General features: G+C 45.7%; 3 protein-coding genes across 6 annotated transcripts in view; 1 reads left to right on the top strand and 2 right to left on the bottom strand.

The window, feature by feature from the left end:
• arl2bp (ADP-ribosylation factor-like 2 binding protein) overlaps window positions 1–7,832 on the top strand; it is a 7,867-nt gene extending 35 nt beyond the window's left edge. The window contains exons 1-9 of the mRNA XM_032546558.1: window positions 1–8; window positions 5,318–5,707; window positions 5,841–5,970; window positions 6,101–6,149; window positions 6,481–6,542; window positions 6,621–6,727; window positions 6,963–7,048; window positions 7,267–7,363; window positions 7,469–7,832. The exon at window positions 1–8 is cut by the window's left edge and continues 35 nt beyond it. Of these exons, the coding sequence (XP_032402449.1) occupies window positions 5,624–5,707; window positions 5,841–5,970; window positions 6,101–6,149; window positions 6,481–6,542; window positions 6,621–6,727; window positions 6,963–7,048; window positions 7,267–7,363; window positions 7,469–7,552 (699 nt within the window). The 5' untranslated portion in view covers window positions 1–8; window positions 5,318–5,623 and the 3' untranslated portion in view covers window positions 7,553–7,832. The remainder of the gene's footprint in view (window positions 9–5,317; window positions 5,708–5,840; window positions 5,971–6,100; window positions 6,150–6,480; window positions 6,543–6,620; window positions 6,728–6,962; window positions 7,049–7,266; window positions 7,364–7,468) is intronic.
• A 21,930-nt stretch (window positions 7,833–29,762) lies between these two features.
• On the bottom strand, window positions 29,763–59,510 carry plcg2 (phospholipase C, gamma 2). The gene is made up of 33 exons (XM_032546304.1): window positions 59,359–59,510; window positions 54,647–54,838; window positions 53,126–53,275; window positions 52,151–52,244; window positions 52,031–52,078; window positions 51,461–51,545; window positions 51,267–51,347; window positions 51,150–51,193; window positions 50,986–51,058; window positions 50,365–50,466; window positions 50,156–50,274; window positions 49,785–49,870; window positions 49,586–49,703; window positions 49,346–49,514; window positions 49,155–49,250; window positions 48,590–48,676; window positions 47,867–48,036; window positions 47,592–47,792; window positions 46,520–46,642; window positions 46,036–46,216; window positions 45,879–45,944; window positions 45,693–45,802; window positions 45,502–45,598; window positions 44,048–44,120; window positions 43,656–43,828; window positions 41,297–41,399; window positions 36,752–36,955; window positions 36,225–36,364; window positions 36,042–36,150; window positions 35,804–35,971; window positions 33,214–33,302; window positions 32,979–33,136; window positions 29,763–30,216 (listed from the first exon to the last, which is right to left on the bottom strand). Exons 2-33 carry the CDS (start codon window positions 54,828–54,830, stop codon window positions 30,174–30,176), a joined length of 3,744 nt encoding a protein of 1,247 aa, XP_032402195.1. The 5' UTR covers window positions 54,831–54,838; window positions 59,359–59,510; the 3' UTR covers window positions 29,763–30,173.
• A 1,505-nt stretch (window positions 59,511–61,015) lies between these two features.
• meak7 (MTOR associated protein, eak-7 homolog) lies at window positions 61,016–68,470 on the bottom strand. 4 transcript variants are annotated; one of them, XM_032546426.1, is made up of 9 exons: window positions 68,379–68,470; window positions 67,866–68,009; window positions 66,826–67,074; window positions 66,616–66,760; window positions 66,322–66,533; window positions 65,745–65,931; window positions 64,380–64,498; window positions 63,055–63,234; window positions 61,016–62,418 (listed from the first exon to the last, which is right to left on the bottom strand). In XM_032546426.1, the coding sequence occupies exons 2-9, from the start codon at window positions 68,001–68,003 to the stop codon at window positions 62,290–62,292; spliced, it is 1,359 nt and encodes a 452-aa protein (XP_032402317.1). In that variant the 5' UTR covers window positions 68,004–68,009; window positions 68,379–68,470; the 3' UTR covers window positions 61,016–62,289. The 4 variants fall into 4 exon arrangements, with proteins under 4 accessions (XP_032402317.1, XP_032402328.1, XP_032402322.1 ...); XM_032546437.1 differs by having other exon boundaries at window positions 68,430–68,466; XM_032546431.1 differs by having other exon boundaries at window positions 68,291–68,461.
• Between the last annotated feature and the right edge of the window lie 241 nt (window positions 68,471–68,711).

Here is a 68,711-nt window from a genome sequence, read left to right as displayed (position 1 = left end):
AATCTGAGGTACAGGCACGTTGATTCCATCAATATGCTAATTATTGTTCTCTAAAGGTAGCAGTTAATATTTCCTCCACGGCTTCTGTCTTTATGAACGGCCCCAAAACTCTTTGTTTGGCTTTATGCCACATTCTGCCGCTGATGAATTATAAGATTATCATTTATATTCCAAATTCAGTTTGTCCTGCAGCCAGGAAAGGAAACTCTGAGAACTCCTCAAGCTTCTGCTGTTTCACCCACATTCAACTGTCCTCTGGAGAACAGCGCCGCCGCTGGCTGGTGTGAGAACAGCGCCTCCGCTGGCTGGTGTGAGAACAGCGCCGCCGCTGGCTGGTGTGAGCGTCAGGGTTTCGGTTCTCTCCAGAAATCGTTTCTGCTGTTGCTTTATGGATTCAGCTGCTGGAAATGTTTCCATGAAGCTTTCAGGGTTTCATCAGATCTGATCTGGAAACAGATTCAACTGAAGCAACTAATAGGAACCGAAACATGTCAGGATGGTTCATCGAGTCACCTTGTTTCCTCCAAGCCAAGGGACGTGCCCCCCCCTGCTCCCCTAGTCCTCCGAGTCCCCCCGAGTCGTCCCTGTGTCTCTGGGTTCACTGAGCTGGCTTTCACAAACAGGTTCATGGATTTTTGGACCGCAGAATGTCTTTCGGGAAAAGTTGTTTGTACAACCAAACAAAACGCTTCAGTAGCTTTTGAAATCAAAGAGTGAATCATTTAACGGTCAAACAAATCCTGCAGAGGCAGCAGAGTTGATGGAAACCCTGGAAGAAGACGACGAGTCGGCACCTTAACGTGGAGCAGAAGAATCTGACTGGTTGGAAACCAGGTTCAGGATTGTAAAGATTAATTTGTGACTTGTATTTAAAATGTTTATAAAGGAATTATGATCCGGAGTTCCCAAAGATGTGATTTATAAAGAAATTGTTGTTTCTTGATTTGTGATATTTGTAATAAATGTATGTTAATGTGATCTCTGTCTGACTGACTCTGGTTTTCCAGCATCAACCAGAACCTGTGAAATTAAAATCCTGAAATGATTTGACCTTCAAAAAGTCCAACTGCTGAATAGATTTCATGAATTTATCTCACATGACTTTATTTCTGCTGGTTCTGGTTTCCAGCTTCAGCAACACTCAGATCCTCAGGAGATGCAAAGAGTTTAAGGCAGAAATCTGGGCCCAAACAACAGAACCTCCAGGTTCTGCTCTCAGATCTGGGTCTGGGCTCATTTTATCAATCAAGCAATCAAATTTTATCCGTATAGAACATTTCAGCAGGAAGGCATTTCAAAGAGCTTTACATCAAACAAACACAAAGTCAACAGAATCAACAATCAAACATGACATAAAGTCGAGTTCCATCGTTGAATTGATTATTGATTATGTTTCTAATAAAACTAACAGCAGCTTTTAGTCTGGATTTAAAGGATCTCAGTGTTTCAGCTGTTTTACAGTTTTCTGGAAGTTTGTTCCAGATTTGTGGTGCATAGAAACTGAATGCTGCTTCTCCTTGTTTGGTTCTGGTTCTGGTTCTGGATGCAGAGCAGAACCAGAACCAGAACCTGAGAGGTCTGGAAGGTTGATACAACAGCAGCAGATCTTTAATGTATTGTGGTGCTAAGCCGTTCAGTGATTTATAAACTAACAGGATTTCAGCTACAGGGAGCCAGTGGAGGTTCTGGAGAACTGGGTTTATGTCTCTATCCTCCTGGTTCTGGTCAGAACTCCAGCAGCAGCGTTCTGGATCAGCTGCAGCTGGAGGATTGATTTGTTGGACAGACGCTGCTGCAGGAATCAAAGCGACTGGATGAGTTTCTCTAGATCTCACTGAGACATTAGTCATCTAGATGTTGTTCATCTGATAGAAGGTGACTTTGTGACCGTCTTTATGTGGCTCTGAAGGGTCAGGTCAGAGGTCATCACTACTCCCAGGTTTCAGGATGATCACTGGTTTGAGTTCTAATAACTGAAGCTGTGCATTGACTCTAGATCAGTGGTTCTTAACCTTTTTTGAGGTACCGAACCCATCAGTTTCATATGTGCAGTCACCAAACCCTTCTTTAGTGATAAATAAAAATTTTTTTTTTCCTAATTCAAGACATAGGTATATGTTTTTTTTACTGGTGCACAAAATGAGCCGCGCATGAACGTCACTTTGCTCAAAGAACAAAACCATGAACTCACAGCAAGTTACAGTGTTACTTTATTCTGGCCCCCAAAAAATATTTTGGCCCCATAAAAGAATTTCAGCCCCCAAAATATTTTTTTACTATTTTACTAATTAAAAATAAATTTGGATTTTTTCAAAGAATTAAAATTTTTTTAATAACTTAATTTTTTTTTTAATTTTAAATTTAGTTTGTTTTTTGTTGTTTTGAATCCACAAAATACTTTTTGGGGCCAGAATAAAGTATTGCACAAATTACATACCTGCAAATCAGTGAGACTCCTGCTGTTGTTTTTGGGAGACCAGTTCAGAGAGGCGTGGCTTCAGAGAGGCGTGGCTTCAGAGAGGCGTGGCTTCAGAGAGGCGTGGCTTCACCTTGGCAGGTGCATCTTCAGAGCAAAGTCTGTTCATTTTCTTCTTTTTTTGCTCGACATATTTAGTATGGATTAAAATATTAAGAAAGAAACCACGCAACGTACAACTACGACAGCCGCTGATACTGCGCGCACTAAATTCCCCGCAGCCCTGATTGGCCGAGCAATGTAACATGATCCTCTGCAGCAAGTGATGGCCAAGCGGGGCGCGTCATCACGACTTTACACAGGTGTGTCTTTACCTCCGCGGCAGAGGCTCCGCCGAACCCCTGAGACCGACTCATCGAACCCCAGGTTAAGAACCACTGCTCTAGATCTATAACTCTAGATCTGTAGCTCTAGATATATAACTCTAGATTGTTCTATATAATATCTTCAGTTTCTGTTCAGCTGGAGAAAGTTTTGTCTCATCCACACATTGATCTGTTCTCAGCATTTATTCAGTGACTGGATGGGGTCAAAGGTCACCTGGTGACATCATAATGTAGAGCTGTGTCATCAGTGTAGTTATGATAACTGATATTATTTCCTGTTATAACCTGAGCCAGTGGGAGCTTATAGATATTGAATCAGAGGATCCTAGGGTTGAACCTTGGGGAACCCCACATGTGACCTTTGACCTCTGATGAGAAGTTTCCAGTTGAAACAGAGAAATCCCAGTTCTTCATGTCAGATTCAAACCAGTTGAGTTCTGGACCAGAGAGTCCGACCCGACTCTCCAGGCGGTTCAGTAAATCAACACTGAGGTCCAACAGAACCAGAACCAGAACCAGCTCTGTCGTTCTCCCACAGTCTGTATTTATATGGACGTCATTGAACACTTTGACTAGGCCAGTCTCTGTGCTGTGGTAACCATGGAAACCAGACTGGAAGGAGTCAAAATTTAGTTAGGAAGCTGTTTAACTGTTGAAGCGTTTTCAGTAACTGCTGATGAGTCAGAGGTCAGTGTAGTGATTTTATCAGAGGTTTGATAACTGCTGGTTTCAAAGCCTGATGAGAGCCAAGAGTTACTATTTGGATCAGATCAGCAGCAACAGGCAGGACTTTGTTAAAGAAACGTTCTAGAGTTATAGATCTAGAACATCCAGACAGCAGGAACTGGAGCTTCACTGACTTATTATTTCTTCCAGGGTTTTATAATTTAGTGGCTGAAATTGGGTCATTTTTCCTGCATTAGTTGTGTTTGGGTTCAGCTTTGGTTCTGGCTTTAGAGTGGATCTGCACATTAATCTCCAGATTTTCTGAATTTTCTCTGAAAAGAATCTGGAAAACTTGTTGCAGGCGTCAGATTGAAGTTCAGGAGTTTCAGTCACTGGAGGGTTTGAGATTCTGTGGACTGTTGCAGATAAAGCTGGAGTTTTGTTCATGTTTTTATGACATCTGCCAAGAAAGCTTCCTTTTCATGTTTTAGTGTGTAATGGAAAATGTTCTAATGTGCTCCTCAACCCTCTTCTGCTTTAGGTATTTCTGCATAGTCTTATCATCAAGCTGCTCTCAAGACTTATGCAGTGTCATATAACAGCAGGAGAGCTCCTTGATCCCAGAGACTAAGTGTTACTTCCCCAACGTAGAACTTATCTGCCCTCTTTAGCACCAAAGAACAACCTTAACAATAGACAAATGGCCAAACCATCTGGGCTCCACAGAATCCCTGGTTCATCACAATCAGGGATTCACACCTCTAGTCCGATCAAGACTCTCTTCTCTCTTCTCTGATTAGAACCTATAAAAGGAAACCAGGTCCACTGTTGGTCAGAGCAGACTGACGGACTCCTTTCACTCTGTATTTCTGTTCTCACCTTGCAACGTTTTAATACATTTCTTATTTTTTCTCATCCAGATTCTTGTTAAAGTCATTACTTTCATGACATAGTGCTGAGTGATAGTTACCTAGACTTTCTTTATAGATGTCATAATAAACGTAAAGTTGAGTTTTACTCCATTTTCGTTCTGCTCTACGGCAGAGTTGAGCAGAACTGTTTGTGCATTCCTCCATGGAGATTTCTTCCTACCACACAACCTTCACTTTAATGGAATCAATGAAATCTGAAACTTTAGACTGAAAATCATTTACCAACTTATCTACATCATTACAGCTCAAGGGTGAGGAAGAAGAGTAGATTTGATTAAAAGTTTCTGCTGTGTTTTCAGTGAGAGAACGTTTTGTGATGGTTGCTGTTTGTCCAAGTGGGTTAAAAGATAAAGAACTTTCAAAGATAACAGGAAGTGATGCGACAGGCGACATCAGTTAGAGACATTGGAAATATTCACACCCTTACTGATAACCAGGTCCAGTGTGTGTCCTTGAGTGTGTGTTGCTTGTTTGACATGTTGTGTTAGACCAAAAGTCTCTAAAATATTAGCGAGCTTTTTTGCCCCTCTGTCTTGGGGGTTGTCAACATGAATGTTGAATCACCGACAATTATTAAACAATCATAATCAATACATATGAGAGATAGAAGCTCATTCAAGTCAGTAAAGAAATTTTCCACAAAAGTTGGAGTTTTGTATAGAGGTACTGTCAAAGTTCGTTTGTGGCCTTTAACCTCAATTCCAAGATACTCAAAAGAGGTGAAGAGACCCAAAGAGATTTTACTACAATTTATGGTATTCTTAAATATTGAAGCCACGCCTCCTCCTTTTTTATGTTTTCTATTTTCACTTAAAAACTTGTAGTTAGGAGGCGCTGATTCAATTAGCGATCGGTTCATTATTGTCATTCAACCGTTTCTGTCAGAAACATAACATCGATATTATGCTGCATCACAGCAGCGGACCCACTGGACCAGAACCAGAACCGGATGAGCTGATCGGACCCAGTGTTGGACCAGCACATGTTGGACCTCCAGCAGCCTGGGACCAGGTCTTGTAAGAAAATCTGTTCCCTCCGTGTCGGCAGCGCGCATTTGTAAGGCTTAATTGGCAAAAGCTGGAAACAGACCGATTCTCTTAAAAAACAAAATAAAGTAAGAAGACCTCGTTTATTTATTTATTTTATAATTTTGTTATGCTGCCGAAGGTTACAACCTTGACATGATTATATGAGTTGTTTTACCGACAAATCGATCAGATGAAATGAACGGATCCTCTCTGGCTGCAGTTCGCGCTCCCGACACAAGGGGGCAGAATGTCACACAACACCGGTTGTCCTCAGCCCAGGTGAGTTGGTTCTGATGTCTTTGTTCCCAATGTAAACCATCAACACTTTAACTTTTATATGACTTATTGATAAACACAATTTTTTAAAAGGAAGCTGCAGACTGAACATGTTTCCATCTTTTTCTCTACTTAGGAACCAAACGACCCCGGGATCTTGTTCTGCCGGAAGGTATTTAGAGACCCACATAATACAGCCGTTTCCTTGACAACGAGATTTCTTTGTCGATCACCAAACGGCTCCCACAAACAGATTTGTTCAGGAAGTAAGTAAACTAAAGTCTTCTAACAGATAAATTCATCAGAACCGGAACATGTTTAGACTGAACTCTATCGGTGTAATCGGATCTCTTAACGTGAACTGGTAACTGAACTGTTCTCTGTGTTGCCGCCCAGCTGAGACTGGACCGGTTCGTATGGAGGAGGAACTGTTCGCTCCGTCATGGTGGGTCAGCTGGTTTCCCGAACAGAACCAGCGGAGTTCGGTCTGTAAACAGAACCAGTCGCTTTGTTCGTTTCGGTCCAAATGGTTCCGATTCATTCAGAGCCTAGATGAGACGCTAGAACTGATTCATATGTGTTCATTTGATGATTCCTCTTCATCCACCCATCATTTATAGATTAGAACATTTTCAGTCCACTAAAACCGAACCTGGTCCATATGTGGTCGCTGTTGACACCAGAGCACTCCAGAATCGTGGTTCCGGTCAGACTGGTGACGATGTGTAGTGACATCACTTCCTGTTTGTGAACCTGGATGTCTGTCCTCCATGCAGCTCCTCGGCAGCAGAGGCGGCTTTCGACGTGGTGATCGGCTGCATCCTGGAGATCATCATGGGTAACTGAGTTCAACCTGCAGATGCAACCAGTACACCCAGCGCTCCCAGTTAGAGCCACTGGTTTGTGTTTCCTTCAGAGGAGGACTTCCAGCTGGTCCAGCGCAGCTTCTTGGACCGGCACTACCTGGAGTTTGAAGAGTCTGATGAGAACAAGCTGAGCTACACTCTGATCTTCAACGAATACGTGAGTGGCAGCATCATGGCTCTGATTGGCCCGGCGCTGGCAGCATCATGGCTCTGATTGGCCCGGCGCTGGCAGCATCATGGCTCTGATTGGCCCGGCGCTGGCAGCATCATGGCTCTGATTGGCCCGGCGCTGGCAGCATCATGGCTCTGATTGGCCCGGCACTGGCAGCATCATGGCTCTGATTGGCCCGGCGCTGGCAGCATCATGGCTCTGATTGGCTGTTGCTCTGCAGGTGGAGCTGCTGGAGAAACCTCTGGAGGAATGTCTGATGAAGAAGATCCCCGGATTCAACATGGCCAGCTTCATTCAGCTGCTGATGTGAGCTACGGAAACTCAGAGCTGCCAAACCATCAGAGCTAACATGGAGCCTATTCATGTTTCCATTCATATTTACAGAAGTTTGATTCTGTTTATGGTGATTTCTGGTTTAGACATGAAAAGACGCCGTCTAGCAGTTTTGAGCTTAGAAACTCAAATTGTGCTTCTGTTTCCTGGCCACCAGGTGGCAGACTGAAGCTTTCTCCTGTCTTCTGCAGGCAGCACAAAGAAGAAGTCCCAGACGAGATGTTTGACATGCTGCTCACCTTCATCGACTTCATGGCCTTCAAGGAAATGTTTGTCGAGTACCGAGCGGTGAGTGGAGGGCGCCGATCCGAGCAGATCAGGACGGAGGCAGACGCCGCAAACACCACAGACGCTGCAGACGCTGACCTCTGGTTGTGCTCCCTGTGTTTTCAGGCTAAAGAGGGTCGAGGTTTGGACCCGAGTCAGGATCTGCTGGTGACGTCTCTAAACCCGGCAGGTTCTGCTGGACACCAGTAGAACCACCAGAACCACCTTGGCCCTCATATTGGAGCTGCTTCGAGTCTGACAGAAACTCTGACCTGATTCAAGACTAAGAACTCACTGAGTGTTGGATGAATGGATGAATGAACAGATGAATGAGTGAATGAACAGATGAATGAGTGATCTGTGTTTGATCTAAGTTCTTGTTTCGTCTGAATTTATTGAAACTGAATAATTTTCTCTTCCTTCACTGAAGGTCGTCATAGTGATTTTAATGTTTGTGAATAAATTATCTTTGTCAGATTTCTGATGAAAATTTGTTCAAATTAATTTTTAAATGAAATTGACTGAAAGCTTAAGAGTCCTTTATTGTAAATGTTTCATAAAATGAGCTTTAAAAATCTGATTACAGTGAAAACATAAATGAAAACATGAACGTCTGGATCAGATCCTTCTGTGTAAACAAACATTTTCATTTAAAATGAAGGAAAAACAAACCAAACATTTGATCTAAACACAAATAATTTAAACTTTTATCATCAAGCTGCCGACTTTCTTTCCTTTAACTGGTTTTATTCACAGATTTTTTACTTCATTTCAAAATCTTCAATAATTCATGTGCAGCCACCATCAGCCTGAAGGTTCACTGGATTCGTTGGCGGCTGAGCCTGAGGTCGTCCTTCCACAGAGTTTTCACTCCGGGGTCACAAACAGAGTGGCTGGAATTTGCTGTGATCATCTTTAAGGTGTGGTTAATTATTAAAACATAATTCAGTTTCTCGGATTTCAGATTAAAAAATCATAATTTCTGGGAATTAAAAAGTTTTTTATGATTCAAATTTAAACATTTTGATCCTGGAGGAGAAATTCCCTGTTTCCTCCAGAACCTTCAGCATCTGGACTGAAATAGAGCCACGATGAACTAGTTCCAGGTCAAAGGTCAGTCGCTGCCTGTAAACAGAGATCCAGACGTTCAGGCGGAACCGGTCCATTCGGTAAACGGTGGAGCAAACCTTCACTCTGCGTTTAGCTTCAGGATTATCGGAACGCTGAGAATAAATCCCAAACGGGTCAAAAGGTTTGAGAAATGATTCCTGAGCTGGAGTTGAGAGAAAACATGAATCGGACCAGATCTGAACCAGTTGGTGGTTCGGTTCTGATCTGGTCAGATCAGATCTTCATCAGGTTGAGGAAGATCTCCAGAGTTTCCTTTTCTATCAAAGCAAGATGACGAGTCTGGAGAATTAGACGGATTGCTGAGCTCAGATGATTACTGGGTCCATGTGAAGGCCTGGTTCTGGTGGTCCTGGTTCTGGTGGTCCTAAGTGGGCACAGTGCTGGTGGCGGCGTTCCCTCCGTCGGCCCTCCAGTCCAGGTAGGACAGGTAAGCTCCGGCGCCGTACAGCAGCGTCAGCACCGCTCCAAAGAACTGCAGGGAGAGGAGAAACATCTGGAGACGGTCGCAGTCAGGGCTGCAGGAACAGCCGTTCCCTGAACAGCCGTTCCCTGAACAGCCCTGCAGGGTTAGGGTTAGACCTGCTAGCTGCACAGCAGGAACCCTGATGGGTCCCCACCTGGAGAAGCAACCAATCAACAGCTGGTTGGTTCTCCAGGCCCTGTTGATGCAAGCCTCCACGCTGTTGACCTCTGACCTCAACCTGTTGGCTGCTGTCTCTCGCTCACCTGACCATCATCTGAGAAGAAGCCGTTTGTATCAGAGTTCAGTGAAATCTTGTTAATTATTGTCCTTACAAATCATTTTCTGTTCAGATCCCTGGTTTCCTACTGCAAAGGGTCAAAGGTTAATGTTTTCACACCTTTAATCTGAAACTAGTGATGCGTTGTCGCTAACTGGTCGACGCAGTAAAAGCTGATCAGATGATCTGTGGGTGTGACGCCGTCATGTAGCTGTAAAACTCCTGATCTGTACTTTTCCATGTCAGACTTTAAATCCTGAGAGGATCTGGTCCAGATCTGCTGGACCCGGTCCAGATCTGCTGGATCCGGTAAAGAGAGGTTCAGAACCAAAGCCTGGACCTGGTTGGCCAGTCATCTCTGCTCCATGCTTTGGGTTTCGGTTTAAGCAGGGAACTTTCTCCGATCCACATCTGAAGATGCCGTCAGTTCCAGGCAGCGTTCCCATGGTAACGCAGCTAAATCTCTTAGTGATGACGAGGAGCGAGTTGGAGGCCGAGCTGCCAGCTACCATGGGAGGAAGATTCATTTTACAGACTCACAGCGATAATTTCGTTCTCACTCGCCTTCTTCATCCAGGCTAACCCAGCGTGGAGGAAGTAGGATGGCCATCACCATGGAAACGGACTCCCGCAGGCCTTCAGGTGTCCGTCTTCTGGTTTCATGGTCAGATGAAACACAGCGACAAGATGGCTGCCTGGAGGAGTGAGGCTCTCCGCCATGGTGGCGGCAGCGTCATGCTGTGGGGCTTGTAGCTTTGTGGAATAATGGAGAACTTACAGCGGCAGCGCCGATGTGTCCGACGAAGGACGGGATGAACACCCGGACCGTGGCGGCGTTGGTCAGGAAGGCGGTGAGGTAGAGCAGGGCGGCCACTCCGTTATACATCATCACCTGCAAACGACACCAGAACCGGGTCAGGTTCTGCTAAACAAGGATCTTCACTACTTTACCTTCTGTACTTCAAGTTTTTATCTAACGGTATCGGTACCGGTACCACCGGACCTCGGCGAGGCCCAGAAATGAGCCGCTCCACCTACAGTCATGGTCCAGGGAACGGCGGAGAGGATCTGGGGGACGCTGAAGAGCAGGACGAGGAAGAGGAGGGCGGTGAGGATCCACAGAGTGACGGCCACAAACATCACCCAGCCGTAGGCGGGGAACTGCCAGTAGGGGGCGCCAGCAATCAGAGCCCAGTGCAGCAGACCCAACACCTGCAGCACAGAGGAAGAGAGGCTGCAGGAGGAGAAGGCCAGGGGACCAGAACCAGAACCATCAGAACCATGATGAATTAATGAAGTGATTTTAATGTTTAATCTGGTGATGATTTCACTATGAATCTGCTGCAGATCTTCCTCTGTTCTCAGTAAAATTCAGAGCTGAAGTGATGCAGAGAACAGCAACTGGCAGGAAAGGTTTCATTCAGGTTTCACTCAGGTTTCACTCAGGTTTCATTCAGGTTTCACTCGGGTTTCACTCAGGTTTCATTCAGGTTTCACTCAGGTTTCACTCGGGTTTCATTCGGGTTTCACTCGGGTTTCACTCGGGTTTCATTCGGGTTTCACTCGGGTTTCACTCGGGTTTCACTCAGGTTGCATTCAAGTTTCACTCAGGTTTCATTCAAGTTTCACTCAGGTTTCATTCAAGTTTCACTCAGGTTTCATTCAGGTTTCACTCAAGTTTCACTCAGGTTTCATTCAAGTTTCACTCAGGTTTCATTCAGGTTTCGTTCAGGTTTCGTTCAGGTTTCACTCAGGATTCATTCAGGTTTCACTCTGGTTTCATTCAAGTTTCACTCAGGTTTCACTCAGGTTTCACTCAGGTTTCATTCAGGTTTCACTCAGGTTTCACTCGGGTTTCATTCGGGTTTCACTCGGGTTTCACTCGGGTTTCATTCGGGTTTCACTCGGGTTTCACTCGGGTTTCACTCAGGTTGCATTCGGCTTTCACTCAAGTTTCACTCAGGTTTCATTCAAGTTTCACTCAGGTTTCATTCAGGTTTCACTCAAGTTTCACTCAGGTTTCATTCAAGTTTCACTCAGGTTTCATTCAGGTTTCGTTCAGGTTTCGTTCAGGTTTCACTCAGGATTCATTCAGGTTTCACTCTGGTTTCATTCAAGTTTCACTCAGGTTTCACTCAGGTTTCATTCAGGTTTCACTCAGGTTTCACTCAGGTTTCATTCGGGTTTCACTCGGGTTTCACTCGGGTTTCATTCGGGTTTCATTCGGGTTTCACTTGGGGTTCATTCGGGTTTCATTCGGGTTTCATTCGGGTTTCACTCAGGTTTCATTCGGGTTTCATTCGGGTTTCATTCTGGTTTCACTCGGGTTTCATTCAGGTTTCACTCGGGTTTCATTCGGGTTTCACTCGGGTTTCACTTGGGTTGCATTCGGGTTTCACTCAGGTTTCATTCAGGTTTCACTCAGGTTTCACTCAGGTTTCGTTCAGGTTTCATTCAGGTTTCACTCAGGTTTCACTCAGGTTTCGTTCAGGTTTCACTCAGGTTTCACTCAGGTTTCGTTCAGGTTTCATTCAGGTTTCATTCAGGTTTCACTCAGGTTTCATTCAGGTTTCGTTCAGGTTTCATTCAGGTTTCGTTCAGGTTTCACTCAGGATTCATTCAAGTTTCACTCAGGTTTCATTCAGGTTTCATTCAGGTTTCGTTCAAGTTTCACTCAGGTTTCATTCAGGTTTCACTCAGGTTTCGTTCAAGTTTCACTCAGGTTTCACTCAGGTTTCATTCAAGTTTCACTCAGGTTTCATTCAGGTTTCGTTCAAGTTTCACTCAGGTTTCATTCAGGTTTCATTCAGGTTTCGTTCAAGTTTCACTCAGGTTTCATTCAGGTTTCACTCAGGTTTCATTCAAGTTTCACTCAGGTTTCATTCAGGTTTCATTCAGGTTTCGTTCAAGTTTCACTCAGGTTTCATTCAGGTTTCACTCAGGTTTCACTCAGGTTTCGTTCAGGTTTCATTCAGGTTTCGTTCAGGTTTCACTCAGGATTCATTCAAGTTTCACTCAGGTTTCATTCAAGTTTCACTCAGGTTTCATTCAGGTTTCACTCAGGATTCACTCAGGTTTCACTCAGGTTTCATTCAAGTTTCACTCAGGTTTCATTCAAGTTTCACTCAGATTTCATTCAGGTTTCACTCAGGATTCACTCAGGTTTCATTCAGGTTTCGTTCAAGTTTCACTCAGGTTTCATTCAGGTTTCACTCAGGTTTCACTCAGGTTTCGTTCAGGTTTCATTCAGGTTTCATTCAGGTTTCACTCAGGTTTCACTCAGGTTTCGTTCAGGTTTCATTCAGGTTTCGTTCAGGTTTCACTCAGGATTCATTCAAGTTTCACTCAGGTTTCATTCGGGTTTCACTTGGGTTTCATTCGGGTTTCATTCGGGTTTCACTCGGGTTTCATTCGGGTTTCATTCGGGTTTCATTCTGGTTTCACTCGGGTTTCATTCAGGTTTCACTCGGGTTTCATTCGGGTTTCACTCGGGTTTCACTCGGGTTGCATTCGGGTTTCACTCAGGTTTCATTCAGGTTTCACTCAGGTTTCACTCAGGTTTCGTTCAGGTTTCATTCAGGTTTCACTCAGGTTTCACTCATGTTTCGTTCAAGTTTCACTCAGGTTTCATTCAGGTTTCACTCAGGTTTCGTTCAAGTTTCACTCAGGTTTCATTCAGGTTTCACTCAGGTTTCGTTCAAGTTTCACTCAGATTTCACTCAGGTTTCATTCAGGTTTCGTTCAAGTTTCACTCAGGTTTCATTCAGGTTTCACTCAGGTTTCACTCAGGTTTCGTTCAGGTTTCATTCAGGTTTCACTCAGGTTTCATTCAAGTTTCACTCAGATTTCACTCAGGTTTCATTCAGGTTTCGTTCAAGTTTCACTCAGGTTTCATTCAGGTTTCACTCAGGTTTCACTCAGGTTTCGTTCAGGTTTCATTCAGGTTTCATTCAGGTTTCACTCAGGTTTCACTCAGGTTTCGTTCAGGTTTCATTCAGGTTTCGTTCAGGTTTCACTCAGGATTCATTCAAGTTTCACTCAGGTTTCATTCGGGTTTCACTTGGGTTTCATTCGGGTTTCATTCAGGTTTCACTCAGGTTTCACTCAGGTTTCGTTCAAGTTTCACTCAGGTTTCATTCAGGTTTCACTCAGGTTTCGTTCAAGTTTCACTCAGGTTTCATTCAGGTTTCACTCAGGTTTCGTTCAAGTTTCACTCAGGTTTCATTCAGGTTTCACTCAGGTTTCATTCAAGTTTCACTCAGGTTTCATTCAGGTTTCGTTCAAGTTTCACTGAGGTTTCATTCAGGTTTCATTCAGGTTTCGTTCAAGTTTCACTCAGGTTTCATTCAGGTTTCACTCAGGTTTCATTCAAGTTTCACTCAGGTTTCATTCAGGTTTCATTCAGGTTTCGTTCAAGTTTCACTCAGGTTTCATTCAGGTTTCACTCAGGTTTCACTCAGGTTTCGTTCAGGTTTCATTCAGGTTTCATTCAGGTTTCACTCAGGTTTCACTCAGGTTTCGTTCAGGTTTCATTCAGGTTTCGTTCAGGTTTCACTCAGGATTCATTCAAGTTTCACTCAGGTTTCATTCAAGTTTCACTCAGGTTTCATTCAAGTTTCACTCAGGTTTCATTCAGGTTTCATTCAGGTTTCGTTCAAGTTTCACTCAGGTTTCATTCGGGTTTCACTCAGGTTTCATTCAGGTTTCACTCAGGTTTCACTCAGGTTTCGTTCAGGTTTCATTCAGGTTTCACTCAGGATTCATTCAAGTTTCACTCAGGTTTCATTCAAGTTTCACTCAGGTTTCATTCAGGTTTCGTTCAGGTTTCACTCAGGATTCACTCAGGTTTCACTCAGGTTTCATTCAAGTTTCACTCAGGTTTCATTCAAGTTTCACTCAGATTTCACTCAGGTTTCTTTCAGGTTTCACTCAGGTTTCATTCAGGTTTCACTCAGGTTTCATTCAAGTTTCACTCAGGTTTCATTCAGGTTTCACTCAGGTTTCATTCAAGTTTCACTCAGGTTTCATTCAGGTTTCACTCAGGTTTCATTCAAGTTTCACTCAGGTTTCACTCAGGTTTCGTTCAGGTTTCATTCAGGTTTCACTCAGGTTTCATTGAGGTTTCACTCAGGTTTCGTTCAGGTTTCGTTCAGGTTTCACTCAGGTTTCACTCAGGTTTCATTCAGGTTTCACTCAGGTTTCGTTCAGGTTTCGTTCAGGTTTCACTCAGGATTCATTCAGGTTTCACTCTGGTTTCATTCAAGTTTCACTCAGGTTTCACTCAGGTTTCACTCAGGTTTCATTCAGGTTTCACTCAGGTTTCACTCGGGTTTCATTCGGGTTTCACTCGGGTTTCACTCGGGTTTCATTCGGGTTTCACTCGGGTTTCACTCGGGTTTCACTCAGGTTGCATTCGGCTTTCACTCAAGTTTCACTCAGGTTTCATTCAAGTTTCACTCAGGTTTCATTCAGGTTTCACTCAAGTTTCACTCAGGTTTCATTCAAGTTTCACTCAGGTTTCATTCAGGTTTCGTTCAGGTTTCGTTCAGGTTTCACTCAGGATTCATTCAGGTTTCACTCTGGTTTCATTCAAGTTTCACTCAGGTTTCACTCAGGTTTCATTCAGGTTTCACTCAGGTTTCACTCAGGTTTCATTCGGGTTTCACTCGGGTTTCACTCGGGTTTCATTCGGGTTTCATTCGGGTTTCACTTGGGTTTCATTCGGGTTTCATTCGGGTTTCATTCGGGTTTCACTCAGGTTTCATTCGGGTTTCATTCGGGTTTCATTCTGGTTTCACTCGGGTTTCATTCAGGTTTCACTCGGGTTTCATTCGGGTTTCACTCGGGTTTCACTTGGGTTGCATTCGGGTTTCACTCAGGTTTCATTCAGGTTTCACTCAGGTTTCACTCAGGTTTCGTTCAGGTTTCATTCAGGTTTCACTCAGGTTTCACTCAGGTTTCATTCAGGTTTCACTCAGGTTTCATTCAGGTTTCACTCAGGTTTCATTCAAGTTTCACTCAGGTTTCACTCAGGTTTCGTTCAGGTTTCATTCAGGTTTCACTCAGGTTTCATTGAGGTTTCACTCAGGTTTCGTTCAGGTTTCGTTCAGGTTTCACTCAGGTTTCACTCAGGTTTCATTCAGGTTTCACTCAGGTTTCGTTCAGGTTTCGTTCAGGTTTCACTCAGGATTCATTCAGGTTTCACTCTGGTTTCATTCAAGTTTCACTCAGGTTTCACTCAGGTTTCACTCAGGTTTCATTCAGGTTTCACTCAGGTTTCACTCGGGTTTCATTCGGGTTTCACTCGGGTTTCACTCGGGTTTCATTCGGGTTTCACTCGGGTTTCACTCGGGTTTCACTCAGGTTGCATTCGGCTTTCACTCAAGTTTCACTCAGGTTTCATTCAAGTTTCACTCAGGTTTCATTCAGGTTTCACTCAAGTTTCACTCAGGTTTCATTCAAGTTTCACTCAGGTTTCATTCAGGTTTCGTTCAGGTTTCGTTCAGGTTTCACTCAGGATTCATTCAGGTTTCACTCTGGTTTCATTCAAGTTTCACTCAGGTTTCACTCAGGTTTCATTCAGGTTTCACTCAGGTTTCACTCAGGTTTCATTCGGGTTTCACTCGGGTTTCACTCGGGTTTCATTCGGGTTTCATTCGGGTTTCACTTGGGTTTCATTCGGGTTTCATTCGGGTTTCATTCGGGTTTCACTCAGGTTTCATTCGGGTTTCATTCGGGTTTCATTCTGGTTTCACTCGGGTTTCATTCAGGTTTCACTCGGGTTTCATTCGGGTTTCACTCGGGTTTCACTTGGGTTGCATTCGGGTTTCACTCAGGTTTCATTCAGGTTTCACTCAGGTTTCACTCAGGTTTCGTTCAGGTTTCATTCAGGTTTCACTCAGGTTTCACTCAGGTTTCGTTCAGGTTTCACTCAGGTTTCACTCAGGTTTCGTTCAGGTTTCATTCAGGTTTCATTCAGGTTTCACTCAGGTTTCACTCAGGTTTCGTTCAGGTTTCATTCAGGTTTCGTTCAGGTTTCACTCAGGATTCATTCAAGTTTCACTCAGGTTTCATTCAGGTTTCATTCAGGTTTCGTTCAAGTTTCACTCAGGTTTCATTCAGGTTTCACTCAGGTTTCGTTCAAGTTTCACTCAGGTTTCACTCAGGTTTCATTCAAGTTTCACTCAGGTTTCATTCAGGTTTCGTTCAAGTTTCACTCAGGTTTCATTCAGGTTTCATTCAGGTTTCGTTCAAGTTTCACTCAGGTTTCATTCAGGTTTCACTCAGGTTTCATTCAAGTTTCACTCAGGTTTCATTCAGGTTTCATTCAGGTTTCGTTCAAGTTTCACTCAGGTTTCATTCAGGTTTCACTCAGGTTTCACTCAGGTTTCGTTCAGGTTTCATTCAGGTTTCGTTCAGGTTTCACTCAGGATTCATTCAAGTTTCACTCAGGTTTCATTCAAGTTTCACTCAGGTTTCATTCAGGTTTCACTCAGGATTCACTCAGGTTTCACTCAGGTTTCATTCAAGTTTCACTCAGGTTTCATTCAAGTTTCACTCAGATTTCACTCAGGTTTCATTCAGGTTTCGTTCAAGTTTCACTCAGGTTTCATTCAGGTTTCACTCAGGTTTCATTCAGGTTTCATTCAGGTTTCACTCAGGTTTCACTCAGGTTTCGTTCAGGTTTCATTCAGGTTTCGTTCAGGTTTCACTCAGGATTCATTCAAGTTTCACTCAGGTTTCATTCGGGTTTCACTTGGGTTTCATTCGGGTTTCATTCGGGTTTCACTCGGGTTTCATTCGGGTTTCATTCGGGTTTCATTCTGGTTTCACTCGGGTTTCATTCAGGTTTCACTCGGGTTTCATTCGGGTTTCACTCGGGTTTCACTCGGGTTGCATTCGGGTTTCACTCAGGTTTCATTCAGGTTTCACTCAGGTTTCACTCAGGTTTCGTTCAGGTTTCATTCAGGTTTCACTCAGGTTTCACTCAGGTTTCGTTCAAGTTTCACTCAGGTTTCATTCAGGTTTCACTCAGGTTTCGTTCAAGTTTCACTCAGGTTTCATTCAGGTTTCACTCAGGTTTCGTTCAAGTTTCACTCAGATTTCACTCAGGTTTCATTCAGGTTTCGTTCAAGTTTCACTCAGGTTTCATTCAGGTTTCACTCAGGTTTCACTCAGGTTTCGTTCAGGTTTCATTCAGGTTTCACTCAGGTTTCATTCAAGTTTCACTCAGATTTCACTCAGGTTTCATTCAGGTTTCGTTCAAGTTTCACTCAGGTTTCATTCAGGTTTCACTCAGGTTTCACTCAGGTTTCGTTCAGGTTTCATTCAGGTTTCATTCAGGTTTCACTCAGGTTTCACTCAGGTTTCGTTCAGGTTTCATTCAGGTTTCGTTCAGGTTTCACTCAGGATTCATTCAAGTTTCACTCAGGTTTCATTCGGGTTTCACTTGGGTTTCATTCGGGTTTCATTCAGGTTTCACTCAGGTTTCACTCAGGTTTCGTTCAAGTTTCACTCAGGTTTCATTCAGGTTTCACTCAGGTTTCGTTCAAGTTTCACTCAGGTTTCATTCAGGTTTCACTCAGGTTTCGTTCAAGTTTCACTCAGGTTTCATTCAGGTTTCACTCAGGTTTCATTCAAGTTTCACTCAGGTTTCATTCAGGTTTCGTTCAAGTTTCACTGAGGTTTCATTCAGGTTTCATTCAGGTTTCGTTCAAGTTTCACTCAGGTTTCATTCAGGTTTCACTCAGGTTTCATTCAAGTTTCACTCAGGTTTCATTCAGGTTTCATTCAGGTTTCGTTCAAGTTTCACTCAGGTTTCATTCAGGTTTCACTCAGGTTTCACTCAGGTTTCGTTCAGGTTTCATTCAGGTTTCATTCAGGTTTCACTCAGGTTTCACTCAGGTTTCGTTCAGGTTTCATTCAGGTTTCGTTCAGGTTTCACTCAGGATTCATTCAAGTTTCACTCAGGTTTCATTCAAGTTTCACTCAGGTTTCGTTCAAGTTTCACTCAGGTTTCATTCAGGTTTCATTCAGGTTTCGTTCAAGTTTCACTCAGGTTTCATTCGGGTTTCACTCAGGTTTCATTCAGGTTTCACTCAGGTTTCACTCAGGTTTCGTTCAGGTTTCATTCAGGTTTCACTCAGGATTCATTCAAGTTTCACTCAGGTTTCATTCAAGTTTCACTCAGGTTTCATTCAGGTTTCGTTCAGGTTTCACTCAGGATTCACTCAGGTTTCACTCAGGTTTCATTCAAGTTTCACTCAGGTTTCATTCAAGTTTCACTCAGATTTCACTCAGGTTTCTTTCAGGTTTCACTCAGGTTTCATTCAGGTTTCACTCAGGTTTCATTCAAGTTTCACTCAGGTTTCATTCAGGTTTCACTCAGGTTTCATTCAAGTTTCACTCAGGTTTCATTCAGGTTTCACTCAGGTTTCATTCAAGTTTCACTCAGGTTTCACTCAGGTTTCGTTCAGGTTTCATTCAGGTTTCACTCAGGTTTCATTGAGGTTTCACTCAGGTTTCGTTCAGGTTTCGTTCAGGTTTCACTCAGGTTTCACTCAGGTTTCATTCAGGTTTCACTCAGGTTTCGTTCAGGTTTCGTTCAGGTTTCACTCAGGATTCATTCAGGTTTCACTCTGGTTTCATTCAAGTTTCACTCAGGTTTCACTCAGGTTTCACTCAGGTTTCATTCAGGTTTCACTCAGGTTTCACTCAGGTTTCATTCGGGTTTCATTCGGGTTTCACTCGGGTTTCACTCGGGTTTCATTCGGGTTTCACTCGGGTTTCACTCGGGTTTCATTCGGGTTTCATTCGGGTTTCATTCTGGTTTCACTCGGGTTTCATTCAGGTTTCACTCGGGTTTCATTCGGGTTTCACTCGGGTTGCATTCGGGTTTCACTCAGGTTTCATTCAGGTTTCACTCAGGTTTCACTCAGGTTTCGTTCAGGTTTCATTCAGGTTTCACTCAGGTTTCACTCAGGTTTCGTTCAGGTTTCACTCAGGTTTCACTCAGGTTTCGTTCAGGTTTCATTCAGGTTTCATTCAGGTTTCATTCAGGTTTCGTTCAAGTTTCACTCAGGTTTCATTCAGGTTTCATTCAGGTTTCGTTCAAGTTTCACCCAGGTTTCATTCAGGTTTCACTCAGGTTTCGTTCAGGTTTAATTCAGGTTTCGTTCAGGTTTCACTCAGGATTCATTCAAGTTTCACTCAGGTTTCATTCAAGTTTCACTCAGGTTTCATTCAGGTTTCGTTCAGGTTTCACTCAGGATTCACTCAGGTTTCACTCAGGTTTCATTCAAGTTTCACTCAGGTTTCATTCAAGTTTCACTCAGATTTCACTCAGGTTTCATTCAGGTTTCGTTCAAGTTTCACTCAGGTTTCATTCAGGTTTCACTCAGGTTTCACTCAGGTTTCGTTCAGGTTTCATTCAGGTTTCATTCAGGTTTCACTCAGGTTTCACTCAGGTTTCGTTCAGGTTTCATTCAGGTTTCGTTCAGGTTTCACTCAGGATTCATTCAAGTTTCACTCAGGTTTCATTCGGGTTTCACTTGGGTTTCATTCGGGTTTCATTCGGGTTTCACTCGGGTTTCATTCGGGTTTCATTCGGGTTTCATTCTGGTTTCACTCGGGTTTCATTCAGGTTTCACTCGGGTTTCATTCGGGTTTCACTCGGGTTTCACTCGGGTTGCATTCGGGTTTCACTCAGGTTTCATTCAGGTTTCACTCAGGTTTCGTTCAGGTTTCATTCAGGTTTCACTCAGGTTTCACTCAGGTTTCGTTCAGGTTTCACTCAGGTTTCACTCAGGTTTCGTTGAGGTTTCATTCAGGTTTCATTCAGGTTTCACTCAGGTTTCACTCAGGTTTCGTTCAGGTCTCATTCAGGTTTCGTTCAGGTTTCACTCAGGATTCATTCAAGTTTCACTCAGGTTTCATTCAGGTTTCATTCAGGTTTCGTTCAAGTTTCACTCAGGTTTCATTCAGGTTTCACTCAGGTTTCGTTCAAGTTTCACTCAGGTTTCATTCAGGTTTCACTCAGGTTTCATTCAAGTTTCACTCAGGTTTCATTCAGGTTTCATTCAGGTTTCGTTCAAGTTTCACTCAGGTTTCATTCAGGTTTCATTCAGGTTTCGTTCAAGTTTCACTCAGGTTTCATTCAGGTTTCACTCAGGTTTCATTCAAGTTTCACTCAGGTTTCATTCAGGTTTCATTCAGGTTTCATTCAGGTTTCACTCAGGTTTCATTCAAGTTTCACTCAGGTTTCATTCAAGTTTCACTCAGATTTCACTCAGGTTTCATTCAGGTTTCGTTCAAGTTTCACTCAGGTTTCATTCAGGTTTCACTCAGGTTTCACTCAGGTTTCGTTCAGGTTTCATTCAGGTTTCATTCAGGTTTCACTCAGGTTTCACTCAGGTTTCGTTCAGGTTTCATTCAGGTTTCGTTCAGGTTTCACTCAGGATTCATTCAAGTTTCACTCAGGTTTCATTCGGGTTTCACTTGGGTTTCATTCGGGTTTCATTCGGGTTTCACTCGGGTTTCATTCGGGTTTCATTCGGGTTTCATTCTGGTTTCACTCGGGTTTCATTCAGGTTTCACTCGGGTTTCATTCGGGTTTCACTCGGGTTTCACTCGGGTTGCATTCGGGTTTCACTCAGGTTTCATTCAGGTTTCACTCAGGTTTCGTTCAGGTTTCATTCAGGTTTCACTCAGGTTTCGTTCAGGTTTCACTCAGGTTTCACTCAGGTTTCGTTCAGGTTTCATTCAGGTTTCATTCAGGTTTCACTCAGGTTTCGTTCAGGTCTCATTCAGGTTTCGTTCAGGTTTCACTTAGGATTCATTCAAGTTTCACTCAGGTTTCATTCAGGTTTCATTCAGGTTTCGTTCAAGTTTCACTCAGGTTTCATTCAGGTTTCACTCAGGTTTCATTCAAGTTTCACTCAGGTTTCATTCAGGTTTCACTCAGGTTTCATTCAAGTTTCACTCAGGTTTCACTCAGGTTTCGTTCAGGTTTCATTCAGGTTTCACTCAGGTTTCATTGAGGTTTCACTCAGGTTTCGTTCAGGTTTCGTTCAGGTTTCACTCAGGTTTCACTCAGGTTTCATTCAGGTTTCACTCAGGTTTCGTTCAGGTTTCGTTCAGGTTTCACTCAGGATTCATTCAGGTTTCACTCTGGTTTCATTCAAGTTTCACTCAGGTTTCACTCAGATTTCATTCAGGTTTCACTCAGGTTTCACTCAGGTTTCATTCGGGTTTCATTCGGGTTTCACTCGGGTTTCACTCGGGTTTCATTCGGGTTTCACTCGGGTTTCACTCGGGTTTCATTCGGGTTTCATTCGGGTTTCATTCTGGTTTCACTCGGGTTTCATTCAGGTTTCACTCGGGTTTCATTCGGGTTTCACTCGGGTTGCATTCGGGTTTCACTCAGGTTTCATTCAGGTTTCACTCAGGTTTCACTCAGGTTTCGTTCAGGTTTCATTTAGGTTTCACTCAGGTTTCACTCAGGTTTCGTTCAGGTTTCACTCAGGTTTCACTCAGGTTTCGTTCAGGTTTCATTCAGGTTTCATTCAGGTTTCATTCAGGTTTCGTTCAAGTTTCACTCAGGTTTCATTCAGGTTTCATTCAGGTTTCGTTCAAGTTTCACCCAGGTTTCATTCAGGTTTCACTCAGGTTTCGTTCAGGTTTAATTCAGGTTTCGTTCAGGTTTCACTCAGGATTCATTCAAGTTTCACTCAGGTTTCATTCAAGTTTCACTCAGGTTTCATTCAGGTTTCGTTCAGGTTTCACTCAGGATTCACTCAGGTTTCACTCAGGTTTCATTCAAGTTTCACTCAGGTTTCATTCAAGTTTCACTCAGATTTCACTCAGGTTTCATTCAGGTTTCGTTCAAGTTTCACTCAGGTTTCATTCAGGTTTCACTCAGGTTTCACTCAGGTTTCGTTCAGGTTTCATTCAGGTTTCATTCAGGTTTCACTCAGGTTTCACTCAGGGTTCGTTCAGGTTTCATTCAGGTTTCGTTCAGGTTTCACTCAGGATTCATTCAAGTTTCACTCAGGTTTCATTCGGGTTTCACTTGGGTTTCATTCGGGTTTCATTCGGGTTTCACTCGGGTTTCATTCGGGTTTCATTCGGGTTTCATTCTGGTTTCACTCGGGTTTCATTCGGGTTTCACTCGGGTTTCATTCGGGTTTCACTCGGGTTTCACTCGGGTTGCATTCGGGTTTCACTCAGGTTTCATTCAGGTTTCACTCAGGTTTCGTTCAGGTTTCATTCAGGTTTCACTCAGGTTTCACTCAGGTTTCGTTCAGGTTTCACTCAGGTTTCACTCAGGTTTCGTTCAGGTTTCATTCAGGTTTCATTCAGGTTTCACTCAGGTTTCACTCAGGTTTCGTTCAGGTCTCATTCAGGTTTCGTTCAGGTTTCACTCAGGATTCATTCAAGTTTCACTCAGGTTTCATTCAGGTTTCATTCAGGTTTCGTTCAAGTTTCACTCAGGTTTCATTCAGGTTTCACTCAGGTTTCGTTCAAGTTTCACTCAGGTTTCATTCAGGTTTCACTCAGGTTTCATTCAAGTTTCACTCAGGTTTCATTCAGGTTTCATTCAGGTTTCGTTCAAGTTTCACTCAGGTTTCATTCAGGTTTCATTCAGGTTTCGTTCAAGTTTCACTCAGGTTTCATTCAGGTTTCACTCAGGTTTCATTCAAGTTTCACTCAGGTTTCATTCAGGTTTCATTCAGGTTTCATTCAGGTTTCACTCAGGTTTCATTCAAGTTTCACTCAGGTTTCATTCAAGTTTCACTCAGATTTCACTCAGGTTTCATTCAGGTTTCACTCAGGTTTCGTTCAGGTTTAATTCAGGTTTCGTTCAGGTTTCACTCAGGATTCATTCAAGTTTCACTCAGGTTTCATTCAAGTTTCACTCAGGTTTCATTCAGGTTTCGTTCAGGTTTCACTCAGGATTCACTCAGGTTTCACTCAGGTTTCATTCAAGTTTCACTCAGGTTTCATTCAAGTTTCACTCAGATTTCACTCAGGTTTCATTCAGGTTTCGTTCAAGTTTCACTCAGGTTTCATTCAGGTTTCACTCAGGTTTCACTCAGGTTTCGTTCAGGTTTCATTCAGGTTTCATTCAGGTTTCACTCAGGTTTCACTCAGGTTTCGTTCAGGTTTCATTCAGGTTTCGTTCAGGTTTCACTCAGGATTCATTCAAGTTTCACTCAGGTTTCATTCAGGTTTCACTTGGGTTTCATTCGGGTTTCATTCGGGTTTCACTCTGGTTTCATTCGGGTTTCATTCGGGTTTCATTCTGGTTTCACTCGGGTTTCATTCTGGTTTCACTCGGGTTTCATTCAGGTTTCACTCGGGTTTCATTCGGGTTTCACTCGGGTTTCACTCGGGTTGCATTCGGGTTTCACTCAGGTTTCATTCAGGTTTCACTCAGGTTTCGTTCAGGTTTCATTCAGGTTTCACTCAGGTTTCACTCAGGTTTCGTTCAGGTTTCACTCAGGTTTCACTCAGGTTTCGTTCAGGTTTCATTCAGGTTTCATTCAGGTTTCACTCAGGTTTCACTCAGGTTTCGTTCAGGTCTCATTCAGGTTTCGTTCAGGTTTCACTCAGGATTCATTCAAGTTTCACTCAGGTTTCATTCAGGTTTCATTCAGGTTTCGTTCAAGTTTCACTCAGGTTTCATTCAGGTTTCACTCAGGTTTCGTTCAAGTTTCACTCAGGTTTCATTCAGGTTTCACTCAGGTTTCATTCAAGTTTCACTCAGGTTTCATTCAGGTTTCATTCAGGTTTCGTTCAAGTTTCACTCAGGTTTCATTCAGGTTTCATTCAGGTTTCATTCAGGTTTCATTCAGGTTTCACTCAGGTTTCATTCAAGTTTCACTCAGGTTTCATTCAGGTTTCATTCAGGTTTCATTCAGGTTTCACTCAGGTTTCATTCAAGTTTCACTCAGGTTTCATTCAAGTTTCACTCAGATTTCACTCAGGTTTCATTCAGGTTTCGTTCAAGTTTCACTCAGGTTTCATTCAGGTTTCACTCAGGTTTCACTCAGGTTTCGTTCAGGTTTCATTCAGGTTTCATTCAGGTTTCACTCAGGTTTCACTCAGGTTTCGTTCAGGTTTCATTCAGGTTTCGTTCAGGTTTCACTCAGGATTCATTCAAGTTTCACTCAGGTTTCATTCGGGTTTCACTTGGGTTTCATTCGGGTTTCATTCGGGTTTCACTCGGGTTTCATTCGGGTTTCATTCGGGTTTCATTCTGGTTTCACTCGGGTTTCATTCAGGTTTCACTCGGGTTTCATTCGGGTTTCACTCGGGTTTCACTCGGGTTGCATTCGGGTTTCACTCAGGTTTCATTCAGGTTTCACTCAGGTTTCGTTCAGGTTTCATTCAGGTTTCACTCAGGTTTCACTCAGGTTTCGTTCAGGTTTCACTCAGGTTTCACTCAGGTTTCGTTCAGGTTTCATTCAGGTTTCATTCAGGTTTCACTCAGGTTTCACTCAGGTTTCGTTCAGGTCTCATTCAGGTTTCGTTCAGGTTTCACTCAGGATTCATTCAAGTTTCACTCAGGTTTCATTCAGGTTTCATTCAGGTTTCGTTCAAGTTTCACTCAGGTTTCATTCAGGTTTCATTCAGGTTTCGTTCAAGTTTCACTCAGGTTTCATTCAGGTTTCATTCAGGTTTCGTTCAAGTTTCACTCAGGTTTCATTCAGGTTTCACTCAGGTTTCATTCAAGTTTCACTCAGGTTTCATTCAGGTTTCATTCAGGTTTCATTCAGGTTTCACTCAGGTTTCATTCAAGTTTCACTCAGGTTTCATTCAAGTTTCACTCAGATTTCACTCAGGTTTCATTCAGGTTTCGTTCAAGTTTCACTCAGGTTTCATTCAGGTTTCACTCAGGTTTCACTCAGGTTTCGTTCAGGTTTCATTCAGGTTTCATTCAGGTTTCACTCAGGTTTCACTCAGGTTTCGTTCAGGTTTCATTCAGGTTTCACTCAGGTTTCATTCAAGTTTCACTCAGGTTTCACTCAGGTTTCGTTCAGGTTTCATTCAGGTTTCATTCAGGTTTCACTCAGGTTTCACTCAGGTTTCGTTCAGGTTTCATTCAGGTTTCGTTCAGGTTTCACTCAGGATTCATTCAAGTTTCACTCAGGTTTCATTCGGGTTTCACTCGGGTTTCACTCGGGTTGCATTCGGGTTTCACTCAGGTTTCATTCAGGTTTCACTCAGGTTTCATTCAGGTTTCATTCAGGTTTCACTCAGGTTTCACTCAGGTTTCGTTCAGGTTTCACTCAGGTTTCACTCAGGTTTCGTTCAGGTTTCATTCAGGTTTCATTCAGGTTTCACTCAGGTTTCACTCAGGTTTCGTTCAGGTCTCATTCAGGTTTCGTTCAGGTTTCACTCAGGATTCATTCAAGTTTCACTCAGGTTTCATTCAGGTTTCATTCAGGTTTCGTTCAAGTTTCACTCAGGTTTCATTCAGGTTTCACTCAGGTTTCGTTCAAGTTTCACTCAGGTTTCATTCAGGTTTCACTCAGGTTTCATTCAAGTTTCACTCAGGTTTCACTCAGGTTTCGTTCAGGTCTCATTCAGGTTTCGTTCAGGTTTCACTCAGGATTCATTCAAGTTTCACTCAGGTTTCATTCAGGTTTCATTCAGGTTTCGTTCAAGTTTCACTCAGGTTTCATTCAGGTTTCATTCAGGTTTCGTTCAAGTTTCACTCAGGTTTCATTCAGGTTTCACTCAGGTTTCGTTCAAGTTTCACTCAGGTTTCATTCAGGTTTCACTCAGGTTTCATTCAAGTTTCACTCAGGTTTCATTCAGGTTTCATTCAGGTTTCGTTCAAGTTTCACTCAGGTTTCATTCAGGTTTCATTCAGGTTTCGTTCAAGTTTCACTCAGGTTTCATTCAGGTTTCACTCAGGTTTCATTCAAGTTTCACTCAGGTTTCACTCAGGTTTCGTTCAGGTCTCATTCAGGTTTCGTTCAGGTTTCACTCAGGATTCATTCAAGTTTCACTCTGGTTTCATTCAGGTTTCATTCAGGTTTCGTTCAAGTTTCACTCAGGTTTCATTCAGGTTTCACTCAGGTTTCGTTCAAGTTTCACTCAGGTTTCATTCAGGTTTCACTCAGGTTTCATTCAAGTTTCACTCAGGTTTCATTCAGGTTTCATTCAGGTTTCGTTCAAGTTTCACTCAGGTTTCATTCAGGTTTCATTCAGGTTTCGTTCAAGTTTCACTCAGGTTTCATTCAGGTTTCACTCAGGTTTCATTCAAGTTTCACTCAGGTTTCATTCAGGTTTCGTTCAGGTTTCACTCAGGTTTCATCCAGGTTTCGTTCAAGTTTCACTCAGGTTTCATTCAGGTTTCACTCAGGTTTCACTCAGGTTTCGTTCAGGTTTCATTCAGGTTTCATTCAGGTTTCACTCAGGTTTCACTCAGGTTTCGTTCAGGTTTCATTCAGGTTTCGTTCAGGTTTCACTCAGGATTCATTCAAGTTTCACTCAGGTTTCACTCAGGTTTCACTCAGGTTTCGTTCAGGTTTCATTCAGGTTTCGTTCAGGTTTCACTCAGGATTCATTCAAGTTTCACTCAGGTTTCATTCGGGTTTCACTTGGGTTTCATTCGGGTTTCATTCGGGTTTCACTCGGGTTTCATTCGGGTTTCATTCGGGTTTCATTCTGGTTTCACTCGGGTTTCATTCAGGTTTCACTCGGGTTTCATTCGGGTTTCACTCGGGTTTCACTCGGGTTGCATTCGGGTTTCACTCAGGTTTCATTCAGGTTTCACTCAGGTTTTGTTCAGGTTTCATTCAGGTTTCACTCAGGTTTCACTCAGGTTTCGTTCAGGTTTCACTCAGGTTTCACTCAGGTTTCGTTCAGGTTTCATTCAGGTTTCATTCAGGTTTCACTCAGGTTTCGTTCAGGTTTCATTCAGGTTTCGTTCAGGTTTCACTCAGGATTCATTCAAGTTTCACTCAGGTTTCATTCAGGTTTCATTCAGGTTTCGTTCAAGTTTCACTCAGGTTTCATTCAGGTTTCACTCAGGTTTCGTTCAAGTTTCACTCAGGTTTCATTCAGGTTTCACTCAGGTTTCATTCAAGTTTCACTCAGGTTTCATTCAGGTTTCATTCAGGTTTCGTTCAAGTTTCACTCAGGTTTCATTCAGGTTTCACTCAGGTTTCATTCAAGTTTCACTCAGGTTTCATTCAGGTTTCATTCAGGTTTCGTTCAAGTTTCACTCAGGTTTCATTCAGGTTTCATTCAGGTTTCGTTCAAGTTTCACTCAGGTTTCATTCAGGTTTCATTCAGGTTTCGTTCAAGTTTCACTCAGGTTTCATTCAGGTTTCACTCAGGTTTCATTCAAGTTTCACTCAGGTTTGATTCAGGTTTCATTCAGGTTTCGTTCAAGTTTCACTCAGGTTTCATTCAGGTTTCACTCAGGTTTCACTCAGGTTTCGTTCAGGTTTCATTCAGGTTTCATTCAGGTTTCACTCAGGTTTCACTCAGGTTTCGTTCAGGTTTCATTCAGGTTTCGTTCAGGTTTCACTCAGGATTCGTTCAAGTTTCACTCAGGTTTCATTCAGGTTTCATTCAGGTTTCGTTCAAGTTTCACTCAGGTTTCATTCAGGTTTCACTCAGGTTTCGTTCAAGTTTCACTCAGGTTTCATTCAGGTTTCACTCAGGTTTCATTCAAGTTTCACTCAGGTTTCACTCAGGTTTCGTTCAAGTTTCACTCAGGTTTCATTCAGGTTTCATTCAGGTTTCGTTCAAGTTTCACTCAGGTTTCATTCAGGTTTCACTCAGGTTTCATTCAAGTTTCACTCAGGTTTCATTCAGGTTTCATTCAGGTTTCGTTCAAGTTTCACTCAGGTTTCATTCAGGTTTCACTCAGGTTTCACTCAGGTTTCGTTCAGGTTTCATTCAGGTTTCACTCAGGTTTCACTCAGGTTTCGTTCAGGTTTCATTCAGGTTTCGTTCAGGTTTCACTCAGGATTCATTCAAGTTTCACTCAGGTTTCATTCAAGTTTCACTCAGGTTTCATTCAGGTTTCGTTCAGGTTTCACTCAGGTTTCATTCAAGTTTCACTCAGGTTTCGTTCAGGTTTCATTCAGGTTTCACTCAGGTTTCATTGAGGTTTCACTCAGGTTTCGTTCAGGTTTCGTTCAGGTTTCACTCAGGTTTCACTCAGGTTTCATTCAGGTTTCACTCAGGTTTCGTTCAGGTTTCGTTCAGGTTTCACTCAGGATTCATTCAGGTTTCATTCATGCTAACAAAGTGATGCTAGCAGAGTGATGTTAACAATCCAGAACTGAGTCACTGCACAGTCAGCAGGAGATGCTGCTGCAGAATCACAGAACCCTCCCAGTGTTCCCAGTCGTTCCAGAACTGTACTGGAAACCATCGGGTTCTGAACACGAGAACCTGATTGCATTATCGGTACTTTACTCTGAAGTTTCAAACTGAATGGAAATAATTTCCTGTTCAGGTCTCGAAGTAAACCAGCTTCTCTTGTCTTTTCCATTTTGTAGAAAAACCAAGAGGAAAATCAGATCTACACCTCACCTTCGCTGCTTCTTTCAGGTGAAACGTCGTCTGTTTAGATGGATTAACTCTGGTTCAGAGACTGATGGTGGTTCAGTCTGTAGGAACCGGGTCAGAACAGTTCTTACCGTTTCAGCCGCCATGAGTGCCGCTGGGACACTGCGCAGGAACGACATGTCCATCCTGGAGGTGGTGCTGGAAGCCAGCCCCCGCAGCCGGCCAGCCCCCTGCTGGGGCTGTGGGGAGCTAGTCTCCGTGGTTACCTTGGAGGGAAAGTCCGCCATGTTATTTTCTTCTGGAGATTCGCCTCAGAAAAACAGCAGCACTCCACACCGTTCAGATCAGGAGATGTTCAAACCAGAGAACATGAAGCAGCGCAGCGTCCTCCTGCTGCTACTGGGCACTAATGGAGGCAAGAACACACTTCCTTCTCCTACACACACACACACACACACCAAGTGTTTCGTCACCTCCCTCCTATCTGCTTCTCTCTCCCAGCGCCGCCTCCCATATGGCTCTCAGGGGCCGCTCACCTGGTAACTCATTAATATCAGGATAATAACACACACACACACACTAAGACTGACTCAACAACGCCCTCTGGTGTCTAACCCAGTTTCACATTTTAATGCTAAATCATTTCTGTTGTAATGCTGGAGATAATGTTGATGTTTGAATATTGATGGTCTGTATCAGCTCTTCACGTGGCTCACATAGTTACCAGGACTCACATGACTTCTATCTGTTCTCTGACAGGAGGAACTGATGGCGTTACTATAGAAAAAGCTGATTTTTATTTCTGTCAGCTGAATATTCTCTTTATTATGTTTTTAAACTTCAGGACATAATCCATAAAACCCCCAAAATAATCCAGATGACGAAGAAACCGCTGAGGTGCAAACTTCATTTAGGATTAAAACTAAATCACATTTTCAGTTTGAATTGATTCAGCCCCAAAGTTCCCCAGAATGCATCTGGAGCAGAATGAAATAAAGAGGGAAGATGGGTGAAATGAGCACATGTTTATTTATTATTTATGAGGATGAAGTCACACAGGAAAACAGCTTCATTAACATCATCTGCATCATTTAACATCCAAACTTTCAGCTTGACACATATTCACTTTAAATTCTTCTGATTTCAGGCGTTAAAGGAGAAAAAACAGCAGATTGAACCGCGAGAAATAAATACCATCACGAGAACAGGAAGCAGAATTATTCTACACTTCCTGTCTGAGACACCAGTAACATTTCCACACCTGCTAAAATATCAGGTCCAGAAAATGGTTTGACTTAAATAAATAGGATTTATCCATCGGTAACGTCAGATTGTTGCCATTCAGTCGACAAGAGAAGAAAAGATCAAACCATGAAGATCAGGACGGGATGGACAGGGTGGACGGGGGGACAGGTGAGTCCTCAGGTGTAAAACTTGCTGTTGTTTATCTTCTTCTCCTTTGACCTGAAGACGAATAAGAGTTAAAGTTGCAGAGTGAATAAGTGAATCTGACCTGATATTAATAAAAACTTTGATTATTTTATTTTTTATTTACTAAAGGGCTAAAGAGAAAATAAAGTCTAAATGTTTTATATTGCTTCATGAGGGAAAATCACAAGGACATAAAATCTTTAAAAGGATCCAGGACGGGGCGTGCCGTGGTGGCGTAGCGGTTAGCGCGACCCGTATTTGGAGGCCTTGAGTCCTCGACGCGGCCGTCGCGGGTTCGACTCCTGGACCCGATGACATTTGCCGCATGTCTTCCCCCCTCTCCTTCCCCGTTTCCTGTCAGCCTGCTGTCACATATGGGACACTAGAGCCCACAAAAGACCCCTGGAGGGGTAAAAAAAAGGATCCAGGACTAGTTGAACATGTTGAAAAAATTTGTTGCAATTTATCTATTAACTAAAAAATCGCTGTTTGTGATTCGCCAGAACTCATAATTACTTCAAAAACATCTTTTGATATAGTCTTCAACCATGGAGGTCGCCATTTTTTCACGCCTGGGTTGATGACGTCATCAGGTCCATTCTGTACTGGAGTCTACAGAAGAAACGCAGGAAGGCTAACTTTACCCCAGTAGTTGTTAATCATATTGCGTTTGACTGGCGTCATTTTAGATAACGCCACACTGTGTCACTATGGGCTGTAATTAAAAAAAATAAAAATGAAAATTGAAACAGAGTCTGGATAATTTCCCACATGAAAGAAAGGAGAGCGCAGGGCGAGAGCCGGAGAGGAAACAGCGAAGGACCTGATCTGGACTTTTCTCCACAGCACTTTGAGCCATTTATACCGGCAGAACCAACGAAGGCTCTAACAGGTGATCGTTACCTTAACGAGCTAAAAATAAATGCCGTGCTGCCGCTGAGACAGACAGAGCTGGACGCTCTTTCAGATGCTAACAGGAGCTATACCCAGTATAGGGAGGAGAAGAGGCGGCAGACTCATCAGGACGGACAAAAACTGAATACCACAACCAGCCGTCAGCTCCGTTAGCTAACTGCATTTCCAGGCAGAGCCTCACCTGTCATCATGGAAGAATAATATAATGATAAGATCATTCATATTGCTATTTTCATGCTGTGTTTTGTACTATGAAGTATTTATTTTTCATTTAGCTTTACCAATGTTGATAACGTTTTTTCTTGAAAATCGCTAAATTTTCGCAATTTCACTCGCAGGTGAGCAGCAGCAGGAAGCCGAGCCTCACCTGGGATTGATCAACCTCTCACTAACTGCACTGGCTGCCATTCTGAGATCATGTTCCTCCTGTCTGTACGTCGCTAATAAAATGGTTAAAAAAGTTTTAATATATAAACTGATTTTCCATCATTTGGCTTATGTATATAATGCACAGTGTTTGTTGTCACCAACTGTGTGTGTAAATGTTTCCTGTGCTGAGCAGCGATCAGAAACCAGAGAACAGATTCGAGGTGAGGCAGGCAGTTCTCTGGCCTCATGGCAGGGGGCGCTCATGATCCCAGACATTGTGACTCCACGTCTGCAGAGTAAGAGACAGTAATAGCGAGCTAGCATACAGTAAATAAGTGAAGCTACACGCAACGAGTCTACGTGTAACTTGGCCGATACAGAGAGCGAGAAAAAGGTGGTTTTGAGTTGTACTTCCCCTTTGCTGTGCAGCATAGCACTAAAATAATATCTATATTTCCAAGTTTCATTGAGTTAACATTCTGCTGTGGCAGCACGGCTATAGATGGCATGTGAAAGTATAGTTGTTTTTTTATGCCCTTCAATGTTGCCTGCATGTACAAAATTTCCGTAAGTAAACAATAACATGCAGGGGGTCTTATGATTTTGGTTAAGTCAGAGCCTCACCGCACGTCACTGGCTAATGGAGCTATTACTACTAGAAATGCTAACGGAGCTAGCTCACCGGTACTGAATGTGAAACCACCACCAGTAACAGCTGGTTGCCAAACCCGACACAGAGCTACAGAACCACTTACTGGATCACACAGTCCGACCAGAGGTGAGTCTCATTCATTGTTTCATTATGGACCTGAAGGCAGCAGCAGCTGCTACGGCCAACTCTTCCTCTTCCTCTGTTTGTTCCTCATCATCATCAAGACTTCTGATTTGTGTTCCGATCGGTTTCATTGCGCTCGGTTCAATTTAGAAAGGCTTAATAATGTTACTCATCACTGTTTTGGCTGGAGGAGCCAGGCTGTTGGACCGTTACCCAGAATGCATTGCAGCATGACCAAAATGGCGACATTCCTGTGACAATATTTTAGTAAAATTTATAAAAACTAAATAACCTACAGTATTATTACATCTAAAATAAACCAAATAAAGTCAATTGTTGCAACTAATCGTGGATCCCTTAAACGTTTCTTAGTTTCTCTTGCGCTACACGCCCTCTAGTGGCAGCATCTGGTATAACAAAAACAAAATCAGCCTGATTTATGGCTCTTTCCAAAATATGATTATGATTCATTTTTCTGTCTGCAGGGTCAGTTTAAAGGAAAAGTGATGATGTCAGTTCTGTCCTCTGCGGCTGACCAATCAGAGCAAAGCATTTTAAAGGAGGGGGCGGGACTTGGCCGCCAGTCTCTTATTAGATGAAATCCTGGGCGTCACTAAACAACAACCGGACCCGCCACTCTGTCAGCCAGAGCTCACACCTGAGATAAAATCCCTCTTCTTCACATTTTATCGCAGCGATCACTGAAAAATGAGTGGTTGCCATGGAGACCAGGTACCTGTGTCTCTCACTGGACTCGCGGACCAGCTGGCCGTGCGGGTGCGGTAGCGCGACGCGCTGCAGGTTGCTGTGCGTGTCGTACAGGAAGGGCTCGCTGTGCTCCGCCTGCTTCTTCCTCAGCTGGCTGGACGACGAGTACAGCTCCTCCTCGGCTCTCTGGACGGGTCACAGGGTCAAAGGTTACGCAGGAAGATGCAAGCTGAACGCACGCACTCACTGACTGACTGACTGACCCCCGCCTGCTGAACATTGATGTAGACGAGCAGAGCGGCCAGATCCAGTTTCTCATTGTAGCCGTTCTTCAGCGGGACGGAGCGATAGCCTGAGAGGAACGGACACACAAACCGATCAATACAAGATCAATAAACCGATCAATACACGATCACTAATGATCGTGGGAATCAATAGAACTTCTTGTTTTCTAATTGTGTTGAATCGTTTTTAAAGTTAAACATCAAAGTGAATTTAGATGAAATGAAAATGTTTTTTTCGCTGATTTATGAGTATGTGTGGGTAATGTTATTGTTAATGTTTTATATTTCTTGTTTCTACTGCACCAGAAAATCGGTTTCTTTTTTAATTTCAGGGTTTTCTTTTGCTGCCAGAAGCCGCCAGTAGGTGGCGTGGGGTTTACACTCTGTGGTTTAGACATCAGAGAAAAAAAATAACAGTAGAAGAAGAAAGCGTATCTGGCTGCAGCACGTTGTGCTAAACTATTCATACCGAGAGAAAAAAAAAGAAAAGCAGGTTATTTGATAAATGCTGATGAATTCTGGTAATGGCTTGTTATGTATGTGATAAAACAATACATTATTCAATGGCACTATTTTGTGTTCTATGTGGAAGAACACCAAATGTGGTAGCGCATTGATTTCACTGTTCTTGGGAAAAATGTCTAATAAACTAGGTGACGTTCCACTGAGGTTCTGTTGAGTTTATATAGTTAAGTTATGAGAAGAAACAGAACATGGTTGATGGAAGAGAAGAAAAGCGACCTGATGCAGTTAAATCCGTTTCTGTTGTGATTTTCTCCGGTGAGTTTTTGCATCCTGAAATGAAGCTAATGCTAACCGGCATGTTCCGACAAGGAAAGACAAACAACATAAAACCAGTCGCAGAAATGTGTAACATTGGAGCAATAAAATGGTTTTCACGGTTTTTTGTTATGTACAAACATTTAACGGTTGATGTACAGTGTGAAATGTTTTCGGCAAGCTTGCCATTAGTTAAATATGTTTTTGTGCTAAATGGGATTTATTATTCCTGCTTACATTTGGACTCCAATAGTTAATGAAGTTCTGTAAATATACTTGGCACATTGTCCAGCTACACAGCCCGACTGTATTTATGGTCATCATGATCAGGATTTTATTTTGTGAAACTATTAGATTTGTTCAACAGAGGAAGTTTACTTCACAAAAATCACCAAACCTACTTCCTGTATAAAGCTGGTTCCTGTAGTTTACCTATTACTGTGTTTCAGACACGTGACCCGGATGATGCGCGAAATTCAGATGGAGGTCCGGAAGTGCATTTCTCCGGTTCAAAACAAAGCAAAATGGACCACAGCAGTAGCTAATCCCTAATGCCCTAAAGGCTGGAACAGACAAGGCATCTAAAAAAAAAAAAAAGCGAATATTTAGGATATGATCCGAATTCTCTCGGTAAAAAAGACTTCTCTTATAATCTTGAGGATTTACCCTCCAGATAGTTAGTTAGATCCACATAACTAACTATCTGGAGTTGCAGACCTCAAATTATACGATGAGCCAGAAGAAAGTTTCCAAAAGCCTGGAAAATAAAATCATTTAGTTTCAGGTTGGGTCAAATTTAGGACCAACAGAATCATTAAATGGCTGTGGACTGGTTTCTGCCGGGTGAGTAGTGAGTTGTGCTATTTAAGTAATTAGTCTATGATAACGATGCTACCGCTAACAACAAGCTAACCCAGGTTATTTCTATGAGCTTGGATCTCCTGGTAAATCATTTATTTAGCTTCTGTAAACCAAATTCATGCAGGAGTTGTAGGTTAATGTTGAGTGGTTGTAGGATTCAGGTCCAATGCAGGTCATGGATTCGCTCCGACCTACAGAACCTCCGTGTTGGAGTCAGACATGAACCGTGTGGGGGAACAGTCACAGCTCTCTGTCTGTATGGCTGGGGAGGTTACATTTCATTTATTTAGCTTTTTTTTTTTTTTAAGCATGAAAGTCCTGCTGAATAAACATATTTTCTGTCCGTGACTCGGGACTGAGCTAGCTGCTAACAACATTAGCACTCTGAGGACAACCAAGCTAGGGCATAAAAATAATCAGATGTTTAACTTGTCTTTCTAAGTTAAACATCTGAAAATACAATTTAAACGATGCGATCGTTACCTGTTAGAAACTCGGCGCTGCAAACTCTGGCATTGTTAGTTTTTACACCTCCTGTTTTTAGTTGTAGATCGTTTATTCACTTTTCTCCTTTTTTTCGGTAAGTTTTTTAAAATTAACTCCCTGTGACCAACTCCCTTCGAAACACGAAAATAACGTTTATCTTTCTCTCTATGAGAACGGTTGGAACAACCGTACGGGACTCAGACTTTAGACATTTTGATGCTGGATCAACAGAAATAAATGGGCTGCATTTACTTCCTGCCCTCCTGCACTGGGTGACGTCGGTGTTACGTCATCTGAAACCCAGCAATACACCTGGGTGTATCGCCATGGCAACCTGCAGCTGGTAAAGCTCCTCCCATCTGTTCACGGTCTGAACCTTCTGACCAATCACAGACCGGATGGCACTACTATGCAGCCACCGTGCAGCACGCTGAGGTCCCACCTGAGCGGATGCCTTTGACAGGAAGTGTGGCCTGGGCCAGGAAGTTGGGGTCGGAGAACATGTCCTCCTCATTGACCACGAAGCGCAGAAAGCTGAGCTCTGGCTCGAACACGCTGAACTCCACCGGCTCTGCCGGCGCTTTCCACACCGGGTTCAGGCCGTTGTCACCTGCAACCAGCGGACAGGTTAGAGACGTGCAGCCGACCGCCGCCTCGCTCTCGCAGCGCGTCAGACTCACGGTAGACGATGGTCTTGAATTTCTCCTCTGAGTGTCCGCACAGTTCCACCTCCACGAATGGGCTGGCGATGCTGCGGCCCGGCTTGGGCAGGTGTCTGGCAGCAATCACCTGGGGGACAAAACAACCAATCGGGATCCACTGAGCATCCGACTGGAACCAATCAGGATTCAGGTGAACTCTACCTTGACTCTGATGCTGTACTTCACTTTTTTCTTCTCCTGATGCGGGTCGTAGCCGTCGGAGCGCATCATCTCAGGCTGCAGCACGTAGCCGCTGTTCCCGTTCAGGCTGAAGAGGGCGCTGTTCAGCTGAGTGTATTTATCTGGTGAGACAACAATCAGCTTCAGCTTTCTAAAAAATCCAAACTTCCTCAAACACAAGAATGAAGCTCGTCTGAGAAAGTCAGGCCCTGCAGATCTCTGAACCGATCTGAAGCTGAAAACACAAAACTCAGGATTTTAAAGAAGAAATTTATTCTACATTTCAAAGCTGTAAATAATCTACAACTTAACCCGACAGAAAAATAAAATCAGGTCCAGTCATCGTTCTCTGGAGATTTTTTATGACTTTACTACCCTGACCCCTGAACCCTCTGACTCCTACATCCGACCCGAGGCCCTAGAACAGATCCATTCTCTCCTCCTCCTCTAGGATTCGTCATCATGGAGACGACTCAGCTGACCCGAGGGTCTCCTGCCTGGTTCCGTACCTGCGGTCTGGTAGTTGAGCGCCACCATATGGCAGCCCACCTCCCACAGTGGGTAGGGGTCAAAATTGGAGGACTCCACCCGCTGGTTTTTGGGGTAGATCCGACTCAGAGCTTTGCGGTTGTAGCAAAGGAATTCCTTGGTGCGGCTCTTCCCTGGAATCTTGTTCTCCATGAAGGAGCGAACCTCTTTATAGTTGTAGTTATCTGCAGAGAGAGAGGGGGTCAGAAGGTCAGAGGATCATAGGAGGTCAGAGGAACCCAGAGGATCTTGGACTAGACCAGTTGAACAGGAGGAAAATGCCCTAGAAGCTATCTGTATATTTTCCACTCTGAGCGTTAGGCCTCTGTTGACACTTTGAGGTTTGTAGTCACACAAGTCAGGAAGTTGTTTGGCCTCCACATTGTTTCCCTTTGATCACATCCTGTTGGTTTCTCACCTGGGTGAGACATCAGAGCGCAGCAGCTGCTCAGCGCTGAAGGAGCCGATCTGGAGCGTTTGGTTCGGTGACACGTTTTTTTTCTGTGACGCTGTTGGTTTTGGTTCTGTGACGCGTTTGGTTCTGTGACACTATTGGTTCTGTGACGCGTTTGGTTCTGTGACGCTGTTGGTTCTGTGACGCTATTGGTTCTGTGACGCTGTTGATTTTGGTTCTGTGACGCTATTGGTTCTGTGACGCGTTTGGTTCTGTGACGCTATTGGTTCTGTGACGCGTTTGGTTCTGTGACGCTGTTGGTTCTATGATGCTGTTGGTTTTGGTTCTGTGACGCTATTGGTTCTGTGACTCGTTTGGTTCTGTGACGCTGTTGGTTCTGGTTCTGTGACGCTTATGGTTCTGTGACGCTTTTGGTTCTGTGACGCTGTTGGTTCTGTGACGCTATTGGTTCTGTGACGCGTTTGGTTCTGTGACGCGTTTGGTTCTGTGACGCTGTTGGTTCTGTGACGCTGTTGGTTCTGTGACGCTATTGGTTCTGTGACGCTGTTGGTTCTGTGACGCTATTGGTTCTGTGACGCGTTTGGTTCTGTGACGCTGTTGGTTCTGTGACGCTGTTGGTTCTGTGACGCTATTGGTTCTGTGACGCTATTGGTTCTGTGACGCTATTGGTTCTGTGACGCTGTTGGTTTTGGTTCTATGACGCTATTGGTTCTGTGACGCTTTTGGTTCTGTGACGCTGTTGGTTCTGTGACGCTATTGGTTCTGTGACGCTGTTGGTTTTGGTTCTGTGACGCTATTGGTTCTGTGACGCGTTTGGTTCTGTGACGCTGTTGGTTCTGTGACGCGTTTGGTTCTGTGACGCTGTTGGTTCTATGACGCTGTTGCTTTTGGTTCTGTGACGCTATTGGTTCTGTGACGCGTTTGGTTCTGTGACGCTGTTGGTTCTGTGACGCGTTTGGTTCTGTGACGCTGTTGGTTCTATGATGCTGTTGGTTTTGGTTCTGTGACGCTGTTGGTTCTGTGACGCGTTTGGTTCTGTGACGCTGTTGGTTCTGTGACGCGTTTGGTTCTGTGACGCTGTTGGTTCTATGATGCTGTTGGTTTTGGTTCTGTGACGCTGTTGGTTCTGTGACGCGTTTGGTTCTGTGACGCTGTTGGTTCTGTGACGCTGTTGGTTTTGGTTCTGTGATGCTGTTGGTTCTGTGACGCGTTTGGTTCTGTGACGCTGTTGGTTCTGTGACGCTGTCGGTTCTATGATGCTGTTGGTTTTGGTTCTGTGACACTATTGGTTCTGTGACGCTGTTGGTTCTGTGACGCTGTTGGTTCTGTGACGCATTTGGTTCTGTGACGCTGTTGGTTCTGTGATGCTGTTGGTTCTGTGACACTGTTGGTTCTATGATGCTGTTGGTTTTGGTTCTGTGACACTATTGGTTCTGTGACGCGTTTGGTTCTGTGACGCTGTTGGTTCTATGATGCTGTTGGTTTTGGTTCTGTGACACTATTGGTTCTGTGACGCGTTTGGTTCTGTGACACTATTGGTTCTGTGACGCATTTGGTTCTGTGACGCTGTTTGTTCTATGATGCTGTTGGTTTTGGTTCTGTGACACTATTGGTTCTGTGACGCGTTTGGTTCTGTGACGCTGTTGGTTCTGCGACGCTGTTGGTTTTGGTTCTGTGATGCGTTTGGTTCTGTGATGCTGTTGGTTCTGTGACGCGTTTGGTTCTGTGACGCGTTTGGTTCTGTGACGCTGTTGGTTTTGGTTCTGTGACGCATTTGGTTCTGTGACGCTGTTGGTTTTGGTTCTGTGACGCATTTGGTTCTGTGACGCGTTTGGTTCTGTGACGCTGTTGGTTTTGGTTCTGTGACGCGTTTGGTTCTGTGACGCTGTTGGTTCTGTGACGCATTTGGTTCTGTGACGCTGTGGGTTCTGTGATTCTGTTGGTTTTGGTTCTGTGACACTATTGGTTCTGTGACGCGTTTGGTTCTGTGACGCTGTTGGTTTTGGTTCTGTGACGCTATTGGTTTTGGTTCTGTGACACTATTGGTTCTGTGACGCTGTTGGTTTTGGTTCTGTGACGCGTTTGGTTCTGTGACGCGTTTGGTTCTGTGACGCGTTTGGTTCTGTGACGCTGTTGGTTCTGTGACGCTGTTGGTTCTGTGATGCTATTGGTTCTGTGACGCTATTGGTTCTGTGACGCGTTTGGTTCTGTGACGCTGTTGGTTTTGGTTCTGTGACGCTATTGGTTTTGGTTCTGTGACACTATTGGTTCTGTGACGCTGTTGGTTTTGGTTCTGTGACGCGTTTGGTTCTGTGACGCGTTTGGTTCTGTGACGCGTTTGGTTCTGTGACGCTGTTGGTTCTGTGACGCTGTTGGTGTTGGTTCTGTGACGCTTATGGTTCTGTGACGCTTTTGGTTCTGTGACGCTGTTGGTTCTGTGACGCTATTGGTTCTGTGACGCGTTTGGTTCTGTGACGCTGTTGGTTCTGTGACGCGTTTGGTTCTGTGACGCTGTTGGTTCTATGATGCTGTTGGTTTTGGTTCTGTGACGCTGTTGGTTCTGTGACGCTGTTGGTTCTTTGACGCTGTTGGTTTTGGTTCTGTGATGCGTTTGGTTCTGTGATGCTGTTGGTTCTGTGACGCGTTTGGTTCTGTGATGCTGTTGGTTTTGGTTCTGTTATGCTGTTGGTTCTGTGACGCTGTTGGTTCTGTGACGCGTTTGGTTCTGTGACGCGTTTGGTTCTGTGACGCTGTTGGTTCTGTGACGCGTTTGGTTCTGTGACGCTGTTGGTTCTATGATGCTGTTGGTTTTGGTTCTGTGACACTATTGGTTCTGTGACGCTGTTGGTTCTGTGACGCGTTTGTTTCTGTGACGCTGTTGGTTCTGTGACGCTGTGGGTTCTGTGATTCTGTTGGTTTTGGTTCTGTGACACTATTGGTTCTGTGACGCGTTTGGTTCTGTGACGCTGTTGGTTCTATGATGCTGTTGGTTTTGGTTCTGTGATGCTGTTGGTTCTGTGATGCTGTTGGTTCTGTGACGCGTTTGGTTCTGTGACGCTGTTGGTTCTATGATGCTGTTGGTTTTGGTTCTGTGACACTATTGGTTCTGTGACGCTGTTGGTTCTGTGACGCGTTTGGTTCTGTGACGCTGTTGGTTCTGTGACGCTGTTTGTTCTATGATGCTGTTGGTTCTGTGACGCTGTTGGTTCTGTGACGCGTTTGGTTCTGTGACGCTGTTGGTTCTATGATGCTGTTGGTTTTGGTTCTGTGACACTATTGGTTCTGTGACGCTGTTGGTTCTGTGACGCGTTTGGTTCTGTGACGCTGTTGGTTCTGTGACGCTGTTTGTTCTATGATGCTGTTGGTTTTGGTTCTGTGACACTATTGGTTCTGTGACGCGTTTGGTTCTGTGACGCTGTTGGTTCTGTGACGCTGTTGGTTTTGGTTCTGTGACGCTGTTGGTTTTGGTTCTGTGATGCGTTTGGTTCTGTGATGCTGTTGGTTCTGTGACGCGTTTGGTTCTGTGACGCTGTTGGTTCTGTGACGCTGTTGGTTCTGTGACGCTGTTGGTTTTGGTTCTGTGACGCTGTTGGTTTTGGTTCTGTGATGCTGTTGGTTCTGTGACGCGTTTGGTTCTGTGATGCTGTTGGTTCTGTGACGCGTTTGGTTCTGTGATGCTGTTGGTTCTGTGACGCTGTTTGTTCTATGATGCTGTTGGTTTTGGTTCTGTGACACTATTGGTTCTGTGACGCGTTTGGTTCTGTGACGCTGTTGGTTTTGGTTCTGTGACGCTGTTGGTTTTGGTTCTGTGACACTATTGGTTCTGTGACGCGTTTGGTTCTGTGACGCTGTTGGTTTTGGTTCTGTGACGCTGTTGGTTTTGGTTCTGTGATGCGTTTGGTTCTGTGATGCTGTTGGTTCTGTGACGCGTTTGGTTCTGTGACGCTGTTGGTTCTGTGACGCGTTTGGTTCTGTGACGCTGTTGGTTCTGTGACGCGTTTGGTTCTGTGACGCTGTTGGTTTTGGTTCTGTGATGCGTTTGGTTCTGTGACGCTGTTGGTTCTGTGACGCTGTTGGTTTGGCGTGCAGCTGATGCGTAGGGTGCACTTACCGAAGCGGTCTTTCTCCTTGCTGCGAGGCTGGCAGTAGACCACCAGATCAGACATCTCCATGGCAACCTCTGCCTTCTTCTCCACTTCCTCCTGTTGTTTTATCTGAGTTTGGACAGAAAGAACAACCACTTCCTGTTTGTACAGTCACGCCATCAGACCACCAACGTTTTCAGCTCTAGTCTGAGACTCTCCCACGGAAACAACAAACTTTCATCTTCTCATGATTTTCTGTTTCAGTCTAAATGTCTCAGTAAAATCTTCTGCTTTATTTTTATTATTTGTCTCTTTCACTTTCATCTTCACCAACGAAACTGAAGGTTTGGCACAAACTTCCTGTCTTAACGCCCCTAAAGTTTTCACATTTCGCTCTGAGATTTGAATGTCTGCAGACTAAATAATCGTAGGAAGCCTGTTGGCATCGGTTTGGTTCTGGACTGGATGACGGACCCAGAAGGTTTTATCGTTGTGCTTCTTAGTCTTTGTGTCATTTTGTGAATACCAGTACTTTGTAGAGTTGAACCAAAAAAACTGATTAATGTAAGAATCCTAATCCTCATTTCAGTGTGGTAGTCAATATCAGTCCAATTTTTCATTTTTAGCTTCCCTAACAGTTATTTTTCTGTAGTTTATAAAACTAACCTGTAACAATAACAGCTCACTTTCTAAGTTAACCAGAAGAAAAGTTATACAAAGATCTAAAATTATATTCAATTTAATAATAGAGTCAGGCTCACAGATACGCTTATAAAAATGTCTATACTCCAGCTTTTAGTTCATGTATTCATCTCCAGTCAGTTTAATAGATGAATCCTCACCTTGCCCCATAACCTGACAAGCTTTGGGTTTGAGAAAACGGGAAATGTCTCCTGGAGCTTTGGGGAGTGGGGGGCAGTTGAACGAACGAAGTAAGATGGGAGGAAATAGACCAGGTTCCAGACGAACTAAAGTCGGGGAACCGGTAGACCAAGGGACGAACGTAAGAACTATGGGAGCAATACAGGATTTTTACGGCACCTTCGTCGTCACACTCAGAAACTCGTCTACCAGCCACGACGCTCCGCCAGCCGTTTGTTCAGACCGGGATGATATGAAATTTATTGTGCGGTTTGTCCATAAAGCTACACTTACACTGTAACCATCAGCTACTCAGCCGCCCGCCGTGTTCAGTCTATCAGCTCACCTGTATTAATACCTGCAGCTCTTCCTGCCGTTCGCTCTGAACCAGCAGCTCCCGAAGGAGAAAGGCTGCCGTACTCCAGGCATGGCGCCAGTCATTTTAAAGATGCTTACTGGTCCCCCGAAAACGATGAAAACCCGGGCGTTATCATGGATCAATAAAATCCCCACGGCCCGAACTTGAACATTGGACTTTATGCTGCTAACACTTAGCTTTCGCCAACAACTCAGAGGAGGAAGTCAGAGCTCCGCGCAACGCAAATAATGTCCCGACCGGAACACGGTGCGCTAAATAATAAAACATAAATTAACAAAGCTTCGAGGCAGGTAAATTTACCTCAAGGAATTTTAATAATCGAGGAACTGGAATCATTCGAGGAATCGTTTCAGCCCTACTATGAACACTGACCAAGAAGCAACAAGTAACTAATCAGAAGGAGAACCGTGACTTTGTCTCCTCCTGCATGAAACCAGTTGACAGGTGACCAAAATAATGAAAGAGCAATGAGCATGCGCTCTGTTAGTTAATTTATTTGATGATTATATATATATATATATTTTTTTTTATAAAATAGAACAGTAATGTCAGAGTTATCTCATGAATAAGTTTGTCTCTAAGCTGGAAACAAGGTGAGGTGGACCATGCTGTTCTTGGAGAAACCGGTTTCAGCTAGTTCAGAGAGACCCCTCTACTCCTTATCTTTAAGTTTGTGTTTTATGACCGACCTCCACCCCGCTTTCAATAAAACCAGGCTGCTGCAGGGGGACAAGTTGGAGTTGTTCTGAGGCACCACTGAGACCCTCCCCCTTTGCAAAGGCTGAAGTGATACTACTCTCTGTGTGGTTCTTTATATGTACAGGTTAAAATGCCCATCAAGTAATAGCTACTGCAGTGTGCGCAGAGCATAGCAAAAACAAAGAACGGTTCTCAGTGAGGCTCCAGTCCTATCGTTAATAGTGAAGAACCGTTCAGAAGAATCGGATCGTTTGTGAACGTCACATCACCAAATAGCAGACTTTGGTCACAGCATCGTGGCACGACGCTGTGACCATGAGAGATGAAGAGTTTCCCTGGTGCTTTGTTTTCTGTTCTGGTGAAGTTCTGGCCGTGTGAAGGCGGAACTGCAGCGGTTATTGCTGCAGCTGGAGCGTCTGCAGTCCGATTCGTGGCATCGTCCTCACCTCCTGCTCCCGGTGGTACTGCTTGCTCATCTCCCTCTGGGTCACGTCCCAGGCCACCTGGTACCACTCGAACAGCTCCTCCAGCGACCCGGCAGCCAGGTCGAACTGCACACTGTCCTGCTCCTTGTGCTGCAGCGTCAGGACATGCGGCTTCCTGTATTTACCATTCTTCACTGCAGACAGACAGACAGACAGACTGCTGACCTGCTGGACAGGAAGCTCGCCTCCGTCTGAGGGCGTGAATACTTTGAGCACAGTTATTAGGCGAAGGTCACCAAAACATTCAACTAAATAAAGTCGACTTTATTCACTGACCTTCCGACTGAACTCGATGTAGAATCCTTCTGCCTTCACATTTCATCAGAAGCTAAACTAAGTCAAAGGTCACTTACTGTTCTGGATGTTGTACATGGAGATCTCCACAATTCCCTTACAGAGTTCCCCCAGAGGGTTGTCTTCCATCTCCTGTGGGTCACATCACAACATGTTCAGTGATGATGGCGCCTCAGAGTGGACCGCGCCTCAGAGGCCACCACGGCGCCTCAGAGGCCACCGCGACGCTGCGACTCAGAGGCGACGCGGCGCATCAGAGGCAACGTGGCGACTCGAGGCGACTGCGACGTGGCGACTCAGAGGCGACTGCGACGTGGTGGCGACGCGGCGCATTAGAGGCGACCGCGACGCTGCGACTCAGAGGCGACGCGGCGCATCAGAGGCGACGTGGCGACTCAGAGGCGACCGCGACGTGGCGCATCAGAGGCGACGTGGCGACTCAGAGGCGACCGCGACGTGGTGGCGACGTGGCGACTCAGAGGCGACGTGGCGACTCAGAGGCAGCCGCGACGTGGTGGCGACGTGGCGCATCAGAGGCGACGTGGCGACTCAGAGGCGACCACGACGTGGTGGCGACGTGGCGACTCAGAGGCGACGTGGCGACTCAGAGGCGACCGCGACGTGGTGGCGACGTGGCGACTCAGAGGCGACGTGGCGACTCAGAGGCGGCCGCGACGTGGTGGCGACGTGGCGCATCAGAGGCGACGTGGCGACTCAGAGGCGACCGCGACGTGGTGGCGACGTGGGGACTCAGAGGCGACGTGGCGACTCAGAGGCGGCCGCGACGTGGTGGCGACGTGGCGCATCAGAGGCGACATGGCGACTCAGAGGCGACCACGACGTGGTGGCGACGTGGCGACTCAGAGGCGACGTGGCGACTCAGAGGCGGCCGCGACGTGGTGGCGACGTGGCGCATCAGAGGCGACGTGGCGACTCAGAGGCGACCGCGACGTGGTGGCGACTCAGAGGCCACCACGGCGCCTCAGAGGCCACCACGACGCTGCGCATCAGAGGCGACGTGGCGACTCAGAGGCGACGTGGCGACTCAGAGGCGACCGCGACGTGGCGCATCAGAGGCGACGTGGCAACTCAGAGGCGACGTGGCGACTCAGAGGCGACCGCGACGTGGTGGCGACTCAGAGGCGACGTGGCGACTCAGAGGCGGCCGCGACGTGGTGGCGACGTGGCGCATCAGAGGCAACGTGGTGACTCAGAGGCGACCGCGACGTGGTGGCGACTCAGAGGCCACCACGGCGCCTCAGAGGCCACCACGATGCTGCGACTCAGAGGTGACGCGGCGCATCAGAGGCGACGTGGCGACTCAGAGGCGACCGCGACGTGGTGGCGACGTGGCGACTCAGAGGCGGCCGCGATGTGGTGGCGACGTGGCGCATCAGAGGCGACGTGGCGACTCAGAGGCGACCGCGACGTGGTGGCGACGTGGCGCATCAGAGGCGACGTGGCGACTCAGAACGGACCGTGACATCCCACTGCAACATAGCTCGGGTCTGACCTGAGCCTTGGCGTCAGTCTGTGCTGAATTGGACACTTCCTCCACGTAATTGGCAGGGAAGAAGAGCTGCAGTCGCCCTCCGTAGTCGCCTTTCCACCTGGAGGAACGAGAGCAACGTGAACTGCTGACTGAACCGGACCGGGTCACAGGCCCGTGGGGAACAGGGCCCTGGTGGGGAAGTTGGAGCTTACCATCCGTCCACTTCCTTGGACACGTTATGAATCATCGCTCCTTTAGTGAAGCTCAGCTCGTCGGGTCGCTTGGCCTGGTAGCTGTACAAAGCCCGGACAGTATTCTGGGGCTGAAACACAAAAGCTGATTAATCAACTGCTGCAATTAAAAGCCACGGAGAAAAATCAGAAAAGGCGTTTGCCCACCAGCGACGGCTCGATCTCATTGGGCTTCACGTATGTCTCCATGTATATGGAAGAGCAGTTCTCGTTCTGTGAGCCATGAGAACCTGTTAGTATTCACAGTTCCTGAAGCGCTCCGCTCTCACTCGCTCCGGTCTCTCTCACTCTCTCAGAAACTCACTGCGCTGAAGCGCTCCACCAGCTCCGGCGTCACTGGGTAACGCAGCTTGATCTTGCGATAAAGCGGCTTCTTCTTGAAGTAGTTCACCAGCTCCACCAGAGACTCGAACTCCGTGGTGGTCCCCAGCAGGTAGACGCTGCCCTCCTTCTGGATCCGGCAGTGCTTCACCTTCCCATCGCCTCTGCAGGACGGAGAACAGTGAGACTCTGAATCTGAGGGCCGATCTGTTACACGCTCTCTGGTTTGGTCTTTTAAAATGTTTCTCCTCCTTTTTTAGCTGCAGATAGCCGTTTGCCATGGCAGCAAGGTGTTTAAATCTCTAAAGTTCAAATAATACTGAAGCTGTGACAGGAGTCAGAGAGGAGAGGCTCTCTGGACTGCTGACGGGCCGGACCTCTAGCTTCTCTCAGAGCGACTGTACAGACATCCGGGCCAGACTCAGAGGATCTCTAGATGAAAACGAAGTTCAGGTTGGTTGTTGTACCTGAAGGTGATGGCGAAGGAGTCTGGTTCTCCTTCCCTCTGTCGGATCAGGAACGCTCCGTCTCTGGGGATCCTGAGCAGGTAATCCTCCGCTTGGCCTCTGCTCAGGTTGCTGTAGAACCATCTACGGAGCACAGAACCAGCCGTCACCGCTCCACTCACAGCTGCTGCTGAAAACCTGGACAGGACGTCCAGGCCTGATGCTGGCTGACAGAACGCAGATCTGGTTTCTGGTTCAGACACTTCCCAGAATCAGAACCAGAAAAATAAGGAATATTTCAAACGCAGCCTAGTTTCCCTAGAATAATTCACCTCGGTTACCATGGAGACATTCAAACTCCACGCAAGACAAATGTCTGACTTCCTGCTGCTGTGATCGTTCATAACAGATCGTTCCGTTTTATTCTGAACAACGTTGCTGTTGGCTATTATGATATCAAACATACAGCATTTTCTACTGTGACCCACAGATTGGGTACCCCTCCTCCACCTGTTGCTGCAACCATGAACAGTTCAGATTCTTCTGTTACCAACATTTATCTGCTGATCAGAAGCCATTTCAACAAACACTGCTGCTCTGAAATTAAACTGTTTTTCAAACCAAATCAGGTTCCACGCCTCATTTTCATATCTGCAGCCAACAGATGTTTACAGGCAGATGTTCTGAGCTCACAGCTGGATCTCTGTTTAAACCTCTGTGGTTCACTAAAACCAGAACAACCAGCCACAGCAGCTGGCCGGCCGCCACAACTCCAACTGGGCCAACTGAGACTAAACAGAATCAGATATCGCTGTCTGATCATAGAAATACCAAACTGATGCTCTTAATCTTATTTAGCATGTTTAAAACAACGCAGAGGGCAGATTTGTTCATGTGAATGAAAACTTTTCTGAAAGCGGCCAGGTGTGTACGATATTGGTTTTTAATGATGTGCTTATTCTGAGCAAGAGCCGGCTGCGTGTGACGAGGCGTCAGCCTGCTGTCTGTTAACTTGGAACTGTTGAATGTAAATGCTGCAGTTTGGGAAAACGATGCGATTTCATGTGAAACGCTGCAGCGCCGCTGGACCAACCGCTCCTGCAGGTGAGGGTCCGGCTTGGGCACGGCTTCGGTGAGGCGCAGCTCGAAGTCCTGGCAGCGCAGCGGGTTTTCCCGGTAGTGCTCGATCAGAGAGTAGACGCTGGGGAAGTGCAGGTTGGGGGTCAGGAAGAAGTAGGCGTGGCCTCCGTCTGTGCTGGAGCGGATCCGGCAGTGCTGCACTCTGCCGGTGCGCCTGCAGACACATGGCCGGCGCGTCGTTACAGAGGAAAGCGCAGCAGCGAGTCACGGATCAGACTCCGGCCGTACCAGAAGGAGAGGGTGAAGTCGGTGACGTATCTGTCGCTCTGTCGGACCAGGAAGGTCCCGTCCTGTCCTCCGGTTTCTGCGCAGTAGTCGTGGATCAGGCGCTCCGCCATCAGCCGGCCCTCCTGGATGCGGCCGTGAAACCAGGGCTCCGAACAGTGCAGGTCCTGGTACTGACAAACCAAACCACCAACATTCACCTGAGAAAATGTCTCTGGAAATCATTCAGTGGCCAGCAGAGAGAAATCAGTCGTGATTAACAAGGACTAAAAGAGTTTTAGTTGGACTGAATCAGAAAAGGTACGGAGCTGCACGGCTGCTGTTTGTAAAGTCATTTAGTCTGGAAAACGAGAAAAAACATGGGCTTCTTTTATTAAAGTTCTATTTTCACCAAACTAAATATTCATTTAGCAAGCTAAATATTTAGTTTATCAACTCAACTAAATGTTTAGCTTGAACCTAAATATTTAGCTTGCTAACTAAATACTTAGTTTGAAGCTAACATTAATGAACAATGTGGTGAAAATACAACTTCAGGAAATTAACCCCTATTTGTGTTGTCTTATTAAAGGCTAAATATCAAATGATTGCTGTTAATTTCTGACTGAGTAACTTTACAAACTGCAGCCTATCGAGCCGAAGGAGCTTTGGAATAAAAACTATGAAGAACCGTTTGGACATTTTTCTGTTTCTACGTGATGAACTTTCCTGGAATCGGCTGTTTACCTTCCGGGGATCTTCGTCTTCCTCCTCACACTCCTCTGCGTAGTACAGCTTGTCGTCAGAGATCACACAGTAGTGGCGGTTCCAGCGCTGAGGAAAACACACATTCACATTTTCACACACCAAGCAGAAAATGAGGCCTTGCAGAGAAATCCTGTTGATTTATTTATAGTTCTGCCGTTTGCACAAAAACAACTGGAGAGAAGAATTATAGGAAAAGTTCCGTTGGAATGAGAAACGAAACTTCATCCAGCTAATCTGAAGCTGCTAATCTGATGCTGCTAATCTGAAGCTTCTAATCTGAAACTGCTAATCTGATGCTGTTAATCTGAAGCTGCTAATTTCATGCTGCTGTGATCTTAACGATGGCTCTCATCAAAATATTTATTGGTTTCTCCAATAGTGACTGTACGATGTTTTTTATGGCATTTTATTTTTGTGTATTTATAACGTAAAGCGTTTGAGCTGCAGTGCTGCTGAAATGTGTTATTCTAATAAACTTGATTGATTTGATTGGTGGATTGGTGGATCGGCAGAGCATCTGAAGCGTCCCAGCAGGGGGCCCTACCTGGTCCACCGGGTCCCAGATGTCCAGGTCTCCCTGCTTCTGCCCCTTCCTGAAGTCCTTGGCTGTGGCTCCGCCCTCCATGTTCACCTTTTTGTGCTGCGAGAGGGAGAGAGAGCAGATTTTCCTGATAGCGCTCCGTCCATGGTTAATTGGCCCCGCTCCCAGCTCAGGCGGCTGGCTCCACCCCCTACCTTCAGGATGATCTTGCCCCTCAGCTGCATGGGCGAGGGCAGCTGCTCGGCCAACTGCTCCACCGGCTCGGCCAGCAGCTTGTCTCCGAAGACGTCCTTGAAGATGCGCGCCATCTGGCGCTGCTGCTCGATGGGGCAGTGCTCCTCGATGGACAGGATGAGCGGGAAGCTGAGGAGCAGAGGAAGGTCAGCTGTTTGGCTCCGCCCCCTCCTCCAGGCTCAGATTGTTACGATTCTCACTCTGAGGCGACGAAGGCGTGGTCGTTTATGGCTTTCACCACGTCTTCGAACTTGATCTTAGTGGTTCTGGTCCAGCCGTGGTAGATGATCGGTTCTCCTGGACCTTCCCAGCAGTCCACTGTGAACCAAACACATCTGGGTCACCTGCTGCCTGAGGTGCACCAACACACCTGAAGAACTCTTGAATCGCGGCATTCACATTCGACGCAGCGGCAACCCCAGCGGAGGCAGCGGACGTACGCCTCGGTGGACGACTCGCTGAGGAGCTGGTCACCTGTCAGGTACCTGCAACAGATCGCACCACATCATGCACACCTGGCTCTGAGCATCAACCAATAGCAGTCGGTTCAGAAAATTGGAAAAACAAATGGAAAAACAAATGAACCGGCCAAAAATGAAAAGGAAGCAGAAATCATCAGCGTTCCGTCTGCTGACGTTCATAACAGAGACGGCGAGGGCCGCAGCATCACTACAGCAGAACCCAACAGACCCAACTCCAGGTCGGTTGGTCTGGTTCTGTCGGACCCAGAGCCTCCTCCCGCCGTCTACCTGGCGCTCAGGTGAACTCACGTGTTGTGTGAGGAGCTGATCCAGTAGTGGGACAGTGGGTTGTTCATATCCAGGTTGTTGATTTCAGAGAACTTTTCATCCCAAATTGAGTTTTCCTTGGAAAACAGGAAACTCAGGAACTGAAGGTGGAGAGACAGCAGAGGAAACGTTCAGTCTTCATGGGTCTGGGGTCCAAACGGGCCAACGTTCTGGAGAAACGGGTCAAACACCTCGCTGACGGTAAACTCAGGGTCGTTAGTTTTTCTCATGGTGTCATCGATGAAAATGGTCATCAGCTCTCTGACCTGGTTTAGATCGTTGGCCCACGGCTCCTAAAGCAGAACCAGAAATAACCAGAACCAGAACCAGTCACGTCCAGCAGAGACCTTCTACTCTGAGGAATATCGGCTCTGACTCTGTTTCTAACTCTGTGACTGCAGATGTGCTTCTGACCGGCTGCTAACTAGTTAGCTCCAGTCTAAATAGTTAGCTATGAGCTAGCTAAATATTTAGCTAGTTGCTAGTGAAATATTCATTTTGGATCTAAATATTGGAATGTTATGTATCAACTGATAAAGCAAACGACACCAAATATGAAACTTCTGGAATAAAAGATCCATGTTTTTGGTAGGTTTGTATAAATTACTGTTAGTCAGTAACGCTCTACTGTTACATGAAGCTCTCTAGTTTGTCATTATTGTGAGGTTTTCAGGCATTGCTGATACATCCAGCCTTGTTACGTTTCTGTATAATGACTCAAACGTTGAATATTTTTCATTTTTGGTTCATCACTTCTTCCTGATTCCAGGTGTGTTTTTGCTGCTCGTCAGTTAAACACGTCTGAGTCTCACCTTCTGGTCATAAATGAGGAATCGTTGGAAATCATGCAGCAGCACAGCTGAAGCGTCCGGTTTGTCCGTGTTCCTGCAGGTTGGAGAAGCAAACACGGTTAGAGCAGCGATGTGCTGCAGCAGGTGGAGCTGCAGCAGGTGGTGCAGCAAAGCGGACCGCTCACCCCAGGATGAAGGAACAGGCTTCCCGTTTGAACTCGTCCAGGATCTGAACACAGAAGGAAGAGAGCGGTTAACGGTCTGCGCTGCCGCCATGAGGCGTTGGCGGCGCCGAGCCTCACCTCGTTCTGCTCGAACATCATCAGGTTATAAAACTTATGAAACTGCTCAAAGTCAAGGCGGTCCTTCTTCACTCCCACTTCCTGCAACAGCAGAGCACAGAAGCCTTCAGCGCTCCGACCCGACGCCGTCCGTCTGGACCGGTTCGGCTCGGAGACCCGCTTTCAGCCTCAGAGAAACTTCAGAACCATCAGACCTGCAGCTTGTCCTTCAGAGTGCGAGAGCAGGGAACCTTGTAGTTCAGCAGCGGCAGCAGCGCCTTCAGCTCCTTCACAGAGAGGCTGCAGAGACAGAACCGGGTCAGAACAGAACCTCTGTATGGTTCTGTGAGGTTCTGCTTGTGCTGCTACAGATCCACAGTGAATTTACATATTAGCTAAACATTTAGCTCTGAGCTAACGTGGGAAGCTAGACAGTTAGCTTGGACACTAAATATTTATGGAGCTAATTATTCATTTTGAGATGGTGACATTTTGAATGAATGAATGAATGATTGCTGCTCGTCATAAGGTAGATTAGCGCCACCTGCTGGGACGCTGCCCAGACCTGCACATAGAAAACAGATAAAGAATCTTTTATGTTGATTTTTCTTGACATTAATATAAGTGCGTGCCGCACTTTTCAGCTCTTTTGTTGCTTAACGCCGAGTGTTTTTCCTTCTGCTCTGCTTGGTGTTGGTTTGTCACAGAACGTCCCAGTAGAACCAGCAGGGTGAGTTTGGACCTTCAGGGTTCTGGTCTAGTTAAAGGGTGAAGTGGGGTCCTACCTGTTTTTCTTGGTCTGGTTGACAGAATACATCTGCTTCCTGAGCCAGCTGGAGGGAGAGCAGACAGACGTGATGAAGCAGCAGCGGGGGAAGCCCTGAGCGGATCAGAACCGGGCCTACCTCTCGATCAGAACCGGGGTCGGCGCTGCCAGCGTCTCTTCTCTCAGCAGCTCCAGCCCAGTCAGCCATTTCTGAGCCTCGTCCACCGAATCCGCTGCAAACACGAGCGAAGCCGTTAGTCCAGTTAGCTGTAACTCAGGCAACAACAGGAAACGCATCACAACCTCATCGCTCCCAAACCGGGAAACGCATCACAACATCCCATCAGAGATCAAAGAAATATGCAAATGATTTATGGAAATGTATTCAAATGTCCACCGGGGGCAGCGCTGCTCACTTCCCGCTTCCCTTCTTCTTTTTCATGGTTTTATTGATGAGCAGCCATAGATGTCATCCATTAATATGAGTCACTCTGCTGTGGTGAAAATGTGTTCAAGGTCATCTGTTCTGAAATTAGTTAAATTTCACTTTCAGGGTAGGAAACACACACAACAGGAAGTATTAAATAAAATAAAACTAAGTACACCCTTCACTCTTTGACAGACGTTTGGAAGAAGGAAAGTCTGGCTGAGGCAGGAAGGAGCTCCAGTAGCAGTCAGTGTTGCAACAAAGCAGAAGACTGTTGCTCTTAGCATGTTAGCATGGGTGTACCGATGCTGCATGGATGCAACATGATGACATCATCAGCTGTTAGCAGCTCTGCTAATCCGCCTCCTTTACTTTTGCTGCTGTTTTTTAAATCTGTCTGGTCGTTGGGGATATGATCCTTCACTGTTATGATGGATGGGATTTGGGGTCAAAGTTCACCGATGCTTTGAGATGCTAATCAGCTGCTTTGGTTAAAAAAGCAAAACTTTACATAACTGACCAAAAATAATAAGGAACAAAAATCACAGCTCAAAGGGTGTACTTAGTTTTTCAATGTGTTTGGCAGCCAGAATGAAATCAGCTGCAAGGACAAGTAGAACGGCATTCGGTACTGACCCAGTTCAGCAGAACTTTGACCCGAACAGCGAGAAGAAAGGCAGCACTCACCTCCCAGGCTGAGGGTGTTGAGGACAAACTGGGAGCCGTAGAAGATGGTGAAGCAGGTGTTGTCGTTGTGTTTGTCCTTCCCGTCTTTGAAGCGCTCAAAGTCTTTGGAGTTTCTTCCTGGACGGACTTCCCTGATCTCAGACAGGTCCACTGGAACAGAACAAATGGGTCAGACTTTACCGGACCTTACTGGACACAACCCTTAACGTCCCACACAGCAGGCCACACTTAGCTCCTCCTGCTGGTCATTGCAACAAACAAAATGAATGACATTAAAGTGAAAGCATTTCTGAGAAGTGAAGCTGAGGGAGCGTCCTGATGTCAGACAGGAAACCGGCGGCTGGAGGAGGGCCAGAGCTGTTACTATGGTGATTTACCCAGAGTTGACCTCAATTCAGGTTGAACCGATTCAGAGTTTAATAACCCATCATATCTTCAAAGAGTCGTTCTGGGTGGTGATGTTGTGGGTAGGAAGAATCTCCAGTAGCAGTCAGTCTCACAACGTATCTTTAGTTTTAATGGAATAAAATTTGGTTTTCTTACAGGAGATGATGAGTTAAATTATGATATTTAACCCTGTGGCCAAGTTTTTTTTCTCAAATACTGCTTTCTAAAAATCACCTCCATTTTTAAAGTGAAATAATTTTATTTTAGAGAGTGCATAAACGTTGCAACATCACAAAAGCCCAATCTTTATACCAACATGTTAATATCTTGATTTAAGATTTGAAATTTGTCTTGCATTTGTGACATTTTGTTTTACTTTCCTCAATTAGTTTGTGACTATTCCTTTTTGTCTCTTTTTTCTGCTCAGTTTATCAAATCACACTTTATTACTAATGTGCCTTGTCGAGCTATTTTCTTTAAATTTTCTATGAAGACGGGAAAAACAACAAAACATCACATGCAGAAATGAATTGTGGGTAATGCACTTCGCCAACGTCCGTAAAAATGCGGACTTCGCGTAAGGGCGGAAACAAAATGGGCGGGGCGAATGTGGGACACACTGCGACCTTTAACCTTCAACATGAACGGTATCCGAAGGAGAAACCAGGGGGGGAGAGGATTTGGACCGGACCAGACCAAAGTTCTTCTGATGGTCGCTTTGGTGTTGGAAAGCGTCCACACTGAAATCGGGTCGGGTTTGTTTAGTAGCATGAAGGATGAGGCAGACAATCGGTCTGATCTGATCTGATCTGATTGATCTGTTCTGTTCTGATGTGATCGATCTGATCTGATCCGATCCGATCAAGTCAGAGCTGCTGGAGTTCTGCAGTGGTTTCTCCAGCTGGAATCTCCTCATGCAGGCTGCAGGTCTCTGAACCTCCACCAGCAGCTTGTCATGAAGGATCTCAATGTAATTCTCTACTTTGACTCAGTTTGTTACAGTTAGCTCATACCTGGGTTTAGCTCGTTTACATTTTAGGTTTTAAGGCTGGTTTATTTCAGTGATTTTCTCCCAGAAGCCTCTGCTGGTTCTGGTTCCTCTCTGTGGATGAATAATGGCGGCCGTATACTCACGGACTCCGTCGGTTTTATCCGCGGTGCGCGTCCAGGCCACCTGCCGGGTCTCCATGATGACCTGCACGGTGAGCCGCTCCGCTTTCTGCCGGAACACCGTCATGACCACGCCCATCTCCAGGTCCCGCTTGATCACGATCTTCCTGTACTCCGTCATCTCGCCCTGCGGGCCGGAACGGGCCATGGCTGCAGCTGGACAGGAAGCAGGCGCTGAGCTTCATCACCAATATTACGTCATCATCATCATCACGCTCTAACACAGCAGTGAGCTCAGCTTCATCGCCATCATTGATTATTGATGAATAATCAATAGTGAGCAGCTTCTAGAGGATTCTTTAGAATCTATTGGGAGCTTCCAGTCCAGCTTCATGGACCTGATGGGCGTTTGGACCTGTTGGACGTCTTGTGTGGTTAATGTTTAGCAGTTTGTTGAGTTTTTATTACGTCATAAATCTGCGGTTTTGTTGGCTTTCCCACAGTAAAACCTTCAGCTGTAAAGAGAGACGACAGCAGTCCATTAATGAGGACAAGATGCTAATAAAGTCGTTCTAAAGTCCCAGTAAGCCCCCAGTAAAACCAGTTGATAATGAGCTGGTTTTAAATAAATTAATAAAGTAAAGTAAAGAGGAAGCAGCCGGTCAGATCCTGGAATATTTCATCATGAATTTGCTTCCATCACTGCTTCATTTCACAGGATTGAATCATGTTTTCTCCTTTCTGTGGATCATCTCTGCTTTTCATGTGAAACAGAAAGTTTATTAATCCCCAGAGGAACCAGTTTGAACCACCATCACTCCCAGTCAGACATCCTGGAGATGTTTTCAGAAATCAGCCAGAAGTTCAGAGGTCTCATGTGAGCTGACTAAATATCATTTCTATTACAAATCTCACAGTTCTGTTTGTTCTACATCTAAAGACAAACTATTTGAATTTGCCCCATTCATTTTCTTACTCTACAAATTTAAACTTCCTGTTTCCTGAGAACATGGAGCAAAAATAAAGCTTTGGACTGATCTGCAGAAATAAAACCCGCTTCAGACGTCTAGTTCCCTTTCAGACAGTAAAGTTCTTCAGAATCGCTTGAAGCATTTCCATAATTTCAGGAAGCAGAGCGGCGTTAACGTGTAACAGAGCGGATAGTGTTCAGCTGCCAGAAACAGCAACGTTGTGTAACCAGCAGCTACTTCCTCTGCTGATCCGATTCACCAGCAGCTTGTCTCCAACAACCGCTTCACCTCTGACCTCCTGGAAAACCCACCGAGGGGATTTTTAGTTCTTTTCTAGAAATGTCTATGAAAAAGGAGTAAATTAGACCAGGAAGACGGAGGATCGATTAAATGCCAAAGAATGTTTTCTAGTTATTACAGATTTCTCAGCAACTGAAGCGGCTACAGAACTCAGGTTGAAGAGCAGAACTGGGTTCGGACCAGAGAGGTTCTGCTAGGACCATCAGGCCTCGTCTCAGCCAATCGGCAAGGAAAAAACGAGGAAACGTGACCCTGCAGCCTCTACTTCCTGCTTCCTGTTGGTCCATCAGGAAACAGGAAATGGATTCTTCCTCTGTGGCGCGTTAAGCTGTGTGTGTTGCTCCTGATGCTCCCTGTTTGCGTGTGTGTGTGTGTGTGTGTGTGTTGGGATCAAGGGTGTGGAGATTTTACACACATCTGAAGCGTCACATTAGAAAAGGTTGATGGAAACAGGAAAGTTCAGAGTTTCTCAATTTCATAAAAAAACTTTTTCGTTCATTTCAGGTGGCTTCTGACTCTTCTGAAAAGAATTAGCATGCTAATGTGCTAACAGGCTAACGGGAGATTGAAACACATTTACCAAAGTTCTGACGTAACAGACGCTGAATGTGAGCCTTACCAGAGGAACCAAACTGAGGAAAGTGCAAAACTCCAGAATGGACGGACACTCTGGCTACAGGAAGTAGACGTCTAGCTAGCAACATCTACTTCCTGTTTACTACAGCCATGCTTAGCAACAACATCTGGTAAAGTAACAGCAGACCAGCTGATTTGCTCCAAACCAGGAAACGGAAACAGAAACACGCCTAATGCACATTTTCTCTTTGTTTGTTGCAACATTTGAAGGGTTTGCACATAATGATGAATGTAGCCGCCGTTCTGCGGCGTCAGGCCGGGTGTGACGTCACGGTCTTCGGGGGTCATCTCTTCCTGGGTCAGAGATGCTCCACAGCATCAGGATGTGCTGCAGGTTCAGGGGCGTTGCTATGGAGAAAGGGAAGCTCCGGGTTCAGCTCGTCTCCAACTGCTTTTCCTCCGGGTTTGTCCGGATTTAGCCCCATCCAGCTTCTTCCCCACAGCATGATGCTGCCACCACCATGTTTCACTGTGCTCAGAGTGATTTGCTCTCAGTTTCCTTCCACCTCACAGCTCTGATCTACTTTGTGCACAAAGTCCCAATAAAACACATTAAAGTTTCCAAATGAACTGAGCAAAATGAGCAAAACCAATCAATAAGTCGTCATATTTCCTGACATCGTATTCTCAGAGCCAGCAGGCCGTCAGTGGAAAAACTGCTGAAGTTCCTCTTCAAAGATAGAAATTAGAGGCTTTCTTCTGTCTCCATGGATACGAAATGCAAATGAGAGAAGTCAGATATAAACTGATTTTAATATTTAACCGGCTGCAGCTTTTCCCTCTGAACGCTTTAATAACCCCACATTCATGTGTTCATATTATGATGAACGCATGATACCAGCAGCACCCGGTTTATTGTCGGGAACCGAGAGGCGCTGAGTGAAGCCCGGCTCACATGGTTGGAGTCCCGGCCTGGTGACCTTTGCCCCCTCTCTCATTACTAATTCACTATCAAATTAAGGCCACAGAGACAATAACGGTTTACATAGAAACCCGGTCAGGGTTCATTTAAGACCCGATCAGGTTTATTGGACCCGATCCATCGCTGGGAATCGTGTTCTCTTCCTGGGTTTTCTGCTTTTGTTGGGATGAAACCCAGAAGTTTCTGCTGGAACTGACCCGGGTCAGAGCCACCTGCAGAGTGTTGCCGGGTAAATTACAATCGGTCCAGGTTAATATTCAACTCCTCCTTAAAGGGCCAGTCCCTCTAATTCATTTCCTCATTCTGAAGCGGCGGCAGCACTCCACCAGAACTCCGACCCGTCCAGGACCACAGTGCAGCTCTGGATCAGAACCATCTCCACTGCCACCAGAAAGTATTCACACCCCTGGTATGAATAATTTCATACCAGGAAGGCGCTCTCTCTCTTTCTTTCTCTCTCTCTCTTTCTTTCTCTCTCTCTCTTTCTTTCTAGCTCTTTCTGGGTGAAGCAGAGATGGAGGCAGCGCATCGACCCGAAGGTCCACATCTACTCAGAGAAAAACTCAAACACTTCAGATAGAAGAAAAAAACAATTTCATGTCCAAAAATCGTTTATAAGAGTTTCAATATTTTCTCTATATTAAGATTTTGTGATCCTCTATTGTTTGGAAAACGCGAAGAAGGATTTTAAAGATTTCAAATTACAAAAGAAAATAGTAACGCAAAGTGGTTTCGATAAGTAACTGCAGTCTGAGTGCTGGATTTGAAAAAGCAAGGCGTTACATTTCTGGTTACGTAACCAGTAACCCCAGTAACCCACCAGCAGCTTCACTGGAACAGGTGAGGAAGAGCTGCAGGTACAGGCAGAGAGCGTTGCCTAGCAACCAGGACTCTTTCTGGTTCAGGCTCTCTGTGGATCAGCAGTTCTGATCCGTTCAGAATCTGATCAGCCGAAGAATGGATCAGGCGATCAATAACTTGAGTCTGTTTAGCCTGACGAGTCGAGCTCAGATCTGATCTTCATCGTGATCCCAGTTCTGTTGGCTGGAAGTGACCGAACCCAAACAGAACCCCCTGACAGTCAGAACCGCCACCGACCTCTGACCCCAGATTGGAAAACATTTGAACTCGAAGACGACGGCTGCAACTTCGGGCGCCACAATAACCAATAAATCAATAAGTGATGAATTTAAAATGAGGTCAATCATTTCTGTTCGAACCACCAAGTCCCGGACCGGTTCGGTCCAAACGTCCAGTCACCTTCAGTTTAAGGGAACAAGCCATCAGAACCGGCCTGGCAGCATGAAGCAGGCCAAACGTCTAAACAACAACAACATCTGAGTGGAGGAAGTTTTTAGAGTGGCCTAGTCAAAGTCAGGATGTTACTCTGACTGAGATGCTGTCCAATGACCTGCCACTGGCCATTGCTGCTCTAAAACCCTCCAAAGTGTCTGAATAAATTCAGCAGGGGGTCAAAGTTCACCAAAAGCTGAACACTTTTCACAGCCAGGTCGGTTTTTGTCTTAATAACTGAAAGTTGTTGTGTTGAATCTGATCATCTGATATTTGTGAGAACATATCAGCTTTTCTGGATGTTTTCTCTCAGGAAATAAACTCCTGATTATTTAGGGATCCAAACAACAAAACCGGATAGAAAACCCTGAGAAACTTCTGCAGTTTTCCGCTCTTCAGCGGAGGTGGGGGCCCCGGGGCCCCTCGCCTCCTGCCGTGGTCTCCAGAGACGGCTCGATGGTTCTCCCCGCTAGAAGAAGAAGAAAGCTCATCTGGGCTGACATGAGCCCGCTTTCTTCCTGGTTCTGGGTGAGACCGTGAACGCACCAGAGCAGCGGCGGGTGAAGCTGCGGCCGCCGCTGCACCTGCAGCCAGAAGCTGCCGGGCGGTCCTACCTTGCTCCGGTCGGTGTCGGGTCGGTCCGCCGCTCCGCTACCGGGTCATGGTTCCGACGTTGTGAAACGAAGCGGGAGGATGAGCAGACTGAGCGGGCCGCCGCAGGGCGGTCAGTTCCTCTATCCGCGGCGCGACGAGGAAGTAAAAGTTGACTGGATCGTCGGCATGAAGGCAGTCACTCCGGAAGAGAGGACGCTATCTATGCAAAGCAGAGCCGCACAGCCGCGGCTGACCCGCAGCTTTCAGAATAAATGTTGCGATGCTTCTACTGGGCTCTACTGGTCCCACTGGTTCTGGTTTTAAAGTCTCATATTGGAGCTGAGACCTGATCGATAAGTTCATCTGTAAAACCAGAAGCGGTGAAAAACGATCAGCCAGCCAAAAGTTAGAAAGAAAAACAGATTTCACTTTCAGCTTCAAAAAGTTCTGGACTGGACACTTCCGGTTCGGTTCCAGCTGGGCCCGTCCAGAACCTTCCTCTGTGTTGATGAAGACTACAGCCCTTCTTCATCTCCAGCAGAAACCCCAATGGACCTGCAGCCCACAGCATGATGGTGCCGCTACCTCCATGTTCAGACTGGAAGTCCTTCCAGTCCAATCAAGACATTTTAGAGATATTGATCATTGATAACAGGTCGGATTAAACCCTCTGATGGTTTTTCATTCAGATTCTTTGTTTGCTCGTCTGGTGGAAAAACTTTCCTTCTGCTGTTCCTGCAGCAGCAACTCGAAACGTTTCCTCTATAATAATAATAATAATAATAATAACAGAATTTATGGTAACACTTTATTTGAGCATAAGACTGACATGCCACTGTCATAAACATGAAGGAGTTTTTAGGAATGTTGTCATGAAGGGACGTTCGGTAAATTATGACACTTTTAATGGATTTTTGAAGCAACTTTGCATTAAGTGTCATAATTTACTGAACTTCATGACAACATTCCTAAAAACTCCTTCATGTTTATGACAGTGGCATGTCAGTCTTATGCTCAAATAAAGTGAATTTATTTATAGTGCTCTTTATATTTTGAGATCTCAAAGGATTTTTAATTTGGTTCTTTTGGATCAACGGCTGAACCGGACCAGAACTTTAAAACCTAAAACAAGATTTCAAACATTTCTGACCCGTTTAAATTCAAAGTCCATGAATGTAATTGAAGCTGATGACGGAGTTGTTCTCCTGACCTCTGACCTCTGAAGTAAAGCTTCAGTTTCTGAACCAGGCCTGTTGACTGGTCTCCATGGAAATGGACCCAGAAGGTTGTCGTGTGACGATCAAATGGAGATTTGCATGAATAACTCGGATGTTTGCATGAGAGGAAGAGGAAGAGGAGGAAGACAAGGCAGCCTTTCAGCCGCTGGCCGCCTGCAGCAGCACCAGTAGCAGTCTGTGACGCTGGGCTGCGGGAAGGACCCCTGACCGAGCGTCATTCATCACAATCAATTGTAGCAAAAGTCTTCACATCCCTCTGACCCAGTTCTTGTTTATGTGACGAGAACAAGAAGAAAACGGACAAAAATCTGAAAGGTGTGGCATTCACCGCCCCTTTACTCCGACACCCCGAAATCAACCAGAAGAGCCAAAACAGAATTTACCACAAACCAGATCATAACTGGGGAAAGATTCATATCACAAATAAAAATCTGAAAAGTGTGGTGTGCATTTTATTCTGCCACTGTTCCTCTGATGCTCCTTCATAAAAACTCCTTCAGTCACCTGAAGCGTCCGGCTCAGAAACGAGAAGAGAGACAGAAAGTCACGTTGATCAGGACCTTTACTACATCGATACAGCACTGCAATAATCACCACACACACACACACACACACACACACACAGGATAAGATATTAACCACAAGCAATGAAAAACCAGCAGAAAGTTTCAGACTGAAACAGATTTGAGGTAGAAATCCATCAGATAGATCAGCTGAAGCTCTTTTGTCTCTTAAATTACCCAAGATAAAAAAAATAACCCAAAGAAACGCTGCAGAAATATTCATTGAGCAGAAAACCCAAAACTTTCTTCATTTAAACCATAAAAACCCATCAGCAGGCGAGGAGCCGGATCCGGGCAGGTTCTGTACTGGACTGGTTCTGGACCGGGTCAGCAGCAGCTGCAGCTCTTTTTGCTTCAACTCATCAACCATTGAATCAGGGGCCCAAACTTTTTGCCCTGGGGGCCAAAACGGACTAATTTAAAGCAGCTAAATGTCATTGAATTAAAAATGCAAAAATTTGTGATTATTAAATTTTTTTCTTTTTTAGTTTTACCTGCTCAACAAAAGTATTTTTAATGAAATCTGTTGAAACTGCAAAAACACTAAATCTGACCAAGTATTTAAAGTTTCTAGAGCAAACATCTCAGCAGACATGAAATAAGACAAAACTAACTAACATTAAAATTTGGTGAAAAAGTTAGCAGATTATTTCAGCGTCTCGTTATGAGTTAAATTATTGGTCCTTATTTCTTATTAAAACTTTTGTGCTACAAACTGTAAGTACTTGGTCAGGTTTTGTGTTTTACATAAAAAGACCTTCGGACTGTTGGCTTATTAAAAGAAAAACAGATATTTTCCAAAATGTCAGTTTGGAAACTGAAATTGGCCAAAATTTTTACATTTCTTGACTTGTGGTCAGGGGCCAAACAAAATCATTTCTAGAGCCACAAAGGCCCCGGGCCACACTTTGGACACCAAAACTAATACTCTGATTCTCACAGATTAACCATCAACTATTCAACATCCAGAAACTCTTCTACAGTCAGGGGAGTCGCATGCAAACAGGACTGCTGCCAGTAACGGGTGGGGGAGGGGCTGAACTGCAGTTCAACCTGGAGACCTGAAGGGGGCCGAAGATCCAACTGGAACAACAACCTGGGGGTGAGGAAGCAGAACGCATCGCCTCCTGTCCATGCAGCCGCACATGGCCTAGTCAAAGTCTTCCTGCAGCTCATTGAAGCCCTCGCTGTGCAGAGTCTTCCCCGTCAGCTCCATCATGGCCTGGACCTCCAGATCCACCTTCAGGATGCTCTTCTTCCCCTCCTTCTCTTCCTCGTCCTGAAACACCAAGAGCGGCTCAACATGACATCACCACCACAAACCAGTTCAGACCAGTTTAAACCGGTTTAGACCAGTTCAGACCAGTTTAAACCGGTTAAGAATGACTTAAACCAGTTTAAACGGGTTCAGACCAGTTTAAACCAACCTAAACCAATTCAGACCAGTTTAAACCAGTTCAGACCAGTTTAAACCGGTTCAGACCAGTTTAAACCGGCATTAAACCAGTTCAGACCAATTTAAACCAGTTCTAAAACAGTTCAGACCAGTTTAAACCGGTTCAGACCGACTTAAACCAGTTCAGACCAGTTTAAACCAGCTTAAACCAGTTTAAATCAGTTTAAACCGGCTTTAACCAATTTAAATCATTTTAAACCTGTTCAAACCAGTTTAAACCAGTATTAAAACAGTTCAGACCGTTTAAACTGGTTCAGACCAGTTTAAAGCAGTTTTAAACCAGTTCAGACCATTTAAACCGGTTCAGACCAGTTTAAGCTAGTTCAGACCAGTTTAAACCAGTTTTAAACCAGTTCAGACCAGTTTAAACCAGTTTTAAAACAGTACAGACCAGTTTACAACAGTTCAGACCAGTTTAAACCGGTTCAGGAACCTTGGTCCTGTGGTCCCGCTCCGTACCTCGGGCGGCGCCGGCAGGTTCCCTGCGGCCCAAACCTCCACAGCGTCCAGGACGAAGTCCTCGTCGGCCGACAGCTGCGGGTTTCCGTACGTCGTGCATTTGGGGCGAGCGCGGCTGTGACCGCGGCCGAAGTCGCTGTCCAGCCACAGGCCGAAGTAGTCGTGTTGACCCCCCATGCCCTGAGGGGAGGAGCAGACCGTTACCATGGCAACCAGCAGTTTGACCTCCTGTTATGTGCTTCGGCACATTGTATTTATTTCTGTCTATTTTTTTTTCACTTGGATCATTTTGTATAGAAGTTAGTTGTATGATTTTATTTTGTTGTTTAATATACTTTGGAGTTTTGATAATTCTTTCTTGTAATTTGGTCCGTTAATTTGTGACGCTGTTGGACCGCCTATAAATAGGCTGGGTTGCGCCAGGTAAAGGGCGACGCCCTCCCAACCAACACCCAGGATGCGTTCTGACGCGGTGCGCCCGTCTCCAGCCTGCCACACGGTAGTTTTTGTTAGCCGTTTGTTTGGTTGATGTTTTTTTTTTTGTTGTAATTTTTGACCTGGTGGGACCGGTTGTCCTGTTTTTGATTTTTCTTTAGCAGTAGTTTCTTTTTTCTTGTAGTCCGGTACTAGCAGGGGCTTCGACGGCCCTGTATAGGGTTGGCCCCCTGCTGTACCGTTTTGTTCTGTTTGATCGGCTCATCAGGTCCAACTTTCTGTTTATACTTTGGGATTTTTGTTTTCCTTTTTTTGGGACACGGGGAACCGAGGATTAAATTCTCTCTTTTTCTTCACAGAAAAATCAAAAGAAGCTCATCTTAAAGAAAAAGGTCGAGAGAGTTGAAATAAAAATTACTTTTGAATCCTCATTTTTGTCTTCGTGTCCTCAAATATGTTGTGCCCTTTGTGGACGTAACACCTCCCCATAGCCTGAAGGGTCACCTGACAGAGGTAGACTGGGACTTTAACAAGTTAGTTGACATTAATTCATCACATAGATTTTAACTCGTTCAAAATTTTAACGCAGTCAGTGTCACTTTTGTTGTTGTCTTTCTTACATCCAAAGTTCTGAGCAGGAACCTTTGTGTTCCTGTGTTTCTGGTACACCTGTAAATTTGACACACCTCAGTGCTAAACATGTCGCAGCAGAACAGACGCTGTTTAATTAGCCGATTTATAGATTAAACATCTGAGTGCAGCTCCTCCAGCAGCTTCAGGTGCTCATCATGAAGCCCTGTTGTTTTCAGCTGCCGCTGTGACTTCCTGTCTGTGAGGTCACAGCGGTGCCGGAGCGTGAAGCGGCTCCGCTCCACTGGGCCCAGTCTCACCAGTCCGTTGGGCATCGTCTGCTGGTGCTGGTTCAGGTACATGAAGTGTTCGTTGTATCCTGTCGCCGTGTAAACCCTCAGCGTGGGGAAAACCGAGAACAGGAAGCATCTGGAGTCACCTGCGCGCACACACACACACACACACACACACCATCATGCTCCTGTCCACCATATTCAAAAGAGCAGAGACACTTCCTGGCTGTGTGGCTTTCTGCCTCCAGCTGAGCAGAGCCAAAATGGCCGCCGTCGGTCTGCCTTCATCAAGCAATCTGGTCCAGGAAGTGCAGCTGGTCACTTCCTGTCTCTGCTCAGCCTCCTCATGTTTCACCATGAAGATATTTAACATGCACTACGAAAACTATTCATCCTTTCTGTCAATTAATCATGATCAACTAAATTAGTCTTTATTGACTAAGTGTCAGGAGAGGACAACAGGTCACCATGGCAACAGCTGCTGGTTCTTTAGCAGTCAGCTTCAGAGGCAACAACATTCTGGACTGGCCTAGTTAAAGCCCAGACCTGTTCCCAGCTGTCCTCTCCAAGTGTTTCAGCAGGTAGGACGTCCAGATGAGTCCAGAGGTGCCGATACTAAACACCGACTCACTTATGAAAGTTTCTTAACTCATAATTGATTAGTTAAAGCAATAAAAGGGTGAAAACTTTTCATAGATATTGAACGTAGACATACTTTTACCTACATTTTTTTATTAGCAGTAGCCATATTTAAAACTCTGGCGGCAAAATGGCCGACCTTTAACCCAGCTCTGCTTCTTTGGCTTTTCTTTACTCTCAACAACACAGAAGCTGTTGGTTGTTGAATAGAAATGTGATTCATTTTTCCTGTTTCTGTTTTTATTATTCCTCACGGTGACGCTGAGTTCAGTTAGTAAAGCGCCTGGCCACCAGGAGGCGCACTGCAGCCGATTCAACAATCATTTCTCGACTTAACTCTGAAGAAGAATCATTTGTGATTTTTTTTTGGAGGCGATCTGATATAAACCTGATGTTGCAACAGTTTGATGTTTGGCTGCAGTCGTCATGACAACCGTCAGTATTAAAATCATTTCCAGGATCAAAGTCTGGCCGAGTTACAGGAAACGATTCATCACTTTGATCTCCTCTGGCTGCTGAGGAAACGTTCATTTTAACCCTGTGAGGGAAAACGGAGCGACTGGCTCTGCATTAGGAGGAAGAGTAATGATGATGATGAAAGTGAATGCACTGGTGACAGAACCTAAAGCGGACCCAAACAGGATCAGCATCTCAGCGTCTTAGGAACATCTGGAGCTCCAGAGTCCAGCTGAGGTCCAATTTGTCCTGCTGGTCCCAACACCAGGACCGGTTCTGACCCAGCGGGCTTCCTACCCTGGAACTGGGGCTTGAGCTCCCAGGCGGTGGAGGCGTAGCCCCCGAACACGTGGCCCCGGGTGTCCCGCAGCAGCAGCATCGTGGGCCCGTGGTGCTGCAGAGCGGCGACCATCTTGGTGAAGCTCTCCCCGTGCAGCTGCGTGGAGAAGACCAGCCTCCAGGGGGCGCTGCAGCCGTCTGGCAGCTGGGGAGAGACGGACACGGTTACTGATGAACCAGGGAAGGTAGCTGGGTAAGGCTCGGCCCGGTTCTGACTGCAGAGCAGAACCACAACCAGAACCAGCAGGTTGATCCAGCAGCAGATCTTTATTCTGTTCAGTGATATATAAACTGGGTGGTGTAGAACTAGATGATGTAGAACCGGGTGATGTCTCTATCCTCCTGGTTCTAGTCAGAACTCCAGCAGCAGGTTCTGGACCGTTGGGTTGTCAATCAGACCTGTGAAGGCGCTGCTGCAGGAATCAAAGCCACTAAAGCCTGGATGAGTTTCTCTGATCTGAGACTTTAGTCTCTGGTTCTGATCCTGGTCCTGGTCCTGGTCTTGGTTCTGGTTCTGGTCCTGGTTCTGACTGACCTGTGGAGCCAGGAACATGAGCGTGGGTACATCCAGCAGAACGGTCAGGTGGGTCCAGTCCGTGTCCCGGCACGGCGGCAGCAGGTCCGGCGCCGTCCGGCCTCTCAGGGAAACGTTCAGGCCCTCGGCCACCAGAACCTCCAGGTACTGGGAGACCTGGGACACCCGGAAGACCCAGTCCTCCAGACAGGACAGGTCGCAGGTCGCCGGGTCTGAGGACAGAGAGGGGCGGGGTCAGATGGAAAGGGGCGGGGTCAGACGGAAAGGGGGCGGAGTCCTGGAGCGGGAACTTACCTGACGGTCTGAGGTCAGAGGTCATCTGCTCTGCCAGCAGCTTGACCCCCAGCGCCGTGTCGCCCATCTGCTGCTGCCTCCAGCCCTGCAGGCGCCCCCTGCTGGTCAGGATGTGAACTACAGCAGTGATCAGGTCCTCCAGGAACTACGGATCACAGCCATGAGCCTCCACCCGACATCACTTCCTGTCCCCCTCCCCTTCCTACTCACCGCCGCCACCTGCTGGCAGCTGACCGCCTGCGGCCGCCCCGCTGCATTGTGGGACATGGCCATGACCAGCGGCGCGCGCTCCTCTGCCGTCCCCCGCAGGACGTCTGCCAGGAAAACCGTCAGCTGCTCCCGGTCCGGCCCCGGGGTGGCGCCGGCCCGTCCCGGTTCCGCCCGTCCCGGCTCGATGCTGCACAGGCCCCAGAACGTCCTGGTCACCATGGCAACAGGGACCAGGGCCCCCAGGGACGCCTGCAGGACAAGAAGAGGACAACGCTGGACGAGACCCAGGTTCTACACCGGGCCGGACCGGGTCAGGACCAGCAGAACCGGGTCAGGTCCGAAGTTCTGGGCTCCTGCTATTGCTACAGCTTTAATATTATTATTCACTACATTTATTTCTGCTGATTTTTGTCATAGATTTGAAGATAACTCTTGAATTTATTAAATGCATCACATAGAAAATCTAATATTTAAATCAATAATCAATAATGATGAATCAAAGCCCTCCTCTTCCTCACTGCTTCTTCATGTCATCTGGATTCTCCTCCAGGTGTCAAACTGACAGATTAAAGAATAATTTAATTTAATCTCTAATTTCACAGAATATTTGACAGGTTGACCCCATGACCTCTGAACCCTCATGTCCCACTGGATGAACGACGAACAAAGCATTGAGTTTGTTTATTTTAATCGGCTTCATCTGATTGGCTGATTGGTTTAATTCAGGATGATAAATGTAATAAATGAAATCAGATTTATTTATGATCAACGTTCTTCATCATCATCGTCCTCCAGAATGAAGGTTTTCTATTTCTGTCCACCAGGGGGCGTCCTCCGTCAGAAGCTCATTAATATTAAACATGTCACCATGTCTCTGCTGAGGATTATTATTGTTTGTGCAGCAGCTGCAGCACTCTGGTGGACCCAGGTCAAAGGTCACCTTCATTAACCTACTGGACTCTTTAGAACCAGTTAGAAGTTCCTCCGGGTTCCCGACCCAAGAACTGTTAGTGGAAGGACGACCTTCAGCCACCTCTCACCTGCAGCGCCTCCAGCTGGAGCGTCTTCCCCGGGCCGCCGGCCTGCAGACGCTCGAACGCACCGTCGATCACGGACCGCTCCTCTGGACGGAACCGGGCCATCCGCTTCTGCACCATCACGCTGTCGCTATTACCCATGATGCTCTGCATGATGGGCAACCAGACAACATTCATGTGAGAACAAACATTTCAGCCTGGGCAGAGAGAAAGTTTTCATGCCCTCCATGGAGGGAAACTGTATCTGTTTGGTGAAACATCAGCAGGAATGTGACCAGGGGGATCACGTGACCCCCCTGACCCCCTGGTCACGTGATCCAGATAGCCCCCCCTCTCCCTTCTCCACCTCTCTCTGGGTCACATGACTCCCCCTGACTTCCTGTTTACCAGCCGCTCCTTTCCCTCCCAAGCGGCCGGACACCTTCTACCTGCCACGGCGGCCTGAGTGACGTCACAGCCCGACCGATCAATGACTTTCATCAGATGAGCGTTTCCACCTGAGCGTCCCGCACACACCTGCAGCTATGTGGGGAAGATCAGACCCGCCACGCAGAGCGAGTCCCTCACCTCAGATCCGCAGCCTTGGATGGAGAGAGGAGGGGGCTGCTTCACCCGGCAGCAGCCAATCACAGGGCTCCGCTTCCCACTTGCCGGGCTCTGATTGGGCGCTGGGGGCGGGGCCCAGCAGGGCTGCGTTCAGGAGCAGAATGAGATCTGTTCTGTTCCGGTGTTGCTGAAAGTGGGTCAGCTCCTGTTTCCGGATCAGAAAGCAGCTTGAAGGATGAAAAGGTTTGTTTAGGAAAAATCTTTATTTGATTTTCCTTTTTGATCTTTTAAAAAAACATGAAA

This window comes from Xiphophorus hellerii, chromosome 2, assembly GCF_003331165.1.
Source record: "Xiphophorus hellerii strain 12219 chromosome 2, Xiphophorus_hellerii-4.1, whole genome shotgun sequence".
Lineage (NCBI taxonomy): Eukaryota > Metazoa > Chordata > Actinopteri > Cyprinodontiformes > Poeciliidae > Xiphophorus > Xiphophorus hellerii.
This window is presented reverse-complemented; position numbering and strand designations above follow the sequence as displayed.

What these genes read in the sequence shown, in the direction of transcription:
- plcg2 (XM_032546304.1), bottom strand. Translation starts at nt 54,830, where the DNA reads ATGGCCCGTTCCGGCCCGCAGGGCGAGATGACGGAGTACAGGAAGATC. An exon ending in TGATGTTCGAGCAGAACGAG is followed by an intron (nt 51,194 to 51,266) that starts GTGAGGCTCGGC and finishes TTCTGTGTTCAG; the next exon opens with ATCCTGGACGAGTTCAAACG. An exon ending in GACCCTCACCTGCAGGAGCG is followed by an intron (nt 46,643 to 47,591) that starts GTTGGTCCAGCG and finishes TGTGCTCCGTAG; the next exon opens with ATGGTTCTACAGCAACCTGA.
- meak7 (XM_032546418.1), bottom strand. Translation starts at nt 68,039, where the DNA reads ATGAATGTTGTCTGGTTGCCCATCATGCAGAGCATCATGGGTAATAGC. An exon ending in GCTGCCAGCAGGTGGCGGCG is followed by an intron (nt 66,761 to 66,825) that starts GTGAGTAGGAAG and finishes TGTGATCCGTAG; the next exon opens with TTCCTGGAGGACCTGATCAC. An exon ending in ACCTGCCGGCGCCGCCCGAG is followed by an intron (nt 62,419 to 63,054) that starts GTACGGAGCGGG and finishes TTGGTGTTTCAG; the next exon opens with GACGAGGAAGAGAAGGAGGG.